The sequence below is a fragment of the Barbus barbus genome (assembly GCF_936440315.1).
Source record: "Barbus barbus genome assembly, chromosome: 33".
Taxonomy (NCBI): Eukaryota; Metazoa; Chordata; class Actinopteri; order Cypriniformes; family Cyprinidae; genus Barbus; species Barbus barbus.
In genome coordinates this window covers 19656173-19710308 of record NC_136761.1, presented here as the reverse complement: position 1 = coordinate 19710308, position 54136 = coordinate 19656173, and the positions used below count along the sequence as shown (strand labels likewise).

General features: G+C 36.3%; 1 protein-coding gene across 4 annotated transcripts; it reads right to left on the bottom strand.

Annotated features, from left to right (window-relative positions):
• Positions 1 to 476: 476 nt before the first annotated feature.
• On the bottom strand, positions 477 to 53267 carry LOC306852963 (E3 ubiquitin-protein ligase RNF130-like). Of its 4 annotated transcripts, none has more exons than XM_079390089.1 (10): positions 53113 to 53267; positions 52381 to 52798; positions 28470 to 28664; positions 22706 to 22956; positions 20936 to 21007; positions 12832 to 12914; positions 8224 to 8320; positions 7144 to 7348; positions 5115 to 5208; positions 4253 to 4684 (listed from the first exon to the last, which is right to left on the bottom strand). In XM_079390089.1, the coding sequence occupies exons 2-10, from the start codon at positions 52652 to 52654 to the stop codon at positions 4669 to 4671; spliced, it is 1287 nt and encodes a 428-aa protein (XP_079246215.1). In that variant the 5' UTR covers positions 52655 to 52798; positions 53113 to 53267; the 3' UTR covers positions 4253 to 4668. The 4 variants fall into 4 exon arrangements, with proteins under 4 accessions (XP_079246216.1, XP_079246215.1, XP_079246217.1 ...); XM_079390091.1 differs by having other exon boundaries at positions 28470 to 28661; positions 53113 to 53252; XM_079390090.1 differs by lacking the exons at positions 4253 to 4684; positions 5115 to 5208 and adding an exon at positions 477 to 1639.
• Between the last annotated feature and the right edge of the window lie 869 nt (positions 53268 to 54136).

Sequence of the window (54136 nt, the reverse complement as noted above, 5' to 3'; positions counted from 1 at the left end):
TCCAAAATGACCGGTGCCCCAATAAAGCTTATTTATCCATCCATCCATCCATCCATGTCAGTGTTGTTATTATTAACTAAAAATAAAACTTAGCTTTTCATTAATTGAAATCAAGCTGAAAAAAAAAAATTAAATATAAACATAGGATTACATTTGAAATGAATATTAGAAATGTAAATGAAAATGTGGCAACTAACTTATATAAAATACATAAAATAAAAAAGTCGAAAGTAATTTAAAAAAGTACTAAAAATAAAGCTATATATATAGCTTTATTTTAGTACTTTTTTACTTTCGACTTATATATACATATATAAGTCGAAAGTATATATATACATACAAAATCATATTTACTAAAACTGAAAGTAAAATTAAAATGAAAACTAAAAATTCAAAATACTAATTACTTTAATAGATACTAACATAAGACTGATTTGTGTTGTTTTTAAACCTCACCCAAAGAAATAAAGCAGTATAGGCAATTATGACAAGTTTAATGCTGAGGCAGTATGTAACAGAGTGTCTCAGAGTAGAGCTTCAGCCCTGTCCTGACTGCAACCACATATGACAGAAAACAAAACTGATGCAGAATCAGCACAAAGGTCTCTGTGAGTGCAGGCCAGTATGGTCACAATGCCATCCCCCAAAAACTGGTTACGAGAACGCAAAAGACACAGACACTCTTGTGCATGGACAAGATCCAGGAAAGACAAACTGTGCTACGAGGCCACTTGAGAGAGATATATGAATTATTATATGCAAATACTGTATATATTTATATACATATATTAGGTCCCCTTGCTTGGAACTGATTAGTATTCGCTGTAGGTATTCCATAGGATTTTCTTTAAATACATGTTTAAAACATTTTCATTCTATGTACAGAGAAATACTGTATATATTTCTACAAGGAAGTAACGGTGATTTGTCGAGGAGTTTCAAGTGCTAACGGGCCAGCACTAAACGTGAAGCTGCAGCATTTCAGCGGATGAAGGACGAGTTCATTTGCATCTTGTTTAGCTATAGCAGAGATACAAAGCAGGCAGCTCTTCTATAAAGGCTCAGTTTCCAATCCTGCTTTCACGACTGTCCACGAGAGAAGAGCTTTCCCCATCTGGAACACTATTAAGCATGGGAACTTAAAAACGGTCAGCAAATTGCATACATGAGACAACAGTCGACACAACATTTGTGGCTAACCGAGGAGAGCAGAGAAACAAACTAAGAGGTACTTCCCACAGCTGTCTGTGAAAAGATGTCTTTTGAAATAGTCTTTCAAAAAGTAAGAGAAAAAAAAAAACAGAAGTGTAAAAGTGTAAGGAGGCTGATGATGGTGCAATAGTCCAATCACGTTCACTTGAGGCGACCGATCGCTCTGAAGATCATTCTACAGTGGTAGAGTTTATCGCCAGAGTCAGTGTGCTCACTGTCAATACTCCATTTCACACTCATAAAGGTTGTTCCCCACAGTCTGGGGTCGGGGAGAGGATGATGGAGGAATGGGCTGGAGGTGGAGGAGGTGCGTGTCCTCAGGATTTGTTGTCGTCGTACATATCCAGCGACGCCTGGATGTCTGGAAGCTCCATCTCACAGACGGCGCTGCGCGGAGACACAGAATTACGGTTGAAGAAATGACCACCTGAAAACAGACAAACAACAAAAATGATGGGGTTAGATTGAGATGTAAGACATTTGTAATAATACTCTGCTTTTGTGTATAACAGGAGGATAGAAATGAGAAAGACAAAAGAAGGAATGATTCCTTGGAATGTTAATAAAATATTCAAGATGCGGCTCCCGCTGACTGAAAAGATTTATTTACCTCTTCCATAAAGGTTGTGCTCAAATCTGACATTTCATCTCAGCACAAAATCAATGTCGGTCGGTTACGTGTAATCAACACTTATTATGTCCTTGACACCAGACCAATTAATTACCATCAAGTCTCTCAGTAGAAATCAGTTGTTTTATGGAAGTGTGTGGGTGTTTTGCTACTATACAGCTCCCTGATTTAACCCACATGTTGTCATTTTAACTCTCCAAAATTCACCATAAATATAAATTTTTTTTAACTCAAAAACTGATGTGCATAAACACAGATCAGTGAGGCCTATGGCCAATAAGTTCCAAAAAGAAACATAAAACCTGTGCTAACTGAAAGAAAACAAGTTGACAAAAAGATTGAATGCAAGATTTGGTGAAAATATAGCATGATGGTCATTTATCAACAATTTTTTAAAAGTTAAAACCAAATTAGGTAAAGGATTTTCAACAAAACAAGGTTTAAATATATTTTATGTATATTTCATAGGTCTAAATTATTTAATTCATATTATGTCTAGTATACACAGACTACAGAAGGCTGCAAATACTGAACTGTGCATTGCAGACTGTTAAGACGAATATGTGGATGTACTATTCCATACAGTGGTGTGAAAAAGGGTTGGCCCCCTTCCTGATTTTTTATTTTTTTTGCATGTTTGTCACACTTTAATGTTTCAGCTCATCAAACAAATTTAAATATTAATCAAAGATAACAAGTAAACACAACATGCAGTTTTTTAATTAAGTTTTTATTATGAAGGGAAAACAAAATCCAAACCCACATGGCCCTGTGTGAAAAAGTGCTTGCCCCCTAAATCTAATAACTGGTTGGGCCACCCTTAGCAGCAACAACTGCAATCAAGCGTTTGCAATAACTTGCAATGAGTCTGTTACAGCGCTGTGGAGGAATTTTGGCCCACTCATCTTGGCAGAATTGTTGTAATTCAGCCACATTGGAGGGTTTTCGAGCATGAACCGCCTTTTTAAGGTCATGCCACAGCATCTCAATAGGATTCAGGTCAGGACTTCGACTAGGCCACTCCAAAGTCTTCATTTTGTTTTTCTTCAGCCATTCAGAGGTGGATTTGCTGGTGTGTTTTGGATCATTGTCCTGCTGCAGAACCCAAGTTCGCTTCAGCTTGAGGTCACGAACAGATGGCCAGACATTGTCCTTCAGGATTTTTTTGGTAGACAGCTGAATTCATGGTTCCATTTATCACAGCAAGTCTTCCAGGTCCTGAAGCAGCAAAACAGCCCCAGACCATCACACTACCACCACCATATTTTACTGTTGGTATGATGCTCTTTTTCTGAAATGCTGTTACTTTTACACCAGATGTAATGGGACACACACCTTCCAAAAAGTTCAATTTTTGTCTCGTCAGTCCACAGAGTATTTTCCCAAAAGTCTTGGGGATCATCAAGATGTTTTATGGCAAAACTGAGATGAGCCTTTATGTTCTTTTTGCTCAGCAGCGGTTTTCGTCTTGGAGCTCTGCCATGCAGGCCATTTTTGCCCAGTCTCTTTCTTATGGTGGAGTCATGACCACTGACCTTAACTGAGGCAAGTGAGGCCTGCAGTTCTTTAGATGTTGTTGTGGGGTCTTTTGTGACCTCTTGGATGAGTCGTCGCTGCGCTCTTGGGGTAATTTTGGTCGGCCGGCCACTCCTGGGAAGGTTCACCACTGTTCCATGTTTTCGCCATTTGTGGATAATGGCTCTCACTGTGGTCTCACTGTGAGTCCCAAAGCTTTAGAAATGGCTTTATAACCTTTTCCAGACAGATAGATCTCAATTACTTTCTTTCTCATTTGTTCCTGAATTTCTTTGGATCTCAACATGATGTGTAGCTTTTGAGGATCTTTTGGTCTACTTCACTTTGTCAGGCAGGTCCTATTTAAGTGATTTTTGCAATGTCTACACTGCAAAAAAAAAAAAAAAAAAAAGTTTTTCTTGCTTGTCTTGTTTCCAGCCAAAATTTCTAAAACTTTTTAAATCAAAAAGGATTTTCTAGTAAAAAAATCGGTCTTATTTTCAGAAAAAACAAGTCAAAATTAAGTGAGTTTTTGCTTAGAACAAGCAAAATAATCTGCCAATGGGGTAAGCAATATAATAATAATAATACAGCAAAAATATACTTCAATACATCAAGTAGGCATAATCCTTCATTAGCATGTTCATGTGTTTTTATTTTTTGAGTTTCCCTGACCTTAAGTTACACAATCCCTCTCCCACTGCATTAAATGTTAGGCTAAAACAAAATACTTACTGACTTACTGTAAGGCACCACTGAATCAAACTGTAACGCTACAATATGCCACAGTAAATCAATATTGTATGTCTGTGAGACATGAAGGAGGTTGCTGGTCTGATTTTTGAATGCTGGTCTGAAAAATAGATTCAGGAGTCTCACCATGGTAAACAGAGAGACAGAAGGAATACAATTTTTATTAGTAACTACTAACTTACTAAAAAGCACAACAACGATTTTTGCACAAAGCAATTTTAATACACATACAAATGTCTTTAAAAATTTTAATTCACTTTAATCAAAGACAAACCAAATGATCTGAAAACAAAAATACAAATGTAAGAGACCTTTAACATGTATGAAAAACTAATGTAAAATGAAAATAAAAAGGGCTTATTAAATACAGCAAATGAGTAAAACAAGAAGTTAATCAGCTATATCATCCAGTGAAAAGCTCGGATTGTGCAAGAGGTGAAAGTTAACTAATAACACTACAACTGCATGTGTCTGAAACAGACTTGAAGTGTAATTGGCAGTTTTTTTTTTTCAGGATGCATTTCTGTTTTAGAAACAAGGCCGCCACAAAAATATCTTCATTCCAACTTCAGTCTGCAAAAGACAAAAATAAAGAAAAAAACACATTTAACAAGCACTGATGTGAGGCACATGGAAATAATAGAAAACTCAGAGATGCTATTTAGGTATGGATGCTAAATTTTTAACAAATAAAAATTAAAATGGAAATATAAAAAAAAAAATACTAATTAAAACTGTAATAGTGTCTTAAACTACTAAAGTAACACTGGTTTGTTATATAGGAAATCTAAATAAACTACTAAATTTGATCAAACTAATTTAAAAATTCTACAGCCCTTACAGTTGCATAACACTATGACACTTATATTTACTAGTAAAAAAGTAGTATCTAGTAGTACACTAATGTGACAGATCATGCTGTGCAGTAGATACTGAATGCTTTTCGTGATGCTGTGACAATCTGAAAATCCTGAAAAAGAATATCTTGATCTACAATACTCACTCATAGGTGGGGGCGTTGGCAGTGGCTCTGATGATCATGTAGCAAAGTGTGAGAGCAGAGAGGACGCCGAAGCTGGCAACAATAAACCACTCTTCTGTTAACAAAGTAAAAGGGGGAGGGGTCATTTTCTGTTGAGGGCGGGGCCTGCGTATCATCTCAACAGAGAGCCGAAGAGAAGAGGAAACTGGCAACAGGTTGAGGCGTGAAGAAAAGAGGAATGCTTCTCTAATCCGTGGAGCAGTAGAGGAAACCATAGGCAAGCGATGATCGCAAACAAGACACGAGAGCAAAACTGAACGTAGCACATTCAGAGCACATGACACTTAGTGCTGGTTTAGCCATACATTTACAAAGCAGAGAGGATTTTGCATCTGTTAGGAAGACCATGTCGTTAGAGGATGCATCAGAAAGTATTCCACATACACATTTTTAAAGGGATTTTTATACACCTGTAAATTCTATTAAAAAATGGCATCTTTTTTTAATAGAATTTAGAGAAGAATGAAAATAAGAATTTGTTAGTCAGAGACAACTATGATTTCAGAAAAAAACATAAAAACTTCTTTAAAAACAAATAAATTGCAGAGCTGTTCAAGCAGAAGGTTCTTTAATATAATTAATCAGTGCAATACAAACACAGGCCAACAGGAGGGGTTAAAATTGCTGAACATAATATTTTAAAGACATAGCACCAGGACAAATGGTTGGAAAATAATAAATTATCCCACAAATGTGTAATTACCTTACATCTGTTTCTGCAACAAAGGTGTATAGTTCCTTGAGCATTTACTTATTTTGCCTGCATGCAGTTTTGTGTTCTTTAGTTTAGTTTCATTACACTCAACATGTGTGCTACTGCTTTAGATAACCCTCATTAAAAATGCTGACACAACCCAAACAATAAAATAACTTCAGAGAGAACGCAAACGAGTGGGTGTCTGTTATTTAAAGCCAGCTTGAGCAAAGCTGAGTCACAGGTTTGAAGAAAGTCTGGTTACACAGATAATGACATCAAAAACTAGATCTGATCCAATTCCAGGTGAGAGGAAAATTAACCACTCTAAAGTAAAATAAAATCTATGGAAACCCACTGAGATGCTAGTGTGCATTTTGTCTGAAATCTTTCTAAATTTACATTTCTAAATTTAACTTTTTAACATGCAAGAGACGATACTATAGGTGGATTGTGTAGCAAAACAATTAAACTTCAAAAATTTGCCCACAAATATAAATGTTCAAATATGCATTTGTCAAATTGAAATGCAAGTATCATAAAAATGTGTAACACAGAGATTAATCCAAAAATGCTTAGAAAATATCTTCAGCATTAAAAAAAAAAAAAAAAAAAAAAAAAAATTATATATATATATATATATATATAAAATAAAAATGTATTTTATTAAATAAAAATTATATTTTAAATTATTATATAAAATATAAAAAAATGCAACCAATAATATAAAGTCAGATGGTCATTATTGCAAAATAAACACCTACAATGTGATCATCCTGAAGGTGTTTATTTTCTGACAATGACTGGCTGAATATACATTATCTGGTTTATTATACAATTATATACATTACATAGAATTTTGAATTATATTTATTACATAGAATTTTGAAATGTCAGAAAAGAGAGACCAAAGAGTGCCATGACATACACAGAGTGACTTAAGAAGTCTAGTACAAAATATTTATTGCAGTAAAGGGCAGGACACACTGCGGTGGAGCACAGACACCTGCTCACATCACTGAGCTCAGCTTCAGCAGCACACAGATGTCCCTGAACAATAGGTGGAGCGATGCAGTCAGTGCACTACAATAAGGAAAGCTTACCCCTTGCTGGGGAGGAAATGAAGGAGAAGGTGGGACAGAAGTAAGCAAACTTAAAGACAAATTGTGTGACTTTTTCAGATGATAAAATAGTTTCCACTATCCCAGTTTAGCATACAGTTTTTGCAAATCAGTTTGGTGATGCAAAATGACACTTCATCTTTAAAGAATAAGAGAGAATAAGCCCCGCTCTTACTAGTGACAGCAATGTTGATCTCTCCGGAGCGAGGAATGAGTTCTTCGTCGGAGGGAAGCTGGGAGGAACTGGAGTGGCGTAGAGGCTCCAGACTGATGCTGGTCTCAGAGGACAAGTCCACCAGTGCTGTCCTCTGGCTGGAAGTATGACTGCGGGACATCCGATCCATGTCAAAAGCCATGTTGTCCACGCAGGGCAGGTTGGGCTGTAAGTACATGAATATCTTAGTGTACATTTTATAAACATAAATACAATTCTATGCAAATTTCCATGATGTGAAAAATTCAATGAAATGACTAAAGTGACCACCAGAGGGAGCTACAGGATCATAAATCCTCTACCTCTCACTACAAAAACAAGATTACACGCCAAATTACTTTATATCATTCTGTTGCAACCAGCAACACACATTCATTTTGCCATTGTTTTACAATAATGTGTTTACATGCTCAGATCTGTAATAATTCAGGCAATCCATCCCAATTAAACTGCAGGAATTGATGTTATTTTCAAAAGCATCAATCATTATAAAATCATAACAACAAATCAAATAAGAGCCTTAGGAATGTCACAACCTGCTGCCCTCTGAGATCAATGTGTCTGTTGTTTTTGTAATAAATTTAAGTTAGTGGGTGTTCACAAAGCTGTACTTTGGGGAAAATTTTTCCCAGAATATAGCTATACAGTAATGTGACAAAACATCTTTTCAGGGACATCTGCAAGTATAGAATAGAATAGTACTTAGAATTATCTTAATATAATTACTTATTCATTGTTAGTTATTTAAATAATAAATCCTTAATATTTAAACATCATTAATGTGTGTGTGTGTGTGTGTGTGCGTGTGGTCCTGGTATTCCCTGCATTATGGGGACCAGTAAATTTTGACCTTGTGGGAACATTTTTTAGCCCCCATGAGGTTATAAATCATACAGAACAATCTTTTTTGAAAACTGCATAAAGTTTTAAGTGCAATTTGTACAGTATTAAAAAAACATTACGCCTATGGACTGTCCCCATAAAACATGGAAACCCAACACGTGTGTGTGTGTGTGTGTGTGTGTGTGTGTGTGCGCTTACCATAACTCCCAGAGCTTTGAGGATGTTGAGTTTACACATCGGACAGGTGCAGTGCTCATTTAGCCACGGATCCACACACATTTTATGGAAGACGTGCCTGAAGAGAAAGAAAACCATTTTGATAGCCATAAATAAAGCACTTATGCATGTTATAATCATCTGTTTGCAACACCATAAATATTAATGAAATATTTATAATCATTCTATTTCTATTATAACGATGTAAGACCATGAGATTGAGGCATCAAGCCTTTGATATCACCATAACTCGATGAATATTTGAAACTGCTCTAAGAACACTGCAAGAAGGACATTACATGTAAAAGCACATTACACATTTATATTACATCCAGAGAGAGGAGAGAGTGAGATTGGAAGATTAAAAGCAAGAAGCTGGTGGACTTCAAAGGCGCAACATGAGCTTTCACAGGAATCTTTTGAGTCTCTTCTCCTCCTCCTCCTCCTCATATCCGGCTGCCGCACAATCCGAGCTGTGTTTACTCCAGGAAAGACCATGGGCCCTCGATAGCGGAAACCCTCTTCATGAGGGAGATTCTCGGCACAAGCCAGCCATTGAGGCTCATGCTGGAGACAAGGCAGCCATTGTGGCTCTGAAGATTGTGAAGAATCTTTATCACTGCATCATAGAGCTGGGCAATTTATATTTCAAAATTAATCCTAATGTATTTTGGTAACTGGAATGGACTGTTACAGAAGTGCACCGAACTCAGTCTTAACACTATTTTTTTTTTTTGCAGAGTCTTTAGGAAACTTAACGGTCAAATAAAAATACATCAAATACACTACCATTTGAACTTTCTATTAATCAAATAATCTTAATATATGCATCATGGATTCCACAATAATATTATGCAGCATAGATGTTTTCAACATTGATAAAAATAAATGGTTCTCGTGCATCAAATCGTTATATTAGAGTGATTTCTGAAGGATCATGTGACACTGAAGACAGAGTAATGGCTGCTGAAAATTCAGCTGTGTCATCACAGAAATATATTGCATACTGCAATATATTAAAATAGAAAACAGCTACTTTAAATTTCACAATATTACTGTTTATACTATACTTCTGATCAAATCAATGCAGCCTTGGTGAGCATAAGAGGCTTTAAAAAAAAATATTACCAACTCAAAAATCAATGCAAATATATTCAATATATCACTCATCCCTACAGCATTCACCCCAGCAGCCTCAAACACAGCAAAAGGGGGCCCAAAATCACATTTTAAAACCCTTTAAGTGAGTATGCTAGTTATATCAGTATTACACAAGTTTCCAAAGGAATAAAGGCAGGTTCCTCAGCTAAGAAGTGTTTTGAGAGAGATTTTAATACAACCTGAACAGAATTACTGGGCAAGAGAGTTTGTGGAATACTGCTGCAGCAATGCATTTCAGAGGGTTTATTTCTGGATGTCAACTAATGCTAAGTGCCACTGACACACTGTGATTTATGGGTGCTAAAAGGATGTATGCTTCTGAAATGATCCTGTACTGAAGCAGCGTGCAGACAAACTCCAACAAAGCTTTATCTGAGGGAGAACATGCAAACAAGGGTCAAATTAATTAATGATGAGGGTGCTTACAACACAAAGGATACATAAAGAGGTGCATGCAATCAAACTAAGACACCAGCTCTGTGTGTGGACCCATTCTTTATGATCTGTATTATTTTACAGTTACCATAGCACATGCATATTTAAATACAAATTTGAGTCCACTATGACATAAAACAGTAAGTCATATCCATGAAGTAAAGGGCACACCCCTAAGGAAGTTAAAGCGAAGCTAATGCACAGGGACGTAAATTGAATGGCCATGGCTAGGTCAAGTGCTGCCATTACTTGTGCTATGAGTTATTGATTGTGGCTTGAGAAGCTTAAGAGAGCAGAGATACTGACCTTAAGAAGAGATAACCATAACATAAGAACAGATGACAACCATTTCCACACACACACACAAGTTTAGGATCTTTACTCTTCAGTGTCTTCTTCAATGTCACATGATCGATCGGAAATCATTCTAATATACTGATTTGTGCTCAAGAAATAGTTCTTATTATCAAGGCAGAAGACAGTTGCTTAATGCTGTTTGATATTTTTGTGGAAACCGTGACAAGGATTCTGTGATTACTAGAACGTTCAAAAGGATAGCATATATTTGATTTTTTTTATTGTAACATTACAAATGACAAATTACTTTGTTGCTTTTGATCTATTTGATTTAATAAGTAAAACCTTTTTTTTTTAAACCAAACGTTATTCCAATGAAAATTATTATTATTATTAATATTACTATTTATAATCTTTCATCAAAATGTAGTAATAATCTAACCAACAGCACACTGGCAGGAAAAACTAACATTAACCCATAATATTAATACTTCTCTTTTCATGATCCAGTGATCTTGCACTATATGTATATCCTGAATATTTTTACTTTTTGTTTTTTAAGGAATAAACTATATGGTCAAAAAATAAGCAGACACCTCTTTATGACAAATGGGTTTGGCTACACTCCAAACAGATCATAATTATACAGAATAGAATGACATAACTGTATGACAACTCTAACATTGGGTAGGGCCTTTTCTATTCCAGCATGACAATAAACCTGGTGCACAAAGCAAGTTCCATAGAAAAAGTTTGAAAGAACTTGCCTAGTCAAACCTTAAACCCCTATTGAACACCTTTGGGATGAATTGAAATTGCTTCCGAATCATTGGCAACGCCAGTGCCTATCCATATGGAGGTCATGCATTTGCATTGTGCATTTAAACTTCTTTATTTTTTGCAATTTTCTTGCTTCTTATAATTGACCACCTTTTTGCAGATCCCTCAGAGCTAAACTAGCTGAGAATATCTAATGCTGAACAGTAAGTATGATAAATATCCAACATTCATATTGTAATCAACAATTATGAGGAATTGCTAGGAAGCACTGCTGTCTGTTTTCTTTCCTCAAGTCTTCAAAGCAGAGGTTAGAGCAGAAAATATTTTAATGTCCAAAATTTTTTAATAGCTAATGGCCTCTCGCTTTTATATATTTTGCCACATTTTGGGAGTATGTTACCATATAGCATATATACCATCTACAATGCTTGGTACTTTAAGACCTGGATGGTTATCCAACTGTTTCTTACGATAACTAAGCGTTTCAGACTGGTTTGTTGCTGGATGCCAGCTGCTGTCTGAGGCAGCACAGGCTGCAGCTCATGAGTGTGTTATTTGATCTGACTGGAGTGAAGCAGTGATTCAGCCGTAAGCAGAGAACAATGCAATTAAAAAGGCTCTGGATTAGTGCTTCATCACTACTGTACAGTTGTAGAGACAGAAAGAGGGATCGAACGAGATAAGGATAGAGTGTGAGTGGGTGTGGATGAAAAGAGAAAAATATCAATGCTAGCAGATATCATGGAGATTCTGTACTAGAGATAGTCCACCAATTTGTATTTATCTTTCATTTTTCAAATCATGTACTCGTTCCAAACCTGTATGACTGACTTTCTAGCATCAAACGCAAAATAAAATAAAATGAAAGAAATGAAAGAGCAGAAAGTCATACAGGTCTGGAACAACGTGATGGTGAGTAAATGACAAAATTTTCATCTACTTTAAAAGGAAGCACCTCAATTCCTAAAAATATTAGCAACAAAGAGGAAGGAATAATCATGAAAAAACTGGTGAGTTACTGCACGTAGCAGCTCACAGTGTATCTATAAAGGCATTTATAGCATGTGAACACGTACAGTACGCGTGTTTGGTGTAAGATGATCCACAAAATTAGCAGCTAGACTTCCAGCTGTGTGACCGGGTCATACTCGGCAGATGGTGTCTGAAACTGTAGGAAAGAGCATGTTTGTGTATTTGTGTGTGGACACTGTATGTCGCATCCCTTTAATATACTGTGCATGAATAGTGTGTATCTGTTTGCAAGTACAAATGCGTGTGTATTTGTGTGTTGGCTGCCTAGAGGTCACTGGAAGCTGAGCTGCTAAAAATAAGCAGAGCGGGTCTGACAGGGCAGTCATTCACAGCCACAGCAGTGCCATATTTCCTCAACAAACTCACATCTCACAACAGCAAGTGACCCCTGATCTCCCTTTCTCTCCCCCCTCTCTCCAAATGTCATTTGACCATTATTCAAAGTCTGGGGTGAAAACCAAATTGCACTCGATAATGCAAAAATATTTTGCCAGCAGACAACATAAGCCAAAATGTTAAAATGATGGGAAAGAATTATAATTTACTACCATAACAAGTTTCTGTTTAAATTCTGAATAAAAACATTAAGGATAACCTTAATATAAATGTAAATTTTATTATTCTTACTACACAACAACAACAAAAGAGAATGAAAGAAATTTATATTCATAAATATTATTATTATTATTATTAGCAGTAGTAGCAGTCCACAAAATAGATAAAGTAGGAAATTGTGGACAAGCATTTAAAAAAAAAAAAAAAAAAAAAAATTTTTTTTTAAAAAAGTTAATTTGCAGAAAAAATATATATTGGATATTTCTTTACTCTTGTTTCACAAAGCGAAACTAAATGCATATGTAAATACACAGAGACACACAAACTTACTTGCAGGGTAGGATCCGGACCACATCGTTTAGCTGATAACCTTCAATGCACACTGCACAATGATTAAAATCTGGCTCCGTTTCCTGCAAAATATGAACACAAGATGAAGAATAAAGATTAGCCTTTTCATTAGTCAAAATATAGTTAAACATTTCATTTTCAACATTATAAAGTTTCATTAGGACACAGATACATGGTACATCAGGGCAGTTTTAGGATCATTTGCCAGTCAAACAAGAACAGGACTGTCAAATGATCATTTTTACAGAAGCTAAAATGCAATAAATGATCCCTGACCACACGTAAAGTGAAAAGGCTGTCTGACAAGACAACTTAATAGGCAAAATGATGTTGCTAAATTTGTTTTTTAAAAACAATTACGTGCAGCTGCATTTTTGACCAATGCTACTCTTCAAAAGTAAGGCTCTGCTGCTTATCACTTGGATGGTGACAAGCTAAGGACAAAAAAAGGAAAACTGTTTAAGATAAATCAATATCAATACAGAAATATAACGTACAGAAAAACTCTTAATATAACTCCATTTAGGACCTTGAATCTTCAGTACTATTTCTACTTAAGCTCCACTAGCCCATTATTATTTAATATGTATGCTGGCCTTATGACACGTATCTGTGAGAAATGGGAATAAGGCAGGTGTGAAATTCTCTTTAAACTCAATATGCTTTGAGTGCCTGCATTTTGCTCTATATTGATCTGATCTCTTGACCTCCTCCCTGCCTCGTCCTTGTATTCATCTTGCCCAGCTTTTCTCAAGTGCACCATTTAAGGTTTAGATACCACACTCATACACTACATTATAAAGCCAAACTAATACGAAATTCTTTAAATAGATGAGATTAAAATGGTTTAACTATAGCAATCTGTACAGTTACAATAGCAAAGTATGTAATATACATGTACACAGTATTGCATGCAGAATGCTGTTAACATAAGAGCACACTGCACATCCAGTCCAATCAAACAATACATCAAGGGTTTAAATGCACAATAACTGTTTTTATGTACGAGGTGATAACTAGCTGTCACTCACTTAATTAAAAATGTATGTAAATGGGGTCACCTAAAAACATGTGATCTGCATAATGAGTATAGTGTTGAATAATACAGTTAAACAATATCATTACATAATGCACATGGTTTTACATATTACTTCAACAAATAGTAGGTAGCAAAATATGCACTTTAAGTATGTTATTATTTTAAAACACATGGCTCCTGTAACAAGAGAATACATGTGTCCTAAATATAGTGACACCAAAAAATGCCTAAATAGACCTGATACAATGCACATTTTTATCATATCAAATATCATATGCAAAGCCACCTGTGACTGAGAGCAATAAAATCAAATTTAATGATTTTATCCATAAAGCAGGCAGGAAAATGTGTAATATTATAATTTTGAAAACGTTTTTTTAGTGACACTTATTTAGACACATTAGTTTTACAATTCTAGGAACACTTAAAAAAATAAAGATCAAGGCGAGCACATAGTATTATGGGATGAAGTCATTTTGGCAAATTAAGTAGGTCATCTGGGTATTCCATGCACACCGTAAATTTGCATACTCTGCACAGTACACTTACGACTAGCATAAGGTTATGACAGCATGCCATTCTGAGCATTCCGACTATATTTTGTCAAATAATTTCCTACCATGGATCCCAAAAATACTGGAATATAAATAGAATAAAAACAGAAAGTAGTGTGGAAAACATTGCATCAGTGTGGTTCTAGAAACTCATGTAAGCTCTCAGAGAAAGCTGTTCAGAGGAAGCTGCTCGGGTAACAGTGTCTCTATCTACTTATTGCAGGGTGACTGAGCAGGAGAGAGCGATCGTTCAGCAGATTTAGTAGATACAATGTGTCAAAGATGCTGTATTTCTCTGGCTCTGCTTTCAGTCCATCTGTCACTTGACTGACCTATGAGGTCTAGCCATTTAAATGTAAAGCAGCAAGCTCATTAGCTGTGTATGCAACATGAACCAATCAGCTTGTGCCAAGTAGTTTAATGCTGTAAATATCATCAATTTGCATTAACGATTTGCAAGAACTTGGCATTTATATTATGATTTATATTATGAAATAAAGCTGAAATAAAATAAAATAATTAATTTAATCAGCATATCAGTTAATTAATTCCACTTTTCTTTAAATCTCCTAATAGCCCTGATATATAATGCTACAATATCTATTTATGTGGCATTCTTACCCTATATTTAATGTGACCTGATCATAAATTCCCTATAAGATTTAAGAGTTAAACCAAGCAGCAGTAATGCTTTCAAGTACTATTTATATATTATCATAGCATAAATATACCTCTAGTAGCAGGCAACGCAACACTCAGGCAGCTAACTAGACCTCCCTGGGCATGAAGCCATTTAGAAAGTGACAAAAACCCTCCTAGGTTTTATATCACACTCTGCCCTGCTCTTCCTGGAAGCATCTTCTCTACTCCAGATGCTATTTCCGTCACCTGGCAGTGTTCTGTCTACTCTGCATGGTCAAGGTCATGTAGTGGCGAGTGGTGTTCGGTTTCTAATGGGCCCCTCTCAGTGGGAGAGTCATCGACTGTGGTCCGGTGGGTCCCTGCAGGGACGTGGCCGATACTCAGAGGCTTAGAGGCTTCAGCCAAGGCAGTGAAGCTGTAAGGATGCATCATTGCTGGAAAATGCGTCATACTTGATCGAAAAAGTGTATGCGATCACTTGAAAAGGAAAAGGAAAAAGGAGAGAGACAGAGCGAGAGAGGCAGAGGAAGACAGACAGATGTTCTCTCACTCAATCTCTCAGATGAAAGGTTTCAGTTTCTTACAGCACTTCTCCAAGGCCACTGATGTTTTATTCATGGCTGATGTGAGCTGACCTTGAATGGGATATGATACACACTGACTGGCACGGCTCCACCCCTTCTCCAAACCGAACAGCTGTGAAGTCTCACGACCCTTCTTACCTCATCGCTCACCTGACAGTCATTCACCTTTACACAGGTCAATGTCTTTCTTTGGACTTTGTGGTACATTCAGCAAGATTACTTTTAGAGATGAACCTAAACTGTCTGTCACCAATATTTAACAGCCAATTATTGATTACATTAGACCTTGAGCAAAGGTTTCATATGCATTGTATTATTATACAAGCAATGATGCACTAAATGCATAAATATACTGTGCATTAGTTTTTGTAAAAATTCTGAGATCCCTAATTAAGAGGACAACAAAGCAGTGCAGTGTTGTTTGTTTTCCTGTATCAGAAAGATGGACTTCAACAGTTTAACCTGATCTGAGCTTGCTTTTTTTAATTTTAAAAATGTTAAAATTGGCAAAACTGAATTTACAGCAGCCAGAATATATGCTGATTTAGTGCTCAAGAAACAGTCAATGTTAAAAACAGCTGCGCTGCTTAATATTTGTATGTAAACTGTCATACATTTTTATGATACTTGGATGAATGGAAAGTTCAAAAAACAGCATTTATTTGAAACAAAAATGTGTGGTAACATTATAAATATCTTTACTGTCACTTTTGATTCATTTATTAAATCCTTGCTTAATAAAATATTAATTTCTTAAAAAAAATATTATGCATTACGCTATGCAAGCAATGATTAATTTACTGTGCTTTTTTTTAAACCAGTACATGCTGTGCAGTATTATTTGTTTTGGTGTAAATAGAAACAATGATCTTTACATTAAAGTAAAGTAACACACACACATACACATATATATATATATATATATATATATACACATACATATATATATATATATATATATATACACATATATATATATATATATAGTAATTTAGTCCTGTGATGGCAAAGCTGAATTTTCAGCAGCCATAATATATGCTGATTTAGTGCTCAAGAAACACTTATCACTATCAATGGTTGAAAACAGTTGTGTTCAGGGCTTGAAAATGAAAAATAATGTCAATCGGTTCACTCAGCGCAGAATCGATATTTTAACGTTTCCGTTCCTGCGTTCCTCTGTATTATTACCGTTCCGAAACCGGTTTGAGTAGAAAAAATAACGGTTAATACCGTTATTTTTAAAATTGTATTTGCCTATAATAAAGTACTGTGTTTTCTTTACATAAAAAGAAAAAAAAAAAAAAAAAAAAAAAAATACAGAAAGAGATGGTATCTTAACCCGCTGCGCTAATAGGCTATATACAGCATCATCTTTTCTAGATTTTTACATTTCTAAATGTAGGCTACTAAACAAAATAAAAAATCTATTAATGCTTTAAAGACATTAAAGAATTTTTTAAAGATGTTTGCTGCAAATTGTAAAAAAAAAAAAAAAAAAAAAAACGCTACTTGTATAAAATATTTTGAGGGGGAAAAAAAACAAAGGCTAAGCCTGCATTTTATTAGCCTATTATTCAGAAATGATATAAGCTAAAATGCCGGTAAATCAAAAATGTTTACAAACATTATAAACACTAGGGATGTGCGCTACGACTAATTTGACTGTCGTTTAAACGGAAGTTTTGTATCCGACTAGTCGACTAGTCTAAAAGCTAGAAACCCCCAACAAAATGGCAAAAAAAAGTGCGTGTGTCTATATAACAGCCTACACTTGAAATACTTAAATCTTTGAATCACACTGTCAAATCCCTCAATTAATTCAGCTAAAAATAGGTCATGATTATGCTTGCCTCGCGTTATCATCATTTAATATTAGGCGGTCGTTAAACAGAAAAAAATAAAGAGCATACACTCAACAGAGCCCTGCACGGGCCTCAAATTTAGGCCCTAGCCCGGCCCTGGCCCGAGACGCTCAGGCTAGGCCCGGCCCACGTCCGACAGCTTATCAGAATTTCCGACCCGAGCCCTTTTTTTCCCCCTTCTCCTAAAACATTTTATACTACTGTTTCGGCTATTAAAATAGTTCCGTTTTGTGTGTAATGGCAAAATTATTATATTTCGTTTTGTTTTTTTATTAAGTTAATTTAGAAAAACGTTGGGAGCATTTTTGTTCATTAAATAGCCTATACGTTTTTTTTTTTTTAAAGTAGCGACCAAGCAGCCAGCGGCATGAGCTGATCATAGCCTATGTTTGATAAATTTAGCCTTCTCATATCATCACGACTTGCCTAAAATAAAATCTATAGATATACTAAAACAGTTCAAGTATATAACAATGTTTAAACGTTAAACCTGCTATAATAATAATGTGCGCTAGCCTATATGTAAGTTTGTGCGGAGAGTGGAAGCTAAAGCGCGCTCTGCTGGACATGGAGGCACCAGCAAACACTTGGATTGCTTTAAGTGGAAACAAATTAAAATAGCCTACGCCGTCATTTTTTGTTTGTTTGTTTGTTTGATAAAGGTAAGAATAATACATCATTCCGACCTGTAAAGGGTCTACTTGTATTTGTGTGCACTCACAATACCAACAAAAGGTAGTTCTTTTATAAAACAAAGAAAACAAACATGCGCTTTCTGCCGTCTCGTCTTGAACAGATGATAAATATATCTATAGAAAGCTTTAAATTATCACTTAACGAAATAAAAAATTGAAAACAAAAACACTTTTATTATAATCTTAATCACAATCAATAAAGATGCATTTCTCTCTAAAGGCGCGTCTAATGAGGAGACGGTGAGTCAGGATCAGCAACTTCATCCTTGCGACACGGACTCAGAAAACATTAGTTTATTAGTAAATAGTTCAAATATCTCCTTACTATTTCCCGCAGACACATTCATGGTTATGTTTGCTGGGGTTTTGCAGCAAGCTTTAGCCTATTGTGTGCATTTGAACGCAGAACTATTCCGCTGCGCTGAAGTCACCTGCTGCTGCTGCGGGACACTAAACACCATCGAGCTGCTCTCAGTCGTGTGGTCTCCTGTTGTTTCCACCAGCGCGGTGATTTTTTTTTTCATCACTAATCGATAGATGTCTACAATATAAAAATAATTTTGCAGGGCTCTAACACTCAACATAAACCGGTGCATAGCTTATTTATTCAGATCGGCTGGAGAAATGCAGAAATGGAAAATCAATCAATAGACTGACAGAATTCTTCATTTTCATATAAAGTTAGCCAACATATAAAAACAAAAGTAAAAAAAAAAATAGGAACGTTTATCAAGGAATAGCATTAAAATGGCTTTAAAAAAAAATGTACTTCATGTTGGCTATATTGTCTAAAAACAAAAGAATGCTAGTTTTACTTACTCCATGCACATTTGTTAACGTGGTCTGGCGAAAGACTGGACTAGACGATTCTGCACTTGAAAAAAAAAACTCGCTCGGCAGGAACTGAAGTCACAGGCACGCAGAGAGTTTCGAAAAGAGCCTGGAAATCCCGCAGCACCACCGAAGTGGGTCTTCGTTCAGAAGAATAGATCGCGTGCATGGGATCACGGACCGCAGCGACGTATAAAAGATTGACATTGCTGGCTTTGGCTAGCCTCCAAGCTAACGCATAGGTCTTTCGTGTGGTCATTCTAAGCTCGCCGCAACTGACCTGAAGACAAGGCATGAGAGGTCTGAGGTAAAAATGTAGTTTCTGTCCAGATATGCTTTTAAAAATATTTAAATATTTTGATATGTATTCTTTTCAAAAGTTTTAACTTATTTAAAATGTAACGTTAAAATGATGGTAATTTGAATGATAAAATGTTTTTTTGGGGTTGTTTTTCTCTCTCGTGTAATCGACTATTGTTTTCAGTGTTGACTAGTAGGAGCTGTACCGTTTAGTCGACTAGTCGCACATCCCTAATAAACACAGTAATTAGTCTCTCCACAACAAATCCTCTAAACTTAAGGATAGCCTATAGGCTATAAAAACGTCATTCCAAAAACAAATTAAAGGTGAAACTGATGCCTACCTCTCTCACTCGGCACGAATCCAAATGTTTCCATATTCTCGACGTATAGCCTACTAAAATATTATTTATTGGCTTTTGCTTTGATCGAAGCACCGCTGGTGTGTAAGATCTGTTGAATCCATCTTACACTGACGTCGGAACAACGCTAACGCCGGTGTTCTGACGATTTGTGCTACCCTGTCAGATTTTCCATTAAAACAGATGGTAGCAGAATTCATTGCCATTGAATTGCGACTAGGGTTCACAGCTGAGCACGGGCGGGCATTTCACTCGCTGGATGCGTCAGCATCACATTTGTATAGTCTGTACTACTTGAATTCGTGATTGGTTGACAGCAAATTTAAAATATTAAATGGAACGATAAAATAACGTTATTACCTGGTTAATGGCCATTTCAAATTTTCGATTCTGTTCGGAACTATACAATTTGATTTAGTTTCTGTTTCCGGTTTTCGTTTTCGTTCCTTGAACCGGTTCAGAGCCCTGGTTGTGTTACTTAATATTTTTATGGAAACTGTCATACATTTTTTTTCTGATTCTTAGATGAACAGAAAAAAATAGCATTAATTTGAAATAGAAATGTGTTGCAACATTATACATGTCTTTACTGTCACTTTTGAATAATTGATTAAATCCTAGCTGAATAAAAGTATTAATTTCTATAAAAAGTATTATGCATTATATTATTAAACCAGTACATGTAGTGCAGTGCAGTTTGTTTTGCTGTAAACAGAAACAGGGATTTCAACAGATTCACCTGCTCTGAGTTTGCTTTTTCTAAAAGTAATAATAGTGAGCAGATTCATATCACCATCCAGCAATTTCCAAAGGCGCCGTGTTTTGTTTATGCTCTTTAGGCGTCTGCTTTTAAACCGCATACACTCTGTGTAGACTAATGTATGGGTTGCTGCTAGACAGCAAGGCTGGTGGGAGAAAACTGGATTTAATGTAAATTTGTTTCTAACTACTTGTATTTTTCAGTTGTTGAACGCAGCTGTAAATAACCAAGCTATGTGTGTAAAGAATGTGATTAAGCACTCAGTGACAGCCATATTTAGCTGCAGTGCGTACGTGTCCAGTGAGTCCTTCATAGAATACGGAGAAGCATTATGAATGGAGAATTGCACAAACAGTTCCATAATAGGCCACAGTGCTGCTTAGCCTGGCAGACAAGACATGGATAGAGTAAAACCTGAGAAAAGTAAACAAGCAATGACGTCAAAAGACCTCACCTTGTCCCCTCTTTTTACTGTCCTGGTAGTCAGCTTGCTAATGGCCTTCTTGGCAGCATCTCCCAGCCGTCGCTATAGTAACAAAGGTTAGAGAAGAGACAGTAATTCACATCATTTTAGATTCACAGCTTGACTTAATGAAACAGGAAATTAAAATGACTAAGTCGGGGAATAAAGACTGTAAACAGCAGGAAAAAAAAAAAATTGCAATTCAGATTTTGATAAACAAGGTAGAGCTGAATAATAATGCAGAGGAGAAAGCATTAGCAATATTAATTGTGATAAAAGCAGCATATCAGAGTGTCTTATCAGGATTGTATAAAGCAAATGAGGCTGAGTTAGTTAAAGGCCTGACAGAGAGGGCCATAAATAAAAGACTCTAAGTGTAGTCTGTGATGGGCAGTTCATTGTCTGTGTGTGTGTTTATGAGTGTTTGTTCTGAAATGTCCTCGGTCTTCATTCTGCCAGTTTACTGCTAAATAAACAGCCCAGTGATTTACCGCCGACAGTTCACAGAAAAAGCCAAAGGATTTGTGCTATCTAAACTGTGTGTGTGTTTATGTGCTATATTTGCAAGGGTCTCAAAATGTCCTCTCAAACATAGACACAAATAAACTGACTCATGAGGATGTCTTCACAAGTAAAATGGCCAAATGATGTTTTAATTAAAATCTAAAAATGCCAAAGGGTTAGGGTCAGTCTGCACTAATTATTATAAGCTTAATTAAAAAGACAAAAAAAACAATAGAAGTCAATGGGAGGTGCAGCATGTGTGTGTGCCGGTGTGTGTAAAGGTTTGCAATTACATTTAGGTTAGATGCCACCAAAACACTAAAATTATCTGTTCATCTGCTAAATACTCAATCCATTTAAAGTGTTTCTCTTGTTCACCATTTATTTGATAATACAGTAAATAGTAATACAGTAAAAATACAGTAAATAGTAATATTGTAAAATATTATTAGAATATTATGGGGGGGGGGGTAATTATGGTAGCAGATCGCTCAAAATCAGCTAATAACAACCAAAAAAGTATGATATATTTGCAAAACAGAATAAGCTATAATTGCACTGGCAAAGATGTGCCAATGAGCTTTTTCTGAAACCGGTTATGACTGGCCCCCTATAAAAAAGGTTTACGTAACCTTACACATTGTCAGGGCAAGGCCTTGCATTTAAATTCACTCACTGTTTTTATTTCACTCCTTCATAGTATAAACTGTGTGTACTACATTAAATTTAACTGGTAAATAAGAGATTCTAATTTTATATAATTCACCTTTATACCAGCAGATGTTAAAACAGCTTGTTTAAAGCCTGTTTATAGCATATAGTAAATTCAAAGAATATAGTAAATTCAGAGGCCTGATAAAAGCGAAAGGGCTGTAATCAGGAAAGTAATCAGGACTATGAGTCTGTGTGTGTGGAACCAGACGCTGAAGAGGTAGAGTGTCACCAAACACACACACACACACACACACACACACACACACACACACACACACACACACACACACACACGCACATTTCTGCATTAAGATTTCATGAGCTGGGAAGGCTGGGCCATTTACTACCATCTTTGAACACACAGGAAGTTCTTGAAGGTCAGATAAGCCTGTTAAATATCAGAGAGATCTTTGGAAGAGAAATCTGGCAAGGTTTTTAGATGCAAGCTAGAGGGTGAGAATGTGTTTATGTGTGTTTTGTTCAAAAGAGCATAGGAGAATACAGAAGTGCTAGGCTGGTAGATCTGTGTGTGTTGTGTAAGACCTGACTACGGTCCCGTGCGCTGGTGTCTCTGATCTTCTGGATGAAGTAGAAGATCAGCCAAGCAGAGGAGATAATCATCAGTACGATAAAGGAGATGGAGACGAACACCAAGGAGCCACGGTTGATGTTCTTGGGCAGCCCTCGTGACCCAACCATCACGGACACCAACACAGTCTGGTTCTTCTCCAGGAATCCCAGAATCTCCTTTCCAAAGGACTCTGTGATCATTACTGCCACTATATCTCCAGTGCCTTAGGAAAGATAAATTATATTGAGATATAGGTTGTTTTCATCCAATTAATTATGTGAAGGATAAAAAAAGATTAATAATACAATCATTAAATAATTAATAATATAAAAATACTACAATATGAAAATAATAATAATTATAATAAGTATTTTATAATTTTACAGCACATTTCAAATTTAAATGTCTGCATATTTTCATGATTTCAACCTGTCAGAACAAAAGCTTTATGGTATATACTGTTTGAAAATGAAGAAATGAGGGCGTAAATATTAGTATTGTAACTTTACAGTAAAAAAAACAAATTTGCATTTCTTATTTTACAGTATATATTTTACAGTATTAAAATATTACAATAAATTTATTATTTTGTTTACATGTTTATTTTAGGAAACATAAAAATAAAACTTATTTGAATTATTATATTATAGTCATACTGAATTGATCAAAATCAGTGGGACTGAGGCCTATGAAAACTCATGTGGAAAGAGTTTTCTGAAATGATTAAGTATAAAGTATATAAAATGTACAACAAATACGGAGAGATCTGTAAAATGTTGTTTGTACCCCTGTAAAAGGGTACAAACATTTTACAGGAAAGCTTCACAATTCATTGCAGATGCATGGATTTTTTTATATTTTTTTACCTGCATACAAAAGCATGGATGTTTCCATCTCAGTTTCATACTCCTGATCTGACCTATTAAACATTCACAGTCACACAAATGGCACAGTAATCATGCCAACACAAAATGAGGACAAACAAACACCCCATCCACCCCCCCACCACAAACACACACAATAACACTGATCTAGGGCTTAGGCCGTGATGATATGATATAATACTGGCCCTTAGGCTTTGCAATAATATGGTTAGAACAGTATAGATGGAAACCTATTGCAGACCTGTCCTAATCTGCGATCTAATCTCACCATATTCTGCACTTGAACTGCCCTATATACAGGAAAACAAATGCAATGACAAATACCATCACATAACTATTATCATGCTGGTCAAAACACATTTAAGCAAATGAGACTCAAATCTTTGTTATTTTGACTATAGCTAAGATATGTATAACCTTGATGGCACAAACTCGAAATACAAACCATTTTGAGAGATATATCCCAGACTGTGTTTGTGGTTTCTGGCATTTTAGACTGCAAGTGTTTGGACTGGCAGATTGCAGGATACCATAATACAACATTAACTGGCTTTTTCCAATGACAAGTCTCAATGCCTCTAGGGTCTACAAGGCACAAATCTATTTTCATAGCTTTGTAGCAGCAGATAGCATGGCAGGGCTGTGAACGAATCACAAGGATTCAGGTTATAAACACAGGTTATAAAATCCTCACAAAAGGCACCACATGGAGCTATTGGTTCTTAAAGCATTACGTTAATTACAAAGAAATGTGAAGCACAGTGAAACAAATCCTATACTTTCTAAATGGCACAGCTTGACAACTAATTATGAGAATGTATACGATAATGTTTTGCATTTATATTTATCCCTATTTTTCCCTAATAAGTAAGGAAAGCAAAACAGAAGCATTTTACTAGTGGTTGCAAATGTCTGCATTTTGAGTAAATGTCGAATGAAATAAGCTTTGTATATAAGATTTAAATAAAAACCATATTAATTGTTATATTGTATAAAAACATACTAGTATTATATTAGCCAGCCTTCTTTCTACTTAGTACTTTCATCAAATGTTAAAAAAAACAGCTCTATACAGTATGTACAATAAGGAGATCATGCTTAAAACATACAATCAGCACTCTGAAAATAATTAATGTTCATTAGTTTATTGAGCGTTTCAGTAGATTACAACTGTAGTGTAAGGCTAAAGGGTGAACAAGCATGCATTTATTATGGAAGTAATCAAGGGTACATCATCCCTTGTGTATAAAATCTGCTGCATCTTACAGCCAAGTCCTGAATGTCATGAGGGTGCAAAGAGTGTGAAAAAGGAGTCTGAATGTCACAGAATGTCAATGTGAATGTGGCTGCTTGTGTGTCTGACATTATGGTTGTTTCATCATGCATAAACAAAGGTTTAATTTGCAGTTTACCAGCTGGTATGATTTTGCATAGATTTTTTTTTTATATGCACTAGTGTACGTGAGCACTTATGTTTATGCTCAGGTGTGAATGAGACGTGACTGTTTAGCACGCTGCCTGGCTCAGAAGGCAGTTTGTCAGCAGTAAAGATTATGTCTAGGGCAGGGCAGCGCAGGGCAGGGCAGGGCAGGGACAATTTGCTCCAGCGGTGACTGATAGAGCAGCTCTGACCAACTCCAAGGTCGTTTTTTCTCCCTAAGCAGCATGAGAACCAACAGATTATATCATGATATACATCATGGTGCATAACTCACGTACACAGGAACAGTCTGTTGATGACACTTACAGTATTATCAAAGCAAATATTATGAGCTATAATAATAATCATATCATTATCAAATATTATTCCAATAGAGATCTCAATAAAATTAGCCAAATATGGATTAAAATGTAAAAAAGTTAATCACTCATCCTTCATGCATTTAGAATTGCTGAAAAAGTCTAAATGGCCCTACTTTATGACAGCGATTGGAAATTAATTTTATTCATTATTGATTGTTCCTTGCATAAAGGTCAAGGCATGCAAATATTGATCTGTGTTAAAGGGGAAACTCCCTCAAAGGTGGTCTTAAGCCCCGCACATGCTGACTGACACTGACAGTGAAGGTGATGTGATCCTTCAAACCACAGTGACTCAAGAGATCATGTGGCATTATGAATTTAGATGCACTCTGCATGTAACTGGTTTTAAAATATTGGTTTCAACTCATATACTTTTAAAGGTATTGATGCTATTGTACAAACAATTCTCAGAGAAAAGCATATGATTTATCATACTCATTATAAAAACATTTACAATAAATATTCACAATATGCACTCACGTACGGTACTGCACCTTAAAATAAAGTGTTACCAAATATATATATTATAAATCTTTATTAATTTTGTGGCTCTTGAAAATAATGTGTCTGTTTGCTTGCAGCTTTCAGTTTGCAAACATGTCTCCACCCCCACACACATACACAAATGCAACCCCACTTCCTGTGGGTGCACAAAACACATTTTTTTAAAGGCAGTGATCTGAATGTGTGACTGAAATCTACATATGAAAATATTGCCTTGTTTTAAAAAAAAATAAAAAAAATAATAACAGAAAAAATTTAATGTGGTGCAAGAACAATGATCCACCTGGATAAACCCATACACTGATGCATTGCAATTCTCTTTCAATGTTCTAGATTGATCCAGACAATCAAGACATTTTATGTGCTTTTGTCATTTTTATTATTATTTTATTATTATTATTCTTTTAGTTCTTAAACTTATTTTAGTTAGTTGCCAAGGTAGCATTTCAAGTTTTTCTTTAAGCTTTTCAGTTTAAGATTTTCATTAAGATTTAGCAACAAGTCACCCTAACTCAAGGCTTGCATCCCTATGCTGTTGATTAAAAAATAATTGAGATACATCAAGAACCCTTGGACAATTGTCTCATGACACTATGAATCAAAATCCAGCTAGATCGTGAGGTACCTCAAGATTTAACTGCTGGTATATCGAGGTTTGAATCCCATACGTGGCAAGGGAAAAGGACCCTCTGAATAAATCATGCAATCCTGCTATATTTAAACATCTCATCGATCCCATTCTGATAGCACTGCTGTGACTCACCATCTCCCATTATCTTCCCCTTTTCGCTGTTCAACCCACCCCTTTATACATCTTATCACACTTCTGAGAAGCTTTAAGTTGAATCTTATATGTCCTGTGCATCCTAAGCTCTTGGATATGTGCCAAGCTAGAAGTGTGTGTGTGTGTGTGTGTGTGTGTGTGTGTGTGTGTGTGTGTGTGGAGAGAGTGCAACTGCAGAGCAACAGTAACTGCACTGGGGATGGATTCTAGTACGCACAGTCCTTCACCATGTCCGGATGTCTTCAAAAACCAAATCAACAGTCTCTGTCACACTCTCACGGCAGGTTAATAACCCCAAGACAAATTATGAAATACCTACACACACAAACAATTAATCCCGAATGCCCCTGCTCCTCAAGGCTGCCATTTTGGTTCTATACAACTGAGAATCATCCATATATTATTTTCTCATAACATTAAAAAACAACATAATCCATGAATTAACAACATCAAGTCCCATCTGCTACTAAAAGCCAGACACCTCAAACCACACTTATAGAGAGCAAGCAGCACAGAATGAGTGAGGAAACATTCATACAGGATGTGTTCTTGCATTCAAGAACAACTAGACAGGGCACCACATAAATGGAACAGAACACAGAGGTTTCGAGAAGCTTCAAAGCATCTTAAAAATGCACCCATGGCGGAAAACCCTTTAAAAATAGTTGCGATGCAACTGTCACAGATGTCAGTTTGCATGTGTACATAGATCAACAGTTTAAAAAATAAGTATGAGTAAGTCTACCTCAGACAACTTAGTTGCAAAATGAAGAATAATTATATATTCTGAACAGGTGTACATTTTTTTAAATAGTACTACTAATGGCATCACTGTTAGATATGGCAATCCTCAAAATAAAATAAAATTAAACTGCATATTACAATTTGATCTACTAGGTGACAGGACTACAATACATTTCAAAAGCATGACTAATGTTACATGCAAGTATTATATACACTCGCATAATTCATAATAAACAATCCATAATGTATTATATGTAGCTTGATGTACTGTGGTGCAGTTATCTCATGTCCGGTTACCATCTATGTGGTCTGTTTAGTAAACATTAATGGAATGTAATGGCCATTAAAATTACTGTGTCAGCTGTTGCTTTTACCTATGCTTTAAAAATAAATAATAAAAATATTTTTTTGCTGAGCACAGCAACATTTTCCCTCAAACGGTCTGCTGTCCAGTGCACAAAACTCTTCTAGAGTAAGTGACAGCTACACACACACACACACACACACACACACACACACACACACAGAGAGAGTTTAGACTAGTTTCATTTTGCAGCTAGCTTTACTTTGCAAATTTTGGAGCTGCAAAATAAAACAGTTTCTTTATTGCACTGACACACACATACATGGTACACACTCTCCCATTTAGTCCTTGGACAATGATTTTTCCAGATAATGTACCACACTGCATTACAATCTGCTGCAAGCACTACAAAGACCTTAAAGTAACCAGTCAGGTCATAAAATATCAGCTACCACTTCCTATATTTTCAACCAACACAACTGATTCCTTCGGTCAAATAAAAATATCCATTTACATGTACATACACTCTAAACAATACTCCTGCATGTTAACATGTAGTGTTAAAATGAATACAACAGGAACAAGCTTTGAGCCTTATCTAAAGGAACTGAAATAGAAGTTAGAAAAGTCTGCATGACACAAAGTGCATGGCAAATATTAGAAGGAGAGAGTTGCATTAGTCATAATGAGAATACATTGATTATGGCGCTCACCTTCATGAGCCATCGTGACTGTGTCCTCTTTGGTGCTGTTATTGTAGATAATGACAGCCGAGGCATTGAAAGCAGCTGCCTTAAGGATCTTCTCCTTGAAGGTGCACTTCCCTCTCTGCATAATGGCCACCCAGTGTGTGGTTTTCGGAGGGACTATGAACCGGGTGGGTGAACAGCAGCCTTGCAAATCCACTGCTAAAAGGGAAAAAAGAAACAAGGTCTCAATTCCTGTCTTCATTTACATTTTGAACATTGCACATGCTCCAATACAACTGACACTCATTTGCTCATCCTGTTTTGAGTTGCCATTTTCTAAACTTTTTGCAGCAATATAGAAATAAGTTACTGTATTTTAGATTTCACTTTATTTTGCACTTTATTGTACAATCATATTTCACATCAAAAACTATTAATAATCATGAAAGTCTTGACTTGAATTTTGGATGCCATCCCAATACCTGCTGTAGAATACATCCTTATGCATACACACACACACACACAATATAAAGTAAAGTTCAAGTCAGTAATATTTTCTTTACAGAAATTAATACTCTTAATCAGCAAAGACACATTAAATTTATCAAAAGAAACAGCAAAGACATTTATAATGACAAAAAAAAGATGATGCTGCTCTTCCTATCCTTTCTATGCAACTTTCAATCCTGCAGCAATAACACATAAACAGTCTTATTCATTAACAATCCTAACGAGATCAACTAAGAATCCACTACAAATCCAACTGGAGGAACTGAATTAGCAGTAGGTTGTGCTTAAACGCAGCCTCACTGTGTTCTATTGACATGCATTTCTGATGAAACTCTCACTCACCACCATGACATTTGTGGACTGAAAGCATATCACCAGTAAACTCATTAACGATGTAATCGAGTATGTGGGGGGCTGCTTGCCTCCCTATTTCTTATGCGACTGCTCCATTGACACTGGAGATTATGGAGGCACTCTGATGAGTTGGGCTATGCAAACTAATGCCCTGTCACTTCCAAACACTGACTCATATGTCGAAGCGGCCTGGCCCGCTCTCGAGGAGAGGTGGAACCCCCACAGGGAGGCAGAGCAGGACACGATAATTGATTGTCTTTAAAATGTAATACAAAGGCTTTTGCTTGTTTCAGCACCCAGCCCACCTCCACAGCAAAGCCCACCATCCTTCCCTCAAGGCATTCTAGTAAGACTTGTGCACTAAACGCAAAAATGCAGAAAGAAATCTCTTTACTATTAGGTCTCACACACCCACACAAATATGCATGCACATTCACATATCTGGGCACGCTCACACAGACAAAAAAGATGAAGCAGAATGAAATATTCATCAGTTTGCAGCATAAACACTGAGATAATGATGGTGTTTAGGTGTGTGTGTGTGTGTGTGTGTGTTTACTGGGGTGGAGGAGCAACAGACGAGTCCAGAAGCTAATAATATTGGTTCACAAGCCAATATTGTAGGCCCTATGAGAATTAGCATCATATTATTATTAGCATCAGCATGAATGATTCATGCAGCTGACCTGCAGCAGCCGATAAGCAGAGCTGTGATACAGTCGTAATTTGAATCCAAAAATCACCTGATATTAAAGCATAAAAACAGCCTGATATTGCATCATAGATGGACTGAGAGAAAATAACAAATGCACGAAGGAGGAAATTAATTCACAATTATATATTTCCACAAAAGAACCTTAGCAACAAAATAAAGAGATAAATATAGAATCTAATTTTGGCAATTCATATACTGATTTCATGCCTGTGTTCATCGAAGCGTGTTCATTAAATGAAAATGTTTATATAATTAATGTGCTGTAATTGCAGTTAGTACTGAACGTCCTTTAAGGTCAAGGTTAGTGTTGCATAGTGAATCTGACTGCAGTGTTATCAGTGCTGAGAGGGCATATTTGGGTTCGTAAGGAAAGCTGGTGAAATCTGGTCTTCTATTTGATCTTTCTCCAAATTGCATAACGTTATATAATGAGCAACTCAATGACATCCCAAAAACTTAGTGATAAAGCAAGAACACGTGAAACAATTGGAACGGTTCAGTTCTGCGCTTCAACTTTGATATGGAAATATTCAAATTGTGAACTGTGTGTTCTCAGCATGAGAGGATGAGTCCATTTCACTTCATGTGGAATAAAAAGGCACATTCCATGGCAATGAAACAAGATTGGTCAGTGAAAAAGAGAGATTTAACCTTATTTAAAAATGTTGATCATCATCCTCAGGAGGTTAAAGAATATCATTATGTATATTTTATTTGTAATTTTGCAGGTTGCAACCAAGTTAATACAATGTAAGACCCTGATCTGAACAATTGTCATTTTGGCTACTGACTACCCATAGCTGCTTGCATAAAATTCAAGACATTAATGTTTGCCTACAAAACCACCACTGGCTCTGCACGCCTTTATCTAAAGTCATTTCTTCACACTTACAGTAATAGACAAAAATATCGTCACCCTTGCAGTTCTGTCAGAAAATGCAACACTTCTCAGAAAATTGTTCCAATTGCAAATGTTTTGGTATTCACGAGCTTACCGTTTTTGTTTACACAGAACTCAAAAATGGACTGGACAAAATTATTGGCACCTTGTCAAAATTGTAAGAAATAATTGCTTTTCAAGCATGTGATGCTCCTGTAATTTGTATTTAGACACACCTGTGGCAAGTAACAGATGTGGCCAATATAGTAATCACACAAATCACACCAGTTAAAATGGAGAAAATTTGATTCAACATTTGTGTTGTGTCACACTGAGCATGGAGAAAAAAAGAACTGTGTCCACTGTGTGCAATATCATCAAAAGGTTTACAGCCCATGGCACTGTAGCTAACCTACCTGGACGTGGACGGAAGAGCAAAATTAATGAAAAATTACAACGAAGGATTGTTCGAATGGTGGATAAAGAACCCCGATAAATTTCCAAACAAATTCAAGCTGATCTGCAGACACAGGGTTGTCAGCTCGCACTATCCGTCGCCATCTGAATGAAAAGCGGAAGGAAGGAGACCCAGGAGGACACCACTGCTGACACAATGGCATAAAAAAGCAAGACTGGCTTTGCCAAAACGTATGTGACAAAACCACAAATCTACAAACCACTTTTGAGACAAAAGTAAAGCTTTTTGGTAAAGAACATCGTGACACTGTTTACAGAAAAAGAAATGAGGCCTTCAAAAGAAAAGAACACAGTCCCTACAGTCAAACATGGTGGAGGTTCAAAGATGTTTTGGGGTTGCTTTGCTGCTTCTGACACTGGATGCCTGGACTGTGTGAACGGTATCATGAAATCTGATGATTACTAAAGAATTTTGGGGTGCAACGTAGTGGCCAGTGTCAGAAAGCTGCATCTCCACCAGAGGTCATGGGTCTTCCAGCAGGACAATGACCTGAAACACACTTCAAAAAGCACTCAGAAATGGTTACAAACAAAGCGCTGGAGAGTTCAGAAATGGCCAGCAATGAGTCCAGATCTGAATCCCAAAGAACACCTGTGGAGAGATCTCAAAAAAGTAGTTGGCAGAAGGCATCCTTCAAATCTGAATGACCTCGAGCAGTTTGCAAAAGAAGAGTGGTCCAAAATTCCAGTAGAGCGGTGTAAGAAACTCATTCATGGTTACAGGAAGCAATTGATTTCAGTTATTTTTTCCAAAGGGGGTGCTACCAAATATTAAGTTAAGGGAGCTAATAATTTTGTCCAGTGCATCAGATTTTACTTTTCTTCTGTTTTTTTTGTGTTGTTCCAATGCAAACAAAAAAATAAACATGTGAGTACCAAAACACTTGCAACTGCAACAATTTTCTGAGAGAAGGGTTGCATTTTCTGACAGAATTGCAAGGGTGCCAATATTTTTGGTCATGACTGTATGTGCCCTCTAGAAGCTTGCATTCTGCAAGTGAATGTCGCTTTATTGTGCCATCCCAAAGAGGCACAAAATCACTTTCACAGACTTTTAAATTAAATGTTCCCTCCTGGTGGAATGACCTGCCCAACTCAATCTAAGCAGTGGAGTCCTTAGGTATCTTCAAAAATCGGCTAAAAACACATTTCTTCCATCTTTATTTGACACTCTAACTCTAGCACGCTCTATTATAATTCTATTCTTTGAGGTAAAAAAAACCTTGCCCCTTTTAGACGTGCACTCTATTCATTTCTGCTAAATGACTAAATGTAAATGTAAGTAAATGCAAATGCAAATAAACATCAAAACACCAAAAAAAAAACTAAATGTATATAATTCATAAAATATAATAAAATATAATGGGTAACAAGTTGCTAATAAAAAAAATAGCCTACATTAAGCCATACAATGTGTTGTAGTTACTTATGGTCTTATAACATAATGAAAATACTTCAGGGATTGAATTTTGGAGTGGAGGCTGTGCATAATTTTACCAATTCCAGTAGGTTCTCAGCTTATAATGCAGGAAATTCCCACAATCAATTATTCACTAAAGTATGTAGGTTGAACGAGCAAATTAGTTTACACAGATTTTTATATCAAAATAGTATTGTGAAAACATTCAGTTAAGACTGTAATTTCAAAAACAAAAGAATGATTCAGTGCTATCGCATTTTCCTTTTTCCAAGAACTCACGTGTTCTTTTTTTGTGCTCTCACACCCAAACCACACCCATACATAGGGCTGGGTATCGAGTTCGATACTTTTTAGGCATCGACCGAATTGCCTCGATTCCACCGAGTATCGAAAAACATCTTGTCGTTCAGTACCAAATTTCGATACTCTCATCACCGTCAGTGAGCCAATAATCCTGCAGCACTAGGTGTGTTTGACTAGAAGCGGCAACGCGCAGATTGATCAGTGTTTGACCTCCGCGAGAGCGTTTCGAAAGCACACGGAGCAGTCCGCTCTTTATATCGCGCGGTTTGTTTAATATACACAGACTGAAGCTCGCGTGACGCTCGCGGTCATTTCAGCGTCTGCCACCTCACTAAATGAGGACATCAACACATGAACATCATCTGCTCTGAAAGTCACTTCATGAGCATTTTACCGTTTGATTCGAGTAAAACTAGCGTCATATCATATGCACACAGAACTGTAAAGGTATTCCAGGCAACCCGTCAGAATAAAAGTTCGGTTTAACTTGGAAGACACTGCGGCAGAAATATATTAATATTGTTCAGCAGACAGTACATACTGCTACTACTAGGCTATTATTAAAATTATTAAAACTTTTTTAGTGATCACACAACAGTTATTCCATATTTTAATTTTAATAGTAACCCCCCTTTGTTTGCCAAAATAAATAAACTTTGATTTTCAATAATTTAAAGATAAATTAAATTAATGTTTTATGTCTTCGTTTGAAAACCAGATACAGAACACAGAATTTCTGAGGAAAAATAAAACATTTCATAAGGCTATTTTAAGAATAAATTTAAATAAACCAAGTTGTTTTTATGCATTCAAATAATTAGACATACTACACCAGAATTTAATAATAATAAAACATATGGTGAAAGAAAATAAAACATCCAAAGCTATGAAAGTGGATGAAGATTTTAAATTTCTTTAACAACTTAAGTCTTTAACAACCTAGAAATGATGATTCTGTCTGAGCTATGTGTTTTAAAATGAACACGCACTAATGTAAACGTAGCCTAACAGATGTGTAAACTGAAAACTATTTGAACTTTATTAAAATTATTTATTTATTTATTGTGTTGGATATATTTTGTTCCTTTGTGCATTGGCTCAGGAGATGAGGCTTTGAGTCTGTATAAATATCAACAAGCTAAAAAAAATAGTTTTTTGAGATAATGCAATCTTATTAAAACTGATATCGAAAAAAGTATCGTTCAGGAAGCGGTATCGAACTCAAGGTATCGATATCAAAAATTTTTGAACGATACCCAGCCCTACCCATACAGAGCTAACTCTTTAACATCTCCCAAGTACCAAATTGAGCTATTTTCCACCTACACTTAAGCTGTCAAATACACACAACATTATCAAAATGCCAGTTTTGTTGAGTATTCTTGTAAACTAAAATAAGAAAAGCTACAATAAATTCAATTTGTAGTTTGAAATCATGCTTCCTCGGGCTGTGTAAGCTATTGCACATGAAAATGACCCTATACCACCAACTACAGTTTTGCAATTACAAATTGTTTGTATTTTTCCTAACAACATAAATATGAATCAACACATAATTATATAAACTGTAAAAGAAAATACTTCAAGGAAACATTTAGGAGAGATAGTAATGTTTTTATAAATATGTCTAAAACACCTCTCTCCTCTCCCCTCCTCCCATCTTCCCCTTTAAAGTAAAAAATCCTAATTGGGAAATTCCAAAACGAGGAACCTGTACTTGTTTGAAGATTTTATCTTGCAATAACTGGAACATGGCAGAAAGGTTGAACTTAATTAAGACAGTCGATCATGTGGTAATAAGGTTGTACACAAAAGCTACGATTCACCAAAATATAACATTTTTGGTATTACATTTGATTAATTAAAATATCATTCGACAAGAATAAAATATCAATTAGATTATGACAGAATTATGACACTGGCACATGATTGTTGGATACAACAAGAGTCAACACTTCTGATGTGAGGCAGAACAAAATCCCCTTTTTAAAGAGGAGTGCGTTTAAACTGTATCCAATTTATGAAAAAAAAAAAAAAAAAACTCCATCTGTCAGAACCATGTGAGAAATTCATCAGCAGCAATGCCATCAGTTTGGCTAGTCATCATTAGGGATGCAACGATTATAGATTTTGCTGATGAGTAATCACGGTTTTACGATTATGACGATTATTATGTATTTATTCATTTCCTAACATTTAATAATGTATAAAAATCACATGAACACTCTTTAGATGTTAAAGTGTTATTTATTACTGGCTTTTGAAACAGAAATAACACAGTAACCAACAATACAGCACAAAATAATAATAAACAAACAACAAACAAAAGTCCATCTCTCCCATTAGAATTAAAAAAGGTGACCGCTGCTCTGTAAACATCCATGACAGTATTTCTCTTTTGAAAATAAGAAATGGAAATAGATCACAAAAGTATTTAATGTTTTCAGTTTGTACATTCTTTACATTTCTTTTGTACCTGGGGTAGAGAATTTGGAAACATGGTGAAAAAAAAATGTTGTTGGTTTTTACTTATGAATAATACTACAACAGGAATAGTAAATAAATTTAATGAAGTATTATTAATATACAACTAATATTAACTTTATTTATCCCACAGGGGAAACTGTTACTAATGATGGAAATAAAGTGAAATATTATTGTAATCAACTGTCATCCATACGTATTCATTTTAATAATCTTTATAATAATTCATATGATTTTACATGTAGCCTGAGAAAATCATGTCTATTGTTTTGGTTTGTGAGATCGGAGATTCATTCAGGAGGACACACACGTCTTGAGAACACTGCCCATGACTTTTATTAATTAAATAAATGAAATCGCCTACTGGAGAGACACAGACACAGGTAGGCTAATTCACACAGGCAACTGTCACTTCTCTCTCGAATAATTAATTCAAGTAGCTAAATATAATGAATTAATTCATTCAAATAAATGTGATCTTACCGCACTATTTAATCTCTTTCTGATCGGAAGCGGGCAGAATGCTGAGCTAACGAGCCGTAGCTTCGCGTCAGGTGGTTCTTGCCTTCATGTCGTGCATTAAAATCATTCAATGTACAGCTAGCCGTGCATTATCCCTTATGTATTCGCTCTTTAGCATTAGTTTTTTACGGCAATATTTAAATGACTTCTTGGTGTACCCAAAATGGTCCCACACTTTCGACAGGCATTTCTCTGGTGGAAATAAAGCTTCGCTGTTTAGTCCCTCTGTCACTAATCTAATGCGTGTAGTAGCCTAGCCCTCGTGTCTCTGAAAAGCACGTAATTTTAAGCTGGTGCACCACTAGTGTGACTTTGTTTTCATTTTGCACAGGCTGCAACAGTTCAGCTCCGTGCAACAGAAACACTCGGTTTTGTGGAACCTTTACGATAACCATGACGCTTTAAAGTGCGGTTAATCGCGGAACCGGTTAATCGCTGCATCCCTAGTCATCATATGGTAACAACAGCTCAAAGTCCTGGAGAACATAGCACTTAGGACACAGAAACAAATAAAATCCAATACATTGGATTTTTTTGCATCGTTATCTTTGTCATTTTCTCTTTTCCTTTATTTTCTCCTAAAAATTGAGTCATCTGCGTAAAATATGATACAAGTGGTCACTTATCCTTTAGACTACTAATTCATGATCTAGTTAGGGCAAAAGTGCAGGAATGTGCACACAATTTTAAAAGTAATCTTAATAAGATGTCTTGCTGGAGAATTGATATGGATTAAATTCCATGTCATGTGTCATCTACAGCAGTGAGAAGTCCTTGTTAAAGTATCATTTCAGTCTTGCTGTACTTAATACACAACCGGACATTATTTCAACTTGACGCAGCGTGTTCCAAAAGCTTCAGGCCCAACAAGAAGCTACCATATTACCTAGTAAAAGCTGGTAAAATCAGGTTTTGTTTGATCTTAGAAAATAGAAATAAACAATGTCTGTCTGTTTTCATTTCACTGCATCAACATTTAAATGAACTAAATGCAAAGCCTGCAAATGGACAAATGCAAAACAAGAAATATTCAAATGCATGTTCTCACATGTCCACTCTCTGCTCTAGTAAAATGGGGAGAACTACTAATGCAGAACATGAGACAAAAGTTAATGCAGTCATCCAAATGGGATCCTGTTATGAGGCTTTGCAGTTACTGTATCATTACTACATCACTAAACCATGTAGCTGCAAAATAAACTTATAATGAAGACATGAACATTAATATCAGAACACGATTCTAATGGAATGGTTATCAACCGTTCTGGACATGGCCCATATTTTCAGAGCCAATAACACTGGTTCAGAGGCTGGTCAAGCAATCTGGTACTAGGTCATTTCTGCCAATCATTAGCTAGGACGAACAGATTGTCTGCAAATCAAATCGGGATCTTGTCCAATAGCTAGTCAGAGCATTATGGTTTTCACAAATTAAATGCAGTGCCGGAGGACATGTGCTTCCTAGAAACCAGTCTCCATTAATTCTAATCAGACGATGTGGGGCATGAGAGTTGATCAGTGTGAGTTTTAAACTGAATTGATCCCGTGTATCTGACCCCAGTCTGTTCGTCGGCAATGGGGACACATCAGCATTAATTATTATTGGTGCATATTTCTAAAGCTACATTACAAACAATCAAGTCAACATCTCATCCATAAGCTAAACAAAACAATTCATGTTGAAAAACAAATGTAAAGCTGCCATTTGATATCTCTGCTTTTTTGAACTCTCTGAACTTCCTTAACTTTAAGAATAAAATTAATACCAAGTTATGTGTCATCTATATCAGGGGTCATCAACAAAAGGTCTGACATCTCATTTTAGGGGGAAAAATACAATTAAAATGTGAATTAAAATACAATGCAATATTATGTCAATTTTTGGTGTAAATTATAAATACAATTAATATTAAACGTTAAAACCACATTAAAACAATAATGATTAAAATAATTATTCTTATATATTTTATTAAAATATGATCTGATATCATTAAATATGATATTACTTCATGATCAAATAATTATTTGAATGCCTTTCCGAAAAACTGGAATATTGTACATAACATTGTTTAATTCCTGTTCAAAGCACATTATTCACCTTTGTTTGCACTAATTTTTAGACAAAAGACTCTAAAAACAATCCTAAACTGATACTTCTTAACTAGAAATAAAACATTTCAAACATTAAATCATAAAATATTTGCAGAACACATCTGCTTCCTTCAAGACAGCCTTCATTATTATCTTTGTTTTTCTAGCTCTAACATTGTCTGCATAACCATGACAGGTATGTGCAAGCTTAGGAATGCTAGATACCATCAGCAGAAGCAACAAAATCCTACCATCAGACCACCTGCACTACAACCAGACAAACGTCACAATAACCCATATCTCAGCGAGGTATATCTCTCATTTCTCGCTGTGGGAGTCAGAAACATACAACTTGTTTTTGCAAACCTGAACAGCTGAAAAATGTCCCTATGCTGTATCCGAAACAGAATGTGATATTTGCATCACACCAAGAACAATTTTCAGGTTAATCTACAATGAGTAGTTTTAATCACTTCAATATTACATAAATCACACATTAAATTCCAGGAAAAGCTTTCAGACAGATGTCGAGTCATTCATCCAAAGCAGAACTCCACAACAGAAAACCCTGTTAGACTGATATGTAGGTCAATCCTCCTGACAGAAGTACACATGAGAACTGTTGATGGTGACAAGGCACCTCACATCTACTGTATTCAAATCTGGGTGCTAAGAGGTTTAAGTTTGCAGCAGAAGACATGCTAGAGCGAGGGAGAGTATGAATATATAGTGCCCTCCATAAGTATTGGAACAGTAAAGACAAAATTGCTCTGTTGGCTGTGGAGTCAAGACATTTACAAATATGATTAAAAGATGAATATGAGACAAAACTACAGAATGTCACATTTTATTATTGGGTGATTTAACACATAGATGTTTTACCAGCTAAGAAGTTCAGCACTTTTAGAGTTTCATCCCCCTACCTGATGTGAGCATAAGTATTGGAATAGTTGCCTCACAGGTCTTTCTAAGTGATCAGCTGTGTCCTGTTGCATTAATTCTTCAGATATTAAAAGCAGGGAATGTGTCGTATCAGTTATATCAATTACTTCTGCATTCTGAATCTTGCATTCGATGATGACACACACAAACCAGGATGAAGATGAGGGAGCTGACTTTGAGAGAAAAGCAAGTAATTTGGATGCTAAAAGAAAAGAGGAAGTCGATTAGAGCTATAGCAAAAACAAAGGGCATGGAGAACTCAAGAGTTTGGAAACCACCAGCGACACCAGCAACCAACAACTACCTGATCGGCTGAGTTGATGACAGACAAATCATAAAAGCTGTGAAAATTAACCCTATAAGACGTGTCTGTAAAATCACCATCAACTTCCAGAAAGCTGGGGTGATGCTCTGACAATCTACTGTCCTCAGGAGACTTTGACACAGAATAACAGATGCTACACAGCAAGATGCAAACCTCTGACCAGCACCAAAAATAGAAAGGCAAGATTAGAGTTTCCAAAAAAGCACAAAGGTGAGCCAGAAGAGTTTTGGAACTGTGTTTATGGACCGATGAGACAAAGATGAACCTTTATCTAAGTGATGGGAAAGCAAAAATGTGGAGAAAAAAAAGGAACTGCAAATTATCCCATGGTGGTGTCATGGCATGGGCATGCATGGCTGTCTCTGGAACAGGCTCTCTCATCTTTACTGATGACTTAATGTATGATGACAGCAGCAGAATGAATTTGGAAGGGTACAAAACCATCTTGCCTACCAATATTCAAGAAAATGCCACCAGATTCATTGGGAAGTGCTTCATATTGCATCAGAACAATGAGCCAAAACACCCTGCCAGTTCAGTCAAGGAATTTATAAGGGCAAAGAAATGGAAAGTCTTAGATTGCCCAAGTCAATCTGCAGATTTAAATATGATTGAACATGAATTTCACCAGCTGAAGAGGAGAGTAAAGGCAGAAACTCCCCAAAACAAGCAACAATTGGAATTGGCTGCATTAAAGGCTGGGAAAAGCATTTCAAAGGATGAGACCAAGAGTCTGGTGATGTCTATGGGTCACAGACTCACTGCTGTGATTGTGTGCAAGGGATCTGCAACTAAATAATAGCTTTTAATCTTTTATATCTACCTTATGTTCACTGTTCCAATACTTATGCTCACATCAATGAGTGGGATGAACTCTAAAAGTGCTGTTCTTTTTATTTGGTAAAACGTGTATGTGTTGAAACGGCTAATAATAAAATGTGACATTCTGTAGTTTTGTCTCATATTCATCTTTTAATCATATTTGCAAATGTCTTGACTCCACAGCCAACAGAGCAATTTTGTCTTTACTATTCCAGTACTTATGGAGGGCACTGTATATATATTCTAAATATATAAGAAAAAAAGATGGAAAGAAGGGAACATTAGACAGTGTAATACATTATATTGTAATGAAATAATGAATTAGACAAAAGGATATATCTTCATGTTCCTATGTTGATTATAATGAACTGATTTTTTTTTCTCCCTGCACGAGCAAAAGCCAGCTCCTTAATGACATCCTCTACAAGGGAGAGACAATCTGATGAATTCTGGAATGTTTTGTGGCATCAGTTGGGTTTGTTTCCCTCAAAAACATTCATTCTTGTTTGATCAAATTAATTTGTATGACATATAAACATTCCAAAAGTTTACACTCTAGTAAGCCAACTCTACTGCTAAATATTTGTACTTTAATATAAAGTGTAGCATATTTCTTAAATTATATTTCCAAAATAAACAAATTCTTAAATTAAAACATGCATGTTACAGAGTTCAAAATGTCCTGCATAACAGGAACTACCTCACTGTCGATAACAAATATTTGGCCTGTTATAATATAAAGTATGGCTACAACAAACTATTATTTCATTAATCGATTAATCTATCGATTATTACAATGATTAATCAACTAATGAATAATTATTTCACCAATCAATCAGTAGCCTTTGTTCCATTATTTAGCTTTTATAGTTAGTCAAAATATTGATTTTCTAACTAAATAAAACAAGGTAAAAAAAACGTCAAAAATATATTATTATTGTATAATTACAATTATCTTTTACAATACAAAAATATCTTTGGCACACAAAATGAGATCACAGACATAGAGACTCTCATTCACCATTTAATTAACTGTATGAAAAAATAACTGACTGACTGATGCATCATTCTCCTTTTGTAAGTCAGATGGATATGGAAAAAAAAAATAAAAAGGTAAGTGATAAGACATTTTATTTTTGGATACATTATTTTATTCACACCATTAACTCTCTTAAAGGTGCCATAGAATGGGAAACTGTATTTACCTTGGCATAGTTGAATAATAACAGTTCTATACATGGAAATGGCATACCGTGAGCCTCAAACACCATTGTTTCCTCCTTATGTAAATCTCATGAATGCAAAAGACCACGGAAAAATAGGCGAATCAGAACATAACACCAACTGTGATGTTACAGTCAGGATCACTCCAACATTTACATATACCCGCCCATGTTCTAGGCCAGCTGCCAGCCGAACCATCAGACGTCCTGCAGGTACTGTGGAGAAACACGCGAGGACAACAGCGAAAATGGCAGATCATGGAAAAAAATGTTATGTTCCAGGCTGTGCAGGGATGTGAAGTGCAGGGATGTGTTGGTGTCTGTATTCAGAAAGTCACGGAAAGCAAATAACGCGTTCTAATAAAATAACGCCAGCCACTAAAGGGACATGGTAAGCTTCTTGCAAGCGGTAGCCTGTTACATTACAGTACATAAGATTTCACTTACCACATAAACAGAGTAAGGAGAGATGACTGAGGATGATGACAAATGATTTACAGATCCTGAGAACCACTTACAAGCATCTGATCTTGTAAAATGCGTGGTAAGTACTGCCGCTCCATAGTATAAACAGAGTACGTGCGATCGTGAATCTCGAAAGTGAAAGTAAAAACAATCGTGCATTCAAAAGCAGTTCCAATGCCCCGCATATTAATAGCGGCTCCCTGATGCCCGCATTTTATTTACAGTATAATTACCTAACGATATAACTGCGTGAGAAAGTATTGAAATATATATTGTACCTGTGTTTCCTTCCTGCTGTGTGAGCTACTGAAATGAGCCACACTGTGAAACAGCCAATCATAGCAGAGCTCAACATTATTATTCATGACCCTTCAAAATAAGGTAATAACAGACCATTTAATTCTAGGGACAAATCCTAGGGTTTTAAATGGACATGTAAATCCGTTTCTGGATATTTTTTGCCCTTACTAACCCACATACCTTCTATGTAGATATCGGAGAACATTTTAAAATATTGTATCAGTGCATTCTATGGCACCTTTAAAACACATTGTAGTGTTATAGGAATCGAAACAGTCCTGAGCTAAATAATGTTGCTTTCGTCAATGAAAATTGTGACTAAATATCGTCATCAGCGAACCTTTATCACGTGACGAAAACGAGACGCAACGTAAATGCTGGTCATGTGACGAGGACGATAATTAAATATATAATGCAATATTGTTGACGAATAAAAATTAGACAATGTGTTTTGCAAAATAAAAACTATGCTAAAATGTCTCTTCATTTTCGTTGACTAAAACGAGACGAAACAAAATGTTATAACGTTATTTTGTCTCGTTTAGTCGCGTTATTATTATTATTATTTTGCAGTATTTCTGTTTCCTGTGTCACTTCTGGAGCTGCATCAGGTTGCACTGCGCAGACGCAGGCGACGTCACTTCCTCAAGCCCCACTCGCGGCATTATTTAGAAGACGACAACAAATATGTTAACATGTTTGGTTGGTAAAATAATTGTTGTAAATTCAAATCAGAGCATCTTCCTTGTCTGGCATGGATGCATTCTTAAGTCTATAAGGTAACAATAATATAATAAGATAACCTTGTTTGAAATGGGTTTGGCTAAAAGAAAATGTTGGTTTCGTCTATACTACTAGCGCAGTGGTGGGCCGTCAGGGGAAGCAGGGCCTTCTCTGCTGACCCTATAAAAAACTAAATTGTGTGAAAAATGTTTTTATTGATTATTTGGGTATCATTTTCATTTGTGTAATGTCCACTAAATTGCCTATGATTAGTTTAGTTGAGGTTGAACTGGAATATCCAACATAAAAAAAGTCTGAGGCCAGCACTACAGATAGTGCTAACCTTTTGTTGAAAGACTTCACATATGATTTGTAACGAGCATTAGTGACAGAATCATCAGCCAATCAAATTTTGACTTTCAATGACAGCCCGCCCTCTGGGTCCAGCTATGTTCCCAGTGCTACCCCCAGCGTTAGACCGCTCCTTTAATCAGGGATTTCCAAGGTATGAACATGAAAGTAAACGAAAAGAAAATGACAGCTGCAGTCATCGGCGCCTACACCAGATCTTGTTGCCGATCTACTAAAATCGTCTTTTTCAAGGCACTCTTTTGCAGACAAAAGAGAATAACTGAGAAAGGAAGACCTACACCCAAAGTGAATTCGCTAACAAAGGCCAGCAAAGGTTTTATGCGCCATTTCAACGATTGCAACTATGAGCGCTAACAGTGGCTAACAGCTAGCACTGAGCACAAGTTATTTTGTTTGCTGTGTTTACTTTTAAATCTGAGTAAAGTGGCATGGAATGACAGACACATGGACTTTATTTACAAGTGACAGGTGAGTGCTTTATTATTTGATGAGTATTGTATTATGCACATTGTTATGGAGGTGTATGTGGTGTGTTGATAATACTGTGGTGTGGCGTGTTGGATGTCCAGAGTTTGTACAGTTTTGCTGCTTTGGGCGCATCGTGCCATCGTTTTAGAGTGACATGAATGTGCATAGTGACCCGTGTATTGGCGGATTACTTTTACTGACCATGTAGGGAAAGTTACTCTGCATTTAACCCACCCCAATGTAGCCTACTATTAAAATAGTTGATCAGCCGTCATTGTTTGTTGAGAGCCTGTGTGCAGCATAATGTGTGTAACAGAGATGTGTAAGATGTTTACAGTTGAAGTTGAGCTTTATTGTCATTCCGCTACATGTGGGGACATACAGTGGAACGAAATGTTGTGCCTCGCAGGACCACGGTGCTACATAAATACAGACATACAACAATGAAGTAAAAAAACACTATAAACCTATACACAACTAACCTTGCTTACTGAAGGCCCTGACTAAAACCCCACGGTATGCCACTGCTACTAGGTACTTATACTATATTGACTGGGTTAAATAGAATTACTAAAAAGAGACTAAAATGCTATTTTTATTGACTAAAACTAGACTAAATGTCATCAGTTTTCGTCAACTAAAACTAGACAAAAATAGTCATGGATAATTCTGACTAAAATGCTCAGACTTTTAGTTGACTGAAACTTGACTAGACTAAAAAGAGTATGAACGTGACAAACTAATAAAAACTAAAATGACACAATTATCACACAAAAACTAGACTAGTGTTGTCAAAAATATCGATATTTCGATAAATATCGATACTGAAATATCTGAACGGTACCAATATTAATTTCCCGAAGTATCGATACACCGATACTAGCCGAGCTGTCACTTTCACTTCTCTCCAAAGGCGCGTGGACAAGCACCACACGTGACCGCACTCGTCTCCTTCGCTCTGGTTAAATAGCAAAAGTGAAGCGAATAGAAAGATGACTGCTCTGGTTGTTAAAGAACACAGCAGGAGCGCTATCTGTAGGGATCTATGATCTCCGCGATGCAGAGAACGCGCACGGAATCACGGAATCCAGTCATAAAAACGGAATTTACAGTTTAACGCGGAATGTCACGGAATTTGTCAAAGTTTGGATGAATTAATCAAAAGTAGGTCATTACACTTAAATCAAATCGCGATATGGACTAGTATCTGTAAATATTAAGCTGCAAAAGTCGATTTAAATATGAATCCTGCATGTTCTGCGCGTCTCTGTGTGAATGTGCTGCACGTGCGGTTTTGTTTACTAATGTGGCGCTCGCGGTGATTTCAGCGTCTGCCGTCTCAATGAGGACATAAATACATCAACAATATCTCCAGAACTGATCTGAAAGGCACTTTACGAGCATTTTACCATTTAATTTGAGTAAAACTAGCATCATATCATACACACACAGAACTTTAGAAGTATTCACGGCAACCCGTCAAAATAAAAGTTCGGTTTAACTTAGCCTATTAAAGTCCGTGTGCCAGAAATAGGCTATATTAATATTATTTAGTAGAATGTACATAATACTACTACTTACTACTACTGTTAATTTTTTTAAAGAAATAATCACAAAATATTTTAATTTTAATAGTAAATCCCCTTCATTTGCCAAAAATGTAAATGTTTAATTTTCATTAATTCAAATATAAATGAATTAAAATTGTTTTATGCCTTCATCTGATATCCAGTAAAATTTAAATACACAACACAGAATTTCTGAGGGGGAAAACACATTTCATAAGGCTACTGTAAGAATAAATAAACATTGTTTGTATGCATTCAAATAATAGACATGCTAAAACACAGAATTTGGTAACAATAAAACATAAGGTGAGAAAAAAATAAAACATTTAATACGGCCCTAAGCGTGTCAGTTTTGTTACACTTTTAATAAATTAAATGTTAAATTGTATATTTTTCATGATTTTAATGAATTAGACATGCTTTTAGATTAATAGCATTTAATTTGACCATTAAAAAAAAAAAAAAAAGTGTCCAGAAAAATTCAAACTGAAAAAAACGGAATCCAGAAAAATTAAAATGGAAAAAATTGAATGTAGAAAAAAATTAAACGGAATTTGGGGAAAAATAAAACGGATTTCATAGGGCCCTATATCTGGAAATATTTTGGTTATGAAGCAAATGAGAATATCAACAAATAGAACTTTGGATTTTAATTAGTACATGTATTAGTAAACGTTAGTTTCAATTAACATTTAACTAAGATTAATAAAAGATTAATAAATCAACAAACTTTTTTGTGTTTGTTCATGTAAAATATACCGCATGTTCTCAACTTGTTACATTTATCTTTAAATTAAAAAAAATTACCCCCTTAATATTGTGGCAGTTTTTTTCACCGTGGTATCGAAAATGGTATCGAGTATCGATATTTTTCAAGGTATCGTATCGAAGTTAGAAATTCCAGTATCGTGACAACACTAAACTAGACTAAAACTCAAATTAAAACAGGCCGCCAAAAACAACACTAGAGCTAAACAGTCATGGGCTTTAATCTGCAACAAGCTATCATTTTAATGTAGTAATATGTTTTATTATTGATTGATTGCATTCACTATTAAAAAGATTTTATCACTAGCTAGCTCTACATTGGAGAGCTGCTTAGCAACAGAAAATCAATTTCTAGAAATTCTAGTAATCCTAACTGAAAGCGACACTGACACTTTTTTTATATTTAATATTGTAAAGCTGCTTATATTATTGTATAAAGCACTACATAAATAAACGTGACTGGAGTGCCGATTGAAGAGCTATTATAAAAATATCGCTATGATCAGATGCTTTCGTAATGGCTGTTCACCTCTGTCCGTTTTGTTGCAGCACATATCTACATAATCCTATAAACGCCGCTCTCTACAGCACCTGGTTCAGCTGTGTTTGCATTCCATTACAACTACAGTCACATGTTACAGCACTATACTGGTCAAACCGCATTATTGCAGGCTCTTATACTGGGTCAAATGAGATCAAATGAATACTCGGCAATGAAAATATGTGTCAAACATTTTTTTTATTGTCAACAACTGTCTAAAATGTTGACTAATCGTTCTAGCCCTAGCATAATGTATTTCACTACTCCTCAGCAGAAATTGTTTGACGAGCGGATCACTACATGTTCTCTGATGCAAACACATGCATGTACACGCAAGTGCTGTGGTGTGGTAGAAAAACCTAAGGGACAAAAACAAGGAAGTAAAATATGAACAGCTTGTGCCTTCTCCAAGTGTCTTTCGTAGAACTTGAGGTGGCAAATTTTTGAGAAATGCAAATGTCTTGTGATTCAGAGCGGAAACAACTTAGGTTCAGCTTAAGCAATCACTAACAGCACTGAGACTTTAACCTGGGATAATTTAAACCCATTAAGCATTTCTGTGAATATCAACCTGGTTTACAGTAAATCTTTACCGAATCACTACAAACTAGGTTCAGACACGACACTTAATTGATCCTCTGCAGCTCATCTCCTAACATTGTGTTCATCTCAAATAAAATACATTATGAACTCACATGCACCCACACAGAGGAAAATCATGGGTATTAAGAAAAACACAGGCAGCCAATTTGCTTCCTCAACCCTGCTGGCCCTCTCTCCAAACTCACTTCATATGACAACAGCACCACTGCAATCAATGTCCCAACATTACTCAAGCTCACATTTCCTGCCTGGATCAATTAGAAGCATATGGCACGTCACATGCATGGTTCCTGTCCGTTCTTTCATCTGCTTCTTTCAACAAATGGATTTTTCTGTTCTTCTTTGGGTAATAGCAAATCAATGAACGGTTTACACGTCACGTGAAACTTTAAAAAACAAAACAAAAAAAGAAACCACACTGCATCCTGCAGTTGTTAACTTCAACTGATTAAACCCATAAAAATGTTGTTTTGTTGGTATAAACTAACATATTTAAGTTCTTTCAAAGATATTAAATAACATTTTTCAATTTAATTGAGATATTACCATTTTTAGGTTACCATTTTGTTCCTGCACTTTAAAAGATTAGTTCATATATTTATAGAAAAATGTGTGGATTATTGTGATGTTTTTATCAGCTATTTGGCCACTCATTCTGATGGCACCACTCACTGCAGAGGATGCATTGGTGTAATGCTAAATTTCTCCAAATATAAAGAAACAATCTCATCTACACCTTGGATGGTACGAGTCTGAGAAATTTGTCGGAAAATTTTATTTTTTGGGTGAACTAGGCTATTTCTTTAAGAAGGATAGGAAAGAAAAAATTTCAATTTAAGATTTAAAACTTAATACGAGATGGAAAGCTTCAAAACAAATATTATAATTTTTAGTATGGAATAATACCACTCAAACCACTATCTTTCTCGTATTATAGTCTCTTCAACAAGAAAGAAAATGAAATAAAGAAAAACCTATATGAGAAAAGAAACACGTACAGATAGTGTCAGTTCAAGTTTAGATCTCTCGCTAACTTTTTAAATGAATTAATACTTTCAATGTACACAAACTCTACAGGAATTATTAGCCTACTTAATAAAGATGGACCATGGGGTCACTTGCCCATTGGTGCACTTGTCGTGCGCATGACCTGGAGCGAATCTAATTAGCCCTTATGTCGGGGTCATTTACTATGCCATTTGGGATTATTCAAACTTCATAATCGCTATGCACTGGGAATCATGCTACAGGATGCTTATGACCACAAATATGCATCACAATACCTACATTTCACTGCTAGTTATACTCTGTATAATTATGTATGTGACATAAAATAAAATTACTACTACTACTTCCCACAGTCTTGTTTGAGGCTGCTACAGTATCTCTTTGGCTTGATGCTTCATGTCAGATTGGGGGCTTTGCTGGACTGGCTTTTATTGGACACTAAGTTAGCTCTGCATATTGGCAGGTAATTTTCTGTCTCACTACCCATTAGCTAAGTGTGGTTTGTTATGTTGCCAGGCCCCTAATGATAGGAGCAGCTGGTGGGGAAACAGAGAATTGAGTGAAAAAAAAATGGTGAGTCACAAGAACTGCACTCCTTCAGTCTGTTTCTCCTTTTCTCTCTTTCAATGGGATGAACTAAGAGCAAGAGAATCTTTTTGTGCTCACCACCTTGTTTAGACCGATGAGCCACTGGTAAGCTATATGAGGGGCAAGAGAAGAGATAAACAGAGGTCGGTCGAACACATTGAGGTTTCCTGAGGAAATATAATTTTGAAGCAGTCAAACAGCAAGCAGGGAGCTGCTTGTTTTTTTCTGTATAAGACAGGCTCACTGAGGCTTATAGTGACATTAGTTTTTCAAAGACAAATACTGCACAATCTTATGTTCTGTTTAGTGGTGGAGCTCAAACGTTATTGGTGATTGACAGTTATCAATGTTCAGCAACTGCTTTCAAAAACCTGTTCTTGTATGGCTTATAAATGAAATGAAAGTAAATAAGGATGGACTGATCGATATCAGCCGATATCAAACCTGTGATCTGCCAAATGCTGAATGTACTTAAATTCAGCGCTAGTACTTTAAGTGCAGCATGCGCATATTGCCGGATGAATGAATTTACGGCTGTTTACATTTAGAAATATAAATGTGAAACGCATATGAATTGCGATATGCCCATTGCCCAGTTTCAAGAATAACTACTGTAATTCTGTCGATACTCTGACCAGTTAGTGGGTAGTGACAGAAAAAAACAAAATGCAAATAAATGTAAAAATCACGAAAACCCAGAGTATGCTTGATGTAACATGGGTGGCGGCAGACAGACGGTGTGTGCGTTAACAGTAAATAAGAACAAAGAAGAATAACAACAACATTCTCAAAAAAAAGCACATAGGCTATTACTATTACTATCATTATTTCAGCCAAACTTAAAACCACCAAACTATTTTTCTTCCTTATTATGGTCCATATCCGAGTTATATCTATGTCCACTAGAAATAGACTGAATCATTGCCATTTGTTAATTTGTTTTAATGTTGTTGTTATTTTAATGAAAGACTACAGGGGCACAATAATTATTAATAATACATATTCCATAAAATAAAAGAATTTTGATTTCATGCTGATTTCAAGTTTGAGGTTTTCAATTTCATATAAAATATGGCATTTTTCTGTATCAATAGAGGTAGAACTGAACCACTCAGGAATGATTATGCTATAGTGAAATCACAAATGCAGCCATCCTCAGACAGACAGACAGACAGACAGACAGACAGACAGACAGAGAGAGAGAGAGAGAGAGAGAGAGAGAGAGAGAGAGAGAGAGAGCGAGAGAGAGAGAGAGAAAATCCTCACCTGAAAGTGATTAGAGTAACAGAGGAAGTGGGTGTTACTGCTTTATGTCAGGACTCTGGATTCTTCTGCTAAGAATCATTACTTTCCCTCAGATCCAATTGAGACGGCAATAAAAGAAGCAGAATAACTTGTGGAAGTTTAGCTTCAGATTTACTGTGCACACTTACTTTTAAATTATGGAATGTCTTCTTTAGCTATTGTCTTTTTGGGGGTTGTATCTTTCCTCACTTCAAACGGGGGAAATCGATGTGCTAATGTCCTTGAGAACATATTTCACATTAAAAATGATCTGGATCAGGATTAATAACCTCCACTGGGCTCACTGGCATAATGACCAGTAGGTCAGACAACTGCCTCAGGTCAATTCAACACACTAAGTTAACTAGAACAGCTTGTAAGCTAAAATTGGTACAATGAGGAATGGACACGCGACAGAAAACTGCCCAGCTGAACTCAACAAAAACAAGCCTTGAAAACAGAACTCAAAATCTGTGATCAGCAGTATGGATTGCAATGGTTGATATCGCCATATTCATCTGCTTTAGTCTTACCACAATGGCACTAAACCAAGTCAAATTGCCCAGCACCTCAATAAGCATTCTAATGGTGCTATAAATATTGATTAATAATTGATTTACAGAGAATCTCAGTCTCAAGGATTTCTGGTGATTTCTGAGCATCCTGTAACCTGAACAAGAAGAGTATAAAAGAACAACTGGGATAGAGAGGGAGAGAGAAATATACATCCGAACACTGGAAGACAACACCAGCCAGCCTGATAATAGATACTGCACTTCCCTCAAGCCATTCAATACATACAAGAGGATCTAGGAAAAATTAAATGATTCAGCAAAATGTTGAATAGCAAGTGCAGCTAATGGAGATGAATTTGCCTAAATGTGTCAGCTAAAAAAGAAATGGGAGATTGATAAAGACAGTCACAGACAGCAGCCATGGCAATGCAAAGAGCAACTTTGGCCTCAAAGAGCATAGACGGTACTGGATTATTAAACACGAGTTTGCTAAGCAATTGCGCAATATAGGCTGGCATCAAGCGGGCCACCTTACACATGATCCGAGACACAAGAGCTGCTAATTTAGTGCAGAGGAGGGCAAGGGATGGATTACTGTTATTACAAACGACGTCACTGACTTTTCAGAACAGAGCACACAGTGGTGTAGGGCCTCTTCAAGGGAGGTTATGTAAGTATATAGTACGAAGGGTGTACAGTTTTGTTTACTGAATCATTACAAGAGAATCAGCCAAAGCAGGGCACCTGACTATCCACAAGATCTTATAAACAGAAAGCAACTGTCAGCACTATGTAAGAAAAATGAAGAAACTCCACTGAACGACCAGCAGACTTTTTCTGAAGCTTTCTAAATGTAGGAAATATTCAACATCAGTTTTCTCCTCTCTTTGTGCGCAACAGAGGAAATGACACGACAGTCATGTGAAGATGTCAAATATCACAGGAAGTTTGTGATCTGCAAGCCCACACTTTACTGAAATGACTTTCAAAATTGTTCCGTTTCATAAAGCAAGATGAATTTTAAAATACTAGCAAATGTGAAAGAATAAAACAAACCATAAAACATAGCCTATTAGGTTCACCATGTAGACAAATTACAGTATCAACATGCACAAAATTATGGACAGTGTCCTATATGCAAGGTTTCTAGCTGGTTGGATTAGTTGGCTCAACCTGGTCATTAGCTTGTAATTTACTGGCCCAAGAGGATCTATGAACATATTCCATGCCTAAGACGGTTTAGCTTGTCTCTCAGCCTAACTAGCCTGGTTTCACAAGGGTTTTGGGCATTTTTTTCAGCCAGTGTGGTGTTAAGTTCATTTGGCCGCATAGCCGGACCAATAGCCAGGGCTGCATTTCCCAAAAGCATATTAAGCTTAAATTGATCATAGCTCCATTGGTTTCAACTGGTCTACGATGTACTTAAGCTTACAATGCTTTGGGGAAGAGCAGCCCAGTTCACCTAGCCAAGGAGACCAGAGAGGACCTGCAAACCATCTCAAGACTGTTTCAAGATGCCCTTTCCCTCAACAGGGTTGTTTTATAGGAGTTGCTGTTAACTCTGATAAGTGAAGAGCTGTAAACCAAACCTGCACACCTGTTTAAAATATCAATATATATATATATATATATATATATATATATATATATATACACACACTTACCCCCATTAACAGCAGCAGGTGCGATCACGATCCCCTTCGCCTCTGTTTTGGGGGAATTCTGCCCGTAGCGCCCGTCATTCTTCGTCACCATCTGTTTAGGATTGCCTTTATGGTCCAAAACGGTGGCGTTGACCGTGGCGCTATAATAATCCTCCTTGTTCACCATAGTTTTGTCGGCACCGATAGACAGCGTACACCTGGGCGAGACGAAGGCGAGGAGGAAGGCAAGAAGGCAGCTGCTGCATGACGCCGGCGCGGCCAATCTCTTCAGCATCTTCGGCAATGTCTTCACCGATCAACGCAACCCGATTCTGCGAATCTTTCAACGGTCAGCGCTCTGTCTCAAGAGCCCTCATGTAAACATACTGTCCTCCTCTCAAGCCACAGCGTTCATATGAAGAGCCATGCGGCGCATCCCCTGATAGACAGAAAGAAGGAAAGGGTAACGTTAGATAGATTTCTCGACGTTACTGACTTTGCGATGACAACCAAACGCGCATTTCACCAGAGAGGCTTGGGTTCCCGGTTTGGTTTTATTAAAGGCGGTTAAGCTTGTCTACAGGTCCTTTAACTAGTACACAGGCATTTAACGACTGTTAAAGGGCAACAACTGTATCTGTTCTGCTGTCAGGACCGCTTTGTTCGTGCAACCAGCTGCTATGCAACAAAAACACCCTTCCTCGCGAGCTGAGATTTTGATTTACTTAAAAAGGTTCTGACGTGATATCTTACCTGCTCGGTCGCTTCCACCAGTATTATTTACAGACTCTCTCTTTGTTGTGATATTTCACAGCGCCGTGGCTCGTTCGGCCATAGGCACACCGATGTGTTGCTGTTCTGCTCGCCTTTTTTTTTTCCTTCTGGCGAACACTGAGCCTCACGCGTGTGCGCATGCGCGGCGCGTCTCTCGCACTGTGAGATCAGATCAGTGGGAGGGAAAGACAGGGCCACATCACCATCATCTCTGGTGCCTATGCTGGGCCTTAATCACTCATTTACTACCAGTCGTAGCATCTGTGGCCGTTTACTTTTACATTCGAAGAGTCTACAGTTCACAAGTTGTTGATGCATTCAATGTGTATTAGAGGTTATGTATGCTATTTTATAAATAATTTCTATATTGCTAGTGATCAGAGCTGTTTCATTCCAGTTTGCTCATCTGGAAGATGATGTTTATGAAAAGAAGCATGCAAGGCACAATACAGTACTGATGATGTCAGCGATGAAACAATTTGGTAGCCTGGATAAAGGCACTTTTAATATATTGCTCTGTAAAGATTAATATTTGTGACCCTGGACTACAAAAACAGTCATAAGGGTCCATTTTTGAAATGAGATTTATACATCTGAAAGCTGAATAAATAAGCTTGAAACCGCCTTCTGTAACTATTCTCTGAGGTCACTTACAATGTTATCAATTTTTTACATCCAAAATTATATTATTTAGAAATAATAAGCTATTTGCTGTCCTTTTTTAACCCCCCTCATCAGAACGCTCTGATTGAATGGCAGATTGTAGACTCGGAAGTAAATGCCCACTGCTATGATTGGCTAACACTTGTGTGTTTATTTCTAGGGGTGTGACGAGACACTTATCCCACGAGACAAGACAAGACACCAGACTGGGTTCACCAGAACGAGACGAGACACGATTTTTAGATATTTTTTTTTTTATCCTCAATAATTAAATATATAGGGGGGGAATAGTCTTTTATTCAACTGAAAAACACAAAATGCAGATGTAGGTGCATTTTGA

What these genes read in the sequence shown, in the direction of transcription:
- LOC306852963 (XM_079390090.1), bottom strand. Translation starts at nt 52,654, where the DNA reads ATGCTGAAGAGATTGGCCGCGCCGGCGTCATGCAGCAGCTGCCTTCTT. An exon ending in CAGTAAAAAGAGGGGACAAG is followed by an intron (nt 12,915 to 20,935) that starts GTGAGGTCTTTT and finishes CATATTTTGCAG; the next exon opens with GAAACGGAGCCAGATTTTAA. An exon ending in GATCAACATTGCTGTCACTA is followed by an intron (nt 1,640 to 7,143) that starts GTAAGAGCGGGG and finishes GTCTGTTTTCAG; the next exon opens with GTGGTCATTTCTTCAACCGT.